The 72,089-nt window shown below is 49.3% G+C and overlaps 1 protein-coding gene and 1 long non-coding RNA gene across 3 annotated transcripts; one reads left to right on the forward strand and one right to left on the reverse strand.

Annotated features, from left to right (window-relative positions):
• Positions 1-2,018: 2,018 nt before the first annotated feature.
• On the reverse strand, positions 2,019-58,185 carry LOC138665433 (oocyte zinc finger protein XlCOF7.1-like). 2 transcript variants are annotated; one of them, XM_069752913.1, is made up of 6 exons: positions 58,131-58,185; positions 31,295-31,324; positions 14,701-14,850; positions 14,179-14,361; positions 13,990-14,092; positions 2,019-5,454 (listed from the first exon to the last, which is right to left on the reverse strand). In XM_069752913.1, exons 3-6 carry the CDS (start codon positions 14,776-14,778, stop codon positions 3,569-3,571), a joined length of 2,250 nt encoding a protein of 749 aa, XP_069609014.1. In that variant the 5' UTR covers positions 14,779-14,850; positions 31,295-31,324; positions 58,131-58,185; the 3' UTR covers positions 2,019-3,568. The 2 variants fall into 2 exon arrangements, with proteins under 2 accessions (XP_069609014.1, XP_069609015.1); XM_069752914.1 differs by lacking the exon at positions 58,131-58,185 and having other exon boundaries at positions 31,247-31,370.
• LOC138665437 (uncharacterized) lies at positions 47,969-50,395 on the forward strand. Its single transcript, XR_011318463.1, has 3 exons — positions 47,969-49,834; positions 50,015-50,092; positions 50,308-50,395. It is a non-coding gene; the product is annotated as an uncharacterized lncRNA (long non-coding RNA).
• Positions 58,186-72,089: the final 13,904 nt, after the last annotated feature.

Raw genomic sequence — 72,089 nt, forward strand, 5'->3', positions numbered from 1 at the left:
ACACAGGAGAGCTCGGAAGGGAAGGAGCACTGTTTTACTTTTTCAACGCAGAATTGGCTGGAATTGAGATCGGACGCCATGTTGTGTTTGGAGAGCCCCTGATGTGCCGAAACAGTGGAAACCCCCCAATTATAACTGAAACCCTAATCTAAACACACCCCTAACCCTAATTCCAACGGTAACCCTAACCACACCTCTAACCCTGACACACCCCTAACCCTAATCCCAACCCTATTCCCAACTGTAAATGTAATCTAAACCCTAACCCTAACTTTAGCCCCAACCCTAACTGTAGCCCCAACCCTAACCCTAACCCTAGCCCTAACCCTAACCCTAGCCCTAACCCTAGCCCTAACCCTAACCCTAGCCCTAACCCTAGCCCTAACCCTAGCCCTAGCCCTAACCCTAGCCCTAGCCCTAGCCCTAACCCTAGCCCTAACCCTAACCCTAGCCCTAACCCTAGCCCTAACCCTAACCCTAGCCCTAATGGGAAAATGGAAATAAATACATTTTTTTTTATTTTTCCCTAACTAAGGGGGTGATGAAGGGGGGTTTGATTTACTTTTATAGCGGGTTTTTTAGCGGATTTTTATGATTGGCAGCCGTCACACACTGAAAGACCCTTTTTATTGCAAAAAATATTTTTTGCAATACCACATTTTGAGAGCTATAATTTTTCCATATTTTGGTCCACAGAGTCATGTGAGGTCTTGTTTTTTGCGGGACGAGTTGACGTTTTTATTGAAAACATTTTTGGGCACGTGACATTTTTTTATCGCTTTTTATTCCGATTTTTGTGAGGAAGAATGACCAAAAGCCAGCTATTCATGAATTTCTATTGGGGGAGGCGTTTATACCGTTCCGCGTTTGGTAAAATTGATAAAGCAGTTTTATTCTTCGGGTCAGTACGATTACAGCGATACCTCATTTATATCATTTTTTTATGGTTTGGTGCTTTTATACGATAAAAACTATTTTACAGAAAAAATAATTATTTTTGCATCGCTTTATTCTCAGGACTATAACTTTTTTATTTTTTTGCTGATGATGCTGTATGGCGGCTCTTTTTTTGCGGGACAATATGACGCTTTCAGCGGTACCATGGTTATTTATATCTGTCCTTTTGATCGCGTGTTATTCCACTTTTTGTTCGGCGGTATGATAATAAAGCGTTGTTTTTTGCCTCGTTTTTTTTTTTTTTTTTTTCTTACGGTGTTTACTGAAGGGGTTAACTAGTGGGACAGTTTTATAGGTCGGGTCGTTACGGACGCGGCGATACTAAATATGTGTACTTTTATTGGTTTTTTTTTTTTATTTAGATGAAGAAATGTATTTATGGGAATAATATATTTTTTTTTTTTCATTATTTTGGAATATTTTTTTTTATTTTTTTTTACACATTTGGAAAATTTTTTTTTTACTTTTTTACTTTGTCCCAGGGGGGGACATCACAGATCAGTGATCTGACAGTTTGCACAGCACTCTGTCAGATCACTGATCTGATATGCAGTGCTGCAGCCTTCACAGTGCCTGCTCTGAGCAGGCTCTGTGAAGCCACCTCCCTCCCTGCAGGACCCGGATCCGCGGCCATCTTGGATCCGGGGCTCGAGCAGGGAGGGAGGTGAGGAGACCCTCGCAGCAACGCGATCACATCGCGTTGCTCCGGGGGGCTCAGGGAAGCCCGCAGGGAGCCCCCTCCCTGCGCGGTGCTTCCCTGCACCGCCGGCACATCGCGATCATCTTTGATCGCGGTGTGCCAGGGGTTAATGTGCCGGGGGCGGTCCGTGACCGCTCCTGGCACATAGTGCCGGATGTCAGCTGCGATAAGCAGCTGACACCCGGCCGCGATCGGCCGCGCTCCCCCCGTGAGCGCGGCCGATCGGCTATGACGTACTATCCCGTCCAGGGTCAGATAAGCCCAGGGCACCTCGACGGGATAGTACGTCTAAGGTCACAGAGGGGTTAAACTAAGCTGAGCAAAAAGATAAGAAAACAGATCAAACAGCGAGAATAAGCTATAACTTTAAACAAAATCAAGATTTTATTTTTAGACCTTATCACTCAGTCCTAACATCAAGAAATGTTGCAATTTATAAAGAACATAATCATTTTCATTACACTATACTTGAATCTAGTGAAAAATACAAAAGCAAAAAATTAATTCTAAACATTAAGTTCTTAGAAGGTTATACTCCTAGCATATCAAAGGCCCCAGAATACCCAGAAGGATAGTTGGAATAGCAAGATACATGTAACAATCCTCAATGATGAAAATCAGCAAGATGTTATATTCTTCATATAACCACAGAAAGAGATGCTAATTTCACACCAAAGATAATATTTCTCCAAAGCTGAAGCATTTTTAAGAAGTGGTTGACAGAGTGAATGTATCAAAGAGGTGTCTGGTTTAGGTGATGTAAATCCCCGAAAGTCTATACTAGTAGCACTAGTTTATGGAGTAGCTTGTTTTGAGTATATTCCGGATCCAGGATTTAGGAATGACCAGAGAGCCTGGGTGGGAAAGCTATCTCCCATAATCCTGCCCAGGCATTAAATGCTTAATAATAGGCAGCTGTGACAGCCCAGAATGAGTTTTGTGCTGCAGGGGAACAGCTGTGTTGGTTAGTGAAAGTGTTTAAAGCTGCTTGAGCTTCTATTGCATGTGTCAGATTGGGGAGACCATTACATTTACTTTGTTGCATTACCTGAAAAAAAAGACTGTTTATGTTATATCCTATTGTGCTGAAGAATGCAATTTCAGTTGAAGTGCAGAAAAACATAATGTTACCTTGTGTTTGCTAAAATTAGTGTCTACTTGTGAGCTAAAATCCCACACCTTATTAGGTGAATGAACACAATCATATATAGGATCCATCAGCAACAATCTAAACACATTGGCAGCAACTGGGGGAGTTGTCCAAGCAATGCTTGCAGCACATCTTTAGTACAGTAATTGCTTGAACAATACCACCTTAGTATTAAGAACATGAAACAAAAGACCTTTGGATCAAAGCCCTGAAGTATTCAGGCATTACTTGGGCAGCATCTTTTTATTACACGTTTATAAAACCCCAACATTATGTCTGCCTTCTCATTTAATCTTCTTTGGGATGTATAACTTTTGATACTTCCCTTAGCCTATCTTCACAATAGATGTCAGAAGTTGTCGTTTAGTAACAGCTTCTTCTACAACCAGTGGCCCTTATTTGTCAGTAAAGAACTCAACCACATACCTGGACCAATGTCACACCCCAATTCACTATTCATCCCAACAGGTCATGCTCAAGACTCTCGATATTAACTGCACTGCAAGATTATCATTTTATTCACCTTTTTATGACCTACAGTATGTGCCCAACTAGACGGCTTAGAAGAGCTGATTATACTGACAGATTCCCTTTAGGAAATGTTTTCATGACATTAAATTATGTTTTTGGTCACCAGTAGCCAAAGAAGCGAATGCACAGACCAATGCAACTAAGTAATGTTGGTAACTGACCAATGCAATAATCAAATATGCAACATAACGAGAATATCCCTACTATAGTATATAGTAACATTTTTCATCCTATGTGCTCAGAGATTTCTCTCCACTGTGAACTTTTTGGTGATGGAACAAATTACTTTTCTTCATAAATCGTGCCTTACATTCAGTACATGAGTAAGGTTTGTCTTTCGCGTGGTTTCTCTGATGTATAACAAAGCCTAATTTTCTGATAAAGCATTTCCGCCACTCAGAATTAGTCCCTGGTTTCCCTCCGGCGTGGATTCTCTCGTGAATAGTAAGATCTAAACTACTGTTAAAATATTTTCCACAGATTGCACAAGGGTATGACATCTTCTTACTTGCATGCAGCTTCATGTGGCGTATAAGATAGTTATTACTCGTAAAGATTTTTCCACACTCTATACAAGAAAATGGATTCTTCCCAGTGTGCAGCCTTTGATGTTTCAGTAGGTTTTGTACTTTAATGAATGTTTTCCCACAATTGGGACAGGAAAATGTTTCTTCTGCTGAGTGAAGTCTGCAATGGTCATCAAGTTGAGACTTGCTGGAAAACCATTTGTCACATTCTGAGCAAGCAAATGGTTTCTCAAGTCCATGAAATTTTTGATGCCGGATAAAATTTGCGCTACTGAGGAAACGTTTTCCACACTTGGCACAAAAAAACGGGCCTTTCAAAGTCTGGATTGTTTGATTCACATTGAGATTTGATGATTTTGAAAAAGACTTACCACTAAGTTCACATGAATATTTTTCTCCAGAATGAATCATCTGATGATGTCTTACGAGATAAGACTTACTAAGAAAAGTTTTATTACATTCCGTGCAAGTGTGTTTCCTTAAAATGTGGATCTTCTTGTGTGTGGAAAGTCCAGATTTAGAAAGAAAACTTTTGCCACATTCAGTGCAAAAAAATGGCTTGTCTGTGTTTCTCTTTTGACGAGCACGTCTTCTATGGACATATTTGCTACTAATTGTCTGGTCTGTATCTGTTGGTAAATATATGTCAATTTCTGATGGCTGGTCCTCTTGAAAGTGACTCACTGTAGGATGGCGAGTATGGAATGTAGGAGTGTTAATGGCTGTATTTTCAGTATAGTCGCCAATATAAGAGACTGGTTCCTCCTTAATATGAAACTGACCTTGTGCAAATTCTGTGGATGTAGAAAAGTCTGTGTCTGTGAGATTTGACACATTGCATGAGGCTGGTTCCTCCTTAATATGAAACTGACCTCGTGCAAGTTCTGTGGATATAGAAAAGTCTGTGTCTTTGAGATCTGACACATTGCATGAGACTGGTTCCTCCTTAATATGAAACTGACCTCGTGCAAGTTCTGTGGATGTAGAAAAGCCTGTGTCTGTGAGATTACATGAGACTGGTTCCTCCTTAGTATATGAACATTTATATTCTTGCATGTGATCTGTGACAATGGGATTTCCCTCATGTGAAACTGATTCTTCCTTAATGTCTACAGTGTTGTATTGTGTAGGACCCAGTATATACCGGTATAAGCCAGTGAATATAACCCCTCCTTCATTATATAACGCTGGTTGAGAAGCAAAAAATTCCTGTGTAGGAATATCAGCATCTGTGAGGATTCTTTTCTTTTTTTTCTGGGGAGGAATTGCATATGTATGGTCCAAAAATATAGGGTGGTTGTAGATGGATTTTTTTTGTCCATTGTCATTCTCATTATATAATCTCCCAGAGTTATTTGGTGTATCTTGTTTTTTGTGACATGTTGATTGACAAATCCCCTGTCCGAGACATATTGCCTCAGAAAATGATGTATTCTTGGCAAAATTGTCCTGATAGCTTATCAAATTAAGTTCACCCATTGATGGACATCTTACATCTTGGACTGCTGTATGAAAACCATGTTCATTCTTCAAACAGAGTGGTGAAGGTGGATAACATTCTCCAAGTTCATAAGTAGCCCTAGCCAAATCTGTTAAAAAGGGAAATTTGATGTATTACCACAAGTAATTATTTGTAGACTAATACTACAAACCTAGTTTTACATGAAAACATCTACAAATACATCTTCCGAAAAAATACTTATAACATCAGGGTCTGAATTCAGATTACACTAGTCTCATGGAAACTGACTGTTGGTGGTCATGGATATTGTAATAGAGACACTAATGGACCCCACTAGTTTTAAAATGTACATATATTTTTGTACTCTCAACCTTAGTAGTATAAGCATGCTAAGCAGTACACAGTTCCGGTAATAAATACTCACGCATGAAACGCCATGGCTTTCATAACTGTGTCATCCAGCAAGCAGGAAGTCTGACCATGTGGGGGCAATTAAAGTGTGTGTACAAGGTTCCAATATTTTTTTGACAACAAGAACTACACTTTAGGTCACTATTTAGAATTTTACAAATTTAGAAAAGTATGCCAAAAAATCCAGATGGAACCTGTTAATGCAAGTGTGAGCAGTACTTTAGCAAACATTATTTATGAGAAGCTTATTTTGTAAGCTTCTTTATAAGCCTTACAAGCCTGGTAGCAAACATCTCTAAAAAAAAAAAAAAAAATTGTCTGACACATAACGGTTGTCATTTTTATGACTGCATCCTAATGGCACTGAACAACAAGTGCAAGTTAAAAATATTAACTAACCAAAATGTGGAAAAATATTGAGATTATTTTGGAACGTGCCAGCAAAACTGAATTATTGAAAGAATCTACAGTGGGTAAAATAACTATTGAACGCATCACCAATTTCCTAAGTAAATATATTTCTGAAGGTGCTATTGGCATGAAATTCTCAACAGATGTCGGTAACAAATCGTCCAATCCACACAGGCAAATAAATCAAACCATAGATGTCCATAAATTATGTGTAATAATGAGAAATGACACAGGGAAAAAGTATTAAACACATGACACCAGTTGAAATCTATCAGCAATTAGAGAACAATCCTGCCAGTTAGTAAAAAATATCAGCTGGTTCAACTGATGGCCTATAAAAAGGTTTCTCATTATAAGGTGCCACACAAGAAACATCTCATGATTGGTTAGACGAGTGAGCTGTCTCAAGACCTTTGCAACCTTTTTGTTGCAAAATATACCGATGGCATTGGTTACAAAAGAATTTCTAAACTACTGAAGGTTCCAATGAGCACCATTGGGGCTATAATACAGAAGTGGAAAGAACATAATTTCACTATAAAACAGACACAACCAGGTGCTTCTCCTGAGATTTCAGACAGAGGAGTGAAAAGAAGTATCAGAAGAGTTGTCCAAGAGCAAAGGACCACCTGTGAAGAGCTTCAGAAAGACCTAGAATCAGCAGGTACAATTGTATCAAAAGAGTACTATAAGTAATGCACTCAACCTCCATGAGCTGTATGCACGCTCACCAAACAAGACTTCATTGCTGAACAAAAAGAATGGCATGTTCAAGCGCGTTTAAATTTTGTTCAAAAACATTTAGACAAGCCTATGAAATACTGGGAGAATATACTCTGGTCACATGAGACCAAAATTGAACTCTTTAGATGTCATAATACACACCATATTTGGATGGAAAAAGGCACTACATATCACCCCCCAAAACACCATACCAACAGTGAAGTTTTGAGGTAGGAACATCATGATGTGGATCTGTTTTTAGCATAACTCACTAGCAAATTTATGAAAACTTCATATAATTGAAGTAAAGATGAATGGACAAATGTATTGAGGCATTCTCGATAAAAGGCTACTGCCACCTATCAAGATTATGAAGATGAAACAAAGGTGGACATTTCATCAAGACGATGATCCTAAACACAAAGCCAATGACACTCTCAATTGGTTTCAGAGAAACAAAATAAAGCAGCTAGAATGGCCGAGCCAATCACATGACCTGAATCCAATGGAAAATTTATGGAAGAAACTAAACCTCAGAGCTCATAGAAGGAGGCCATGGAACCTTCAGGATTTGAAAAGTGTTTGTGTGGAAGAATAGGTCAAAATCATACCTGAGCAATGTACACAGCTAGCGACTAGTTTCTCCATACCAGTGTTGTGGAGTCGGTAAGCCAAACCTCCGATTCAGACTCCTCAATTTCACTGACTTCTGACTCCACACGACCCAGACTCCGACTCCACAGAACTGTCTCACTACTGAGCATGTACGTAAAGTGCAGTACAGATTTATCGCAACTAAAAGCCGAGATCCTTAGATCCGGAACACAACGGACATTTATAAGAAATTTCATAACCTTCCCAAATTCTTATGAAAAAATGTACATCCCATACTGTACTGAACCAATTTATTACACATTTTAGGAGCCGGAGTCTTTCCATTGTACACCGACTCCACAGCCCTGCTCCATACAGGAGGCTGTTGTGTGTTCCGTTCTGGAGCTCCCTCCTGTGGTTGCTAATGGTATTTTTGCGAGTTCTGCCCTTGGGCTCCCCCTGGTGGTTTCAAGTGGAACTGCTGCTCCGTTAGGTAGCTGTGGCAGCTGCCTTCACTAATCGCCTTGCCTGGGTTTGTTATTTAAACCTGCTCTGGGCTTTAGTCCATGCCTGCTGTCAATGTTCTTGGTTGGATTTGATTCTTCCCTTGGATTTCTCATATGGCCAGTCCTTGTCTGCAAAAGATAAGGTTTGCTAGTTTTGTTTGTCCATTTGCTTGGACTCTATTGCTTTGCATTTTGTCTCTTTTGTCCAGCTTGTCACTATGTCTTATTCAGGCTAGCTGGAAGCTCTGGGAAAGCAGATTTGCCCCTCCACACCGTGAGTCGGTGTGGAGTTCATTTTTGTAAACTCTGCGTGGATTTTGTAGTTTTTAATACTGACCGCACAGTATCCTTTGCTCTCTGTCTATCTAGTTTAGTTTTGGCCTCCCTTTGCTGAAATCTAATTTCATTTCTGTGTTCGTCATTTCCCTCTCCTTTCACAGTCAATATTTGTGGGGGGCTGTCTTTCCTTTTGGGGGTTTCTCTGAGGCAAGATAGCTTTCTATTTCCTTCTTTAGGGGTAGTTATATCTGAGGCTGTGACGAGGTGTCTAGGGAGTGTCAGGAACATCCCACGGCTATTTCTAGTTGTGTTGTTAGGATTAGGGACTGCGGTCAGTAGAGATACCACCTTCTCAGAGCTCGTTCCATGTTGCGTTTTAGCCACCAGGTCATTTCAGTGTGGCCTCTTAACCACCAGGTCATAACAGGAGGCTTCTTAAAGCTATTAACACGAACAAAGGCTTTTGTATGAAGTATTAAACACATTTAGTCTTGTTCAATACTTTTTCCCTGGATTGTTTCTCATTATTACACATAACTTTTATTTATGGACATCTACAGTTTGATTTCTTTATATGTGTGGGTTTGATGTTTTGTTACCAACATCTGGTGAAAATTTCATGTCAATAGCACCTTTAGAAATATATTTACTTAGGAAATTGGTGATGTGTTCAATACTTATTTCACCCGCTGTATATTACGAGACTTGTAATGTGTTATTACTATATAAAAAAAATTCCATTACTTTTGGGTACTGTCCTAAGTTGGTTCGATATTACCCAGCAGATCATGTCTTCTGAAGTATTACCACGAGTAGGTCCTGAAATCTTCTTATAAAGCATCTTAGAATTTCAGGATGCAAATGTCCCATGAGGCTTTGTGCTGAACTGTTGAAATAAAAATGTCCCCAGAACCCACATAACACTTTTTATCATCACCTACGCCAGGTAATTAAAAGGTTTATCCAGGACTGTTTTTTTCTTTATTATGGGCCTAAAACTAACCGGCAGATAATTGCTTCCTCTACCGCAAATCTCTCCTGGCACAGAGCAGTCACAGGCCACTCCTGCCGGCAATTCAGCAGCTACCAATGATGTCACTTCCACAGAGCAGTATCTTCTATTCTGCTCTGATCTGTTGCGGGGCGTGACTGCCTAACTGTAGGGGGAGCCGACTGTCAATCAAAATGATGTCGTCAGTCACGCATCATCGATAGAATCACCTGGAAGGAGTGATTGGTGACTGCTGTGAGTCGGCGCTGGGTAAAACAGGCAAGTAGTTAGCAATTAACTACCTGTTAGTTTTTAGGCCCATACTAAAAATAAAAAAAATTAGCCCTGAAAAAAACCCTTTACGTTTCTTACTATAGGCAGTACCCAGGTTATTAACTAGATAGGTTCTGTAGGTTTGTTCTTAAGTTGAACTAGTATGCAAATAGGAACAGATACTGAGTCGGCATAAAATAAATACCTCATAAGTCACCTCTGCAGCTGCCCTGTTTGGTCCTCTTCTTTCTGCAGTCGCGCACCCTATATCTCCTGCATGAGCGTCAAACATGTATTTCACTCTTGATTAAGGGCTTAATTGGATATTTATGCCTTAGTGGTCAGGTATAAATTCTGTTTGTCTGGCTTTTTCGATGCCTCTGTGTAGTAACAGTGCCCCCATATAGTGATGACTCCATTGTGTCTCCACATAGTAATAGTTTATCCTTTTATGCCTCCATAAAGTAACAGTGATTCCTCTGTGCCTCTTTTTAGTAATAGTGCCCACTCTGTAATTGTATATATTATATAGAAACACAGTGGGGGCACTATTATTTGTAAGGCCTTTGAGCCCTCATACATTAGTAATCGGACTCACCAAAAATCCACATAAAATCCGACAATAAACTTAAATTCACTTCCCCTTGCTCCCACAAAAGGAGCTGTGGCTTACTTTTCTCCCTCCCTGAAGCGAAGTGACATCTCCTCCTTGACCCCGACCTCTGGCAGACCTCAGATCTCAAGCATCCTGTGGCTTGTCAGAGGGAGCGGAGGAACAGGGAGCCAACGCCTCTCTGCTCTACCACAATTTTTTACGGCATCTGCGTTCCGTCAAGGATGATGTGAAAAAATCCTAATCGGTCACATTGGGGCTTTCATCGGACTGCACAGTGAAACGGATTTTTTTTTAAGATGCTATAAGGCTAGGTTCACATTGCGTTTAGTACAATCCGTTTAACGGATCCGTTAAACGCATGTCCAGAAATGAGCCAAAATTGGTGAAAATTTGGCTTCACATTAACGCTTGCCTTAACGCACGTGACTGCGTTTATGTCATTTTGATGACCGTTCGTGAAGCATCCGTTTGTCTGCGTTTAGGCACTGTCAATAAAGTTGTTCTCTTTTTTTTTTTTTTGCTCTTTTGTCAGCGTTGGGTGTGTATGGAAAACATTCTCCATTTTGCAAGCATTGAGTGAACTTCTGCTAGCAAGATGTTTGGGTCTGAGCTTGTTAGATTTCGCATGATGCAGTTGCGACTTCGGCGGAGAAGGCGTATTTCCCAAAGGAGATATTGGATCCATGAAGTGAATTTTTTACGGAATACACATGGTGCCTTTCACACCCTGTATGTTCAGCTTCAGGATCATTCCTTTAAATTTCAACGTTACATGACCACATGGACCCTCATGGACCACCCACCACCCTCATTAACGCAATCCAAAGTATGGTTTCATTTGGACATTTTGCTTGATTTTCGTCTGGACTTGAATGGCAGAATTAGCGCTTCCGTTAATCTTGCGTTAGCTTGAGCGGACCCGAAAACACTGCAGGCCGCGTTCGAAGGTACGTCATAAAAAAACGGAATGTTACTAATGCATGCCAATTTTGACATGCGTTACAATGCGTCATACAAATGAAAGTCTATGGGTGCGTTACAATGTCCGTTACATTGCGTTTTTACTACTTAAAAACGTGTCTGTTAGACGGACTGCCCTAGCGCAATGTGAACCCAGCCTAAGATTCGAAAAGTCATCAACTGGTACAATGACGAACCAAAAGAGTGGAAAATTCACAAGTTATGTGCTTGGTAATGTCACTTACTATTCACCTTACCCATGGACCATATAATAATACAAATTCTGTATGTGTTTCTTTTAAGGTATTGGAACAAAACGGCAATAATTCAATAATTTAGAAAATTGCTGTCATAGAGGGAGAAAGTGTTTTCCATTAATCCATGGAAAAATTATTTTTATTCAGCACCGATACAAAAAGTTTTTGTATAGTCTAAGCTTTAAAGAGGCTGGAGACAGGCCCCCATGCTAGGACCTCCACTGATCACTAGGATGAAGGTACAAACAACACTGTCCTCCCCACTGCAGACAAAGATTGAATAGTATGGCGGTGCACACGCGTTTCAGCTCCATTCACATTTACGAGACAACCAAGAGAGTAGGAACGTAACCCCCAACAATCCCTTTCATCATAAACTCACAAAAGGTCATCACAGTGAAAATCATCTAAAACATCTTGACTACATTCGCCACATATGTACCAGGAATGTGTGCACTGATCAGTCAAAACAGCAAAGGTGGCGACTGTGTTATACAGACCCCACCTGAAAGTAAATACTGCTACTGGAGCTAGCTAAATTTAACCTCTTATATGCTGCTGTCACAACTGACGCTAAAAACAAGGTGTGCGTCCTTTCTGTTGCCCACCACTCTTGATAGTTGGGCACCAAAGCATTGTCTGGTGGCTTAGGCCTTGTTTGCACACCTATTAAGCCCAGCATTCGACTGCGCTTCATAGAGTATCGATTATTATGCAATAGGCCCCAATACTACAGTTAAATCCCAAAATTAGCAGCATCTCCAAAGTGTTTAAGATGCATTTTGCATCCTATTTTCTGCATCATCTTGCTCTAACTAGTGTTTGACCTTCATCGGATGAAGTCGTTGATACACTACTCACAAAGTTTGGGATATTTGGCTTTTCAGGCAAAATTTCACCTAAAATTGCACTCTAACCTTTTCACCTTCCCTAAACTTTTTGAATGCACATGTCCAACTGTTCAGTGTTTCAGGATTTTTGGTCCAAATGGACAAGTGTGTGCAGTGCAGACTTATGAATCCACCCAACGCACACACTACGTACTGTGGGGATTTGACAGTTTCTGAGCCAGGACCGGAGGGTATGTAAGGTTATGCATACTCCCAGCCAGTGCCCATCCAGTGGGCATGGACTCACTCCATACACTTGTATAAAGAGAGACTGCAATCTCTGCAGAAGACGCCCGTGCCTGTAATTGTAAATCTCCTATGAACGCCAGAGCGTGGTCAGAGTTCATAGGACATCGTGATTTTTTTTTTGCTGCACATAGCAGGGGTGAAGTACTGTTATGTGTACCACAAGTGACTGGATGATTGTAGTAACGGGCGAATAAAACATTGTATGTATCCCAAAATGGTATTAAAAAAAATTAGTCTCCTTGGCGCAAAAAAATAAGTGCTGACCCAGCCTCAGATCACAAAAATAGATGTGCTAGGGGTCTTGGAAAATGGCAACTTTTTTTTTTTTTAACTTACAAATTTTGGATTTTTTTTCAATCACACAACCCCTTAACCACCGGAGGTGGTTTTGTTTTCATAGACACCAAACATGTCTAGGTTCTTTTATCATGGCAGACTAGAAGCTGCACTACTTTGATTGGGCGCTCATAGCAATCAGGCATTGACAAACATAGAGGTCTGCTGGAGACATCTGGTTGTCATGCCAACCCATCGGCGACCGGCGGTCATGTGACACGGGCGTCGATGGTGGAATTCCCGGCGTGGTTGCCGGAAACGCGTGTTAAATTCCACTGTCAGAATTTGATAGTGATATTTAACTACTTAACAGCTGCGAGTGGATCACGATTCCACCCGTGGCTGTTAGAGGCACATGTCAGCTGTTCAAAACTATTGCTTCTACTTAAATCCCCTACTTTCATGCTAAAATATCACTTTATCGTGAACTTTTTATGTTTTCCATAAATTTTACCCAAAAGCCAAATATTTCTAACTTTTTGTGAGTAGTATGAAAAGCGACCTGGGTATGTTTAGTGGATGAACATAGCAGTACATCACTTGATTACTTGATTCTTACTATCTATTGTTTACAGGGAATAGCGGTATGCATTTCTTATGCATTTGAATTCCAAGGGCAACTTGGTATTATTTTTCCTGATACTGGCATTTTAACCCCACCTGATGTGATATTTTATTAGTATGCGGCAAATCCTTTCATATATCAACAAGTTGCTATTTATTCCTTGTATTCTTCATCAATCATAGGTTTTCTCAGTCTTCCTGTGTGGTTTTTTATTCATACACTTTTTACAAATATAATACATAGTTATATAGTTAAAACGATGGAAAAAAGAGAAATATCCACCATGTTCAACTGAGGGATAAGAAATGTTAAAGGAAAGGGGTATATGTATAACCATAATGCATGATCCAGCATTAATAAAGGTCATTCTAGATTTTCAAACAAGTTCTACACTTAATTCTTTTTTTTAGGTATTTTATCTTGCTCATCTTGCAATGGCGTGCCTGTTTTAAACTATACAAGAATGTTTTCTATCAAGTAATGAACTAAGTGATCACACAGTGGCAACTAGTGGAAAAAGCAGACTGCAATAACATTGTAAAGTAAGCAAAGGAAAAATAAAAACCCTTCATTCAAAAAAGGCAAAATGACCTCTTCTTACTTTGTGATGTGATCATACCCTCGTACTGATCCTTGTGTCCTTCCAAATACTCGCACTCCTCCATGGAGAAATAGACAGCAACATCCTGACACCTCACAGGAACCTGACACACACATGTTGTAATTGTCATTATTTAGACACGTCTCATGGGGTGCTATGTAACGCCCCATTATTCCCAGCAGCGCTCACCTCTCCAGTCAGCATCTGAATGATCTTGTTGGTGAGGTCCAGGATCTTCTGTTCCCTGCTTCTCTCTTGTGCTGATGAGTTAGGTAGCATCTCCGTAATGGGGCTCTGCATACTTCTAAACCCTCCAAATACACAGGAATTACTTCTGGGTATCACATTCTCATTGCATATAGGTCCATAATCCTAAAAAAAAAAATAATTACCGGTACTTTCAAAAACACACAATGATCGCTGCTTTATATAAAAGGAATCTGTCAGCAGAATTTTGCTATGTAATTTGACAGCAGCACGAGGTAGGGAACGAGACCCTGGTTCCAGCGATGCATCACTTAGCTTACTGAGTGCAGCAGTTGTGATTGAGACACAGGTTTCTCTGCCGCAGATCTGGCAGAGCTGAGATGTTGAGCGCACACCACTGATTGACAGGGCGTTGCTAATTAGAGCGCTAGAACTAAAAAAAAAAGAAAGAAAAAGAGTGGTGCTTAAAAAGCAATAATAATGATAAATCCGACAAGCCCTCACCTCTCCCGTCAGCACGTAGATGATTTCCAAGGTGATGTTCAATATTCTCTCAGTAAGCTGGCTCTGGTTTTTCTCCATCTGCAGGATAGGATCTTCAGTACATAACCTGTATTACTTAGGGTCCTCTCTGAAGAAGGGCCACAAGTTGATCTAGGGATATACATCAGATATGTTAAAAGCTAGCCCTACATATGAGAGCAATAAGCATTTCCCCCCATACATACATGCCAAGGTGGGCATTCATGTGCTTTTTAAAGGGCAGAGGTGAGAAACCCAAATCTCTGACAGAGGCTTAGCCGCCTGAAAATAAAAGGATTGGCCATCTGAATTTTGACTTCACCTCCTGATATCCCCCATCATCTGTCTGAATGCCTTCTGCTTGTATAGATTTGCAGAATTATCGAATATGTATGCGCCCCTCTAATCTAACTTCAACTCTGCTGCTTGGCTAATCCACCTCTCGCCTCATTACTCCTCTGCATCTACCTTTGCCAACCCCTTCATTTGTTTCCCATTGACAAGAAAAATAAATTCAAAATATTAACAAAGTCCATAATTTGTCCTCTCCAGTCACTCTACACCACTTGGACAACTTCTTCTCATACCCCTCGCTTGGCTCCATAAAATAATAAAACCTATACTCACCTCACGTGTCAGGGCTGTTCCGGCGGTATCTGCTCTCTTTCTCCCTGGGGCTCCCCTGCGGTTGTTGTGACACGCGACACCGGCGCCCAATCAGTGCCAGCATCACTGTCCCCGCCCACTGTCGAATTGAGCATGAAGAGGAAGTCATGGGTCAGCTGCAGCCCGGACTTCCTCTTCATGTTCGATTTGTCCTAAGATATGGACAGTGATGCCAGCGCTGATTGGGTGCCAGCGTCACAACAACCACACGGGAGCCGCGGGTAGCGCAGGTGTCGGGACGGGAGTATAGGCTTTATTATTTTATGGGGGCCAAACATTTAGATCAAGAAGAGGTTGTCCTAGTAGTGAACAACCCCTTTAAGTCTGCTCAATACTAATATTAACATATGAATTATAATTATGTTATATGAATATTAATTGTATCACTTAACATTGAGAAGAATTAAGTATGCAGACATCCCCGTATATGCAGTATGAACCCCACACGGCCCCCTATAAACAGTATGAGACACCCACAGTCCCTTACATACAGTATGAGAACCTACATAGTCCCTTCATATACAGTATGAGCACCCACATAGCCCACTACATAGTGTGAGCACCCACGTAGTCTCTATACATAGTATGAGCACCCACATAACTCCTATAGAGTATGAGCCCCCCACAGCTCCCTACGTACAGTATGAGAACCCACATAGTTCCTCCACATACAGGATGAGCCCCACATAACTCACTATATAAACTATGAGCCCACACAGAGCCTCCTATATACATTATGATCCCCACAGAGCCTTCTATATACAGTATGAGACTCTACAGAGTCCCCTATGTACAGTATAAGACCCCCCCATCCTATAAACAAAATGAGCCCTCACATAGCCAACCTCCTATAAACAGTATGAGACCGCACATAGGCAGCCTCTCTATATACAGTATAAGCCCCCACACAGCCCTCTCTATATACAGTGGGAAAATAAGAACTTATTATTTGATACAGAAACCTTTGTTTGCAATTAGAGGTCAAGCGTTGCCTGTAGTTCTTGACCAAGTTTGCACACAGTGCAGCCGGGATTTTGCCCCACTCCTTCATACAGATCTTCTCCAGATCTTTCAGTCATTGAGTTTCAGCTCCTTCCAAAAATGCTTTATTGGACACTGGCTAAGTCTAGCATATTTATAAACAACTAGATGGAGGCCCGATGCTATCGCATCTGGAGGGCGGTAATGTCACGATGGGGGCAGGCATGCGGCGCTGTTGTTGCCTAATGGCATCCTGTGATAATCTAATGACTTTTGCATCAGGGGACTCGTGCTTGACGCCTATGCTTATATGTATTGTTTTTGTCTCAGCGATGCTGTTGCTCCTCAAGAGTCTCATTTGCCCTTTGTTGTCTTCGACGTTGTGCCTTTGCTGCTTTCCTTTCATTGTTATTGGCGTACTTGTTATGAGGAGCCATGTTGGCATTGATATTTGCTTTTTAAAGGGGTTTTCCCACAAACAAAAGTTAATTTTAAAAATTGTCTGTCTGATCGTGTACCGAGCATGCCACAGCTCCTGGGCAGGGGAGGAAGCAAAAGACAATACTGACATTACAGCAGGAGATCGTAGGTTGGTACCAGCAGCAGTTTCCATATTGAGACACCCATCACTTGGGTGTCCCAATACGGCGGTCGGTGAACTTCCTCCACTTGGAATTCTGGGATAGGGTGACATCTGGACAGAACAGGAAATGAAAACATTACAGGGCAATTATATAAACAGATAATAAACAAAACGCACACTCACTCGCACCCATTTCCAAGGCGCTCTGCACCAATCACCGATGCACTGACTCGCCACACAGCAGAAGCGATGTAATGACATCATCATGTCTGCTGTCTCAGTCGCACATGCTGATTGGTGGAAAAAAGGAGTCGTCAGCTCTGTCCTCCCAACAATGTATTCACCGCAATCTGCATCCTAATGATGTGGACAGCGAGCAGTGACATCAGGAAGCAGGCAGCGGCAGATAAGCGAGGGTACGGTGGAGCCCGTGGGTCACGGCTTTCAGCTCTTCGGCTGTCTCGGTCTCTTTGCCCAGATCTGGTCTAGCCTGATGTGTAGCATAAAGTAAAGTATGCTGAACAATTCTCCAATACCTGTCACATGCTACAGACATAGAAATAACGATGTCTATTACTGACAGGTAGAACAGTTTTTGCCGTGAACAATCATTTCCAACTAGGTCCTCAAAAATAATTTTAGACATTCTTAGATAGGCATTATATAGGTACAGGTTTGTTTTTTTTTACATCTGCTGCATAAGGACTACCTCCAGTTCATCTGAACATTGATTTATGGTTCTCCAATTCCAGTTTTGATGGACTTTACGAGTTTTAGCTGTTACTTCAGTAATACAGAACAAAAAAGGTCCCATTTTTTAAGGCAAAGTTGCAAGGTGGTGGTTGTGTGTATAAATTATTATATTGTACTTTTATACATGTTTAGAGTGCAATATAAATGGGAGTGTCGCCTATGCATAAGGCCTCATATTCAGCTGCGAGGAAAACGGACAAGTACAATCTGATAAAAAAAAAAAAAAAAAATCGGCTTGCCCTCAGACCAATATTAGTCTGCTCATCTGCGATTTTTTCTTCGCAGCTGAAATCGGACTGAGAAAAAAATTGCAGCATGCTACAACTGTCCTAGTATCTCAAACGAGACTCGCCAGTGCAAGTCAATGGGTCCGATTTTTACACACCGATGTCCTTTGAAAAGCCGGCAATTTATCTGCCGCATACAGTAAAATTGCAGTTTGACACGACAGAATATAATATATAGAATACCGTATATACTCGAGTATAAGCCAACCCGAGTATAAGCCGACCCCCTAATTTTGCCACAAAAAACTGGGAAAACGTATTGACTCGAGTATAAGCCTAGGGTAGGAAATGCAGCAGCTACCGGTGAATTTCAAAAATAAAAATAGATGCTCCATACTGTTCATCATGGCCCCATAAATGCTCCATAGAAAGCTGTGCCATATAGAATGCTCTGCACTGTTCATTATGGCCCCATAGATGCTCCATAGAAAGCTGTGCCATATAGAATGCTCTGCACCATTCATTATGGCCCCATAGATGCTCCACAGAAAGCTGTGCCATATTGAATGCTCTGCACCATTCATTATGGCCCCATAGATGCTCCATAGAAAGCTGTGCCACATACAATGGTCTGCACCGTTCATTATGGCCCCATAGATGCTCCACATAAAGCTGTGCCACATATAATGCTCTGCACCGTTCATTATGGCCCCATAGATGCTCCACATAAAGCTGTGCCCCACATATAATGCTCTGCACCATTCATTATGGCCCCATAGATGCTCCATATAAAGCTGTGCCACATATAATGCTCTGCACCGTTCATTATGGCCCCATAGATGCTCCATATAAAGCTGTGCCCCACATATAATGCTCTGCACCGTTCATTATTGCCCCATAGATGCTCCATATAAAGCTGTGCCCCATATATAATGCTCTGCACCGTTCATTATGGCCCCATAGATGCTCCATATAAAGCTGTGCCCCATATATAATGCTCTGCACCATTCATTATGGCCCTATAGATGCTCCACATAAAGCTGTGACCCACATATAATGCTCTGCACCGTTCATTATGGCTCCATAGATGCTCCATATAAAGCTGTGCCCCATATATAATGCTCTGCACCATTCATTATGGCCCCATAGATGCTCCACATAAAGCTGTGACCCACATATAATGCTCTGCACCGTTCATTATGGCTCCATAGAAATCTGTGGCATATAGAACGCTCTGCACCGTTCATTATTGCCCCATAGATGCTCCGTAGAAAGCTGTGCCCCATACATATTGCTCTGCACCGTTGATTATGGCCCCATAGATGCTCCATATATAATGCTGCTGCTGCAATAAAAAAAAAATCACGTACTCACCTCTCTTGCTCAGGACGCTGGCGCTATCAATATTTACCTGTTCTTCGTGCGGCTCCGTCTCCAGCACTGACACTCAGCAGAGGGCGCGCACTGACTACGTCACCGCGCCCTCTAACCTGAGCGTCACTGCTAGAGGACGATGCAGACGGAGCCGCACTGGAGCGAGGAGCAGGTAAATATCGCGCAGCGCTCTCCTCCCCGTATACTTACCTGCTCCCGGCGCGGTCCCTGCTTCTCCCGGCGCTGCATCTTCTTCCTGTATTGAGCGGTCACAGTTACAGCTCATTTACAGCAATGAATATGTGGCTCCACCCCTATGGGAGGTGGAGCCACATATTCATTGCTGTAATGAGCGGTACCATGTGACCACTCAGTACAGGATGAAGCTGCAGCGCCGGGAGAAGCAGGGACCGTCCCGGGAGTAGGTAAGTATAACTAGACAGCCCCCACTCCCCCTCCCCTGCCGACCCCCGGGTATGACTCGAGTATAAGCCGAGAGGGGGACTTTCAGCCCAAAAAAATGGGCTGAAAATCTCGGCTTATACTCGAGTATATACGGTAACTATATACACACAGAATAGATACATATAAAGATGTCAGTGACATACGGTATATAATTAGTACAATGCTTGTGTAGCTGACCGTACATATACGTTTTTCCTTACTAAATTATTTTGTGAAAAAAATGGCGCAGGATCCCCTGACACTTTATTAACCAGCAGAGGGAAAGTGGAAAGCTTGAGGCAGATGTTTATAGACTGTGAAGGGGGTAATACCCTTTGATCTTTCCAGGCTATTAATATCAGTTCACAGCTGTATACTTAGCCTTTCCTTGTTATTAAAATGGGGAACCCCCCCCAAAAAATGACGTAGGGTGCCCCCATATTTAATAACCAGCAAAGGCTAGGCAGATAGCTGCGAGCTGATATTAATAGCCTAGGAAAGGGCCATGGCCCCCTCCCAGACTAAAAATATCAGCTCTCAGCCGCACCAGAAATGACGCATCTTATATTATCATAAGATGCGCCAAATCTGGCACTTAGACCTGATGCGGTGGCAAGTGGGGTGATAGTTGGGGGTTGATGTCACCTCTGTATTGTCAGGTGACATCAGAGGTTAGTTGGTGAGTGGTGTCAATAAAGTGACCTCATTAAAAACCCCATAGTGATATTGTATAAAACAAAACAACACACACCCAGAATAAAGTCCTTTCATTGAAAGAAAGACACTGACTCCTTTAATGAATCTAAATTAAACCATACTCACGTCATTGCTCAGTCCACTGAGGCCAATGTCCCCTGTAACAGAATTAAAAGAAGAAACAATATTCCTCACCTGTCAGCCGAGAAGATAATAATTCATTTGTCCTGCGACGGGTCTTGCTTTGCTACATCTAGATGGCAGGTTGCATTGTTGCATGATGCGACTATACAGTCTGCCATCCAGCAGAGACACTGAGCTGTGCATGCTTGCTCAGTGTCTTGTGTTGAACTCCTTTCACCTCACTAACGTCACTGCGAGCATTAGAAAGTTCTCACACTCACGGTGCGGTCAGAAAGGTCATGGGAGTTCATAGGCAATTAACTCAGTTCAATTTACTGACGTCAGAGCGAGCACCGTTAGAACCTTTCCCATGGCACTTGCACTGACGTCAGTGAATTCAACCGAGTTCATTATAGTAGAAGGAAGATAGGTTGGCACTCCGTGTTGCAAGTTGTGGTGCTTGTGGAGAGTCAATGCAAAGAAACTCACAGGAGTTTTCTGACTGCACTGCGAGCGTGAGAACTTTCTCACGCTTGTGGTGACGTCAGTGAGATGATAGGAGTTCACCACGAGGCACTGAGCCGAGCAAGCACGCGTAACTCAGTGTCTCCGCTGGATGGCAGGCAGTATAGTCACATCATGCAACAATGCAGCCTGCCATCTAGATGTAGCAGAGCTAGACCCGTCGCAGGACAAATGGATTATCTTCTCGAAGGACAGGTGAGGAATATTGTTATTATTTTAATTCTGTTACAGGGGACATTGGCTTCAGTGGACTGGGCAATGACGTAAGTATGGTTTCATTTCGTTAAAGGAGTCTGTATCATTCTTTCAATTAAAAGACTTAAAAATTGTACTGCACCAGAGTTATCAGTGTTTTGCATCAATGTGTCCAATATTCCCATCAGTGAGTCCTCAATGTATGGTCCGTGTGCTTGTTTTTATCATGAGTATACAGTCTGTTTTCGTCATCAGTGTTTTTCACGTATGGATAAATACGGTAGATTACAAAGCCTCTTCTATCCATTACAATGTTAATCACAGACTGCACACTACTGCCACCCGTGTACTGTACCGTGTTTTTTCACGGACCTTTAGTCTTGAATTGGTACTTTTCATCCAAGATATCAGAAAAAAAAAACACATGGGAATAGCACCATAGAATATAATGAGTATGGGTTGTATCCGTGAAGAAAACGGATAGAGCATGTAGTGCAAATATAGACATGTAAATGAGGAATTATGTAGAGATGAACCCACAAACAGAAGAAAAAGGTAGGGCACTCCATAGTTACGAAATCCTTGGTTGTAACAGTTCATACATTACTTGTTTGTTTATAGACCAACTGAACCCCATATAGTTGCATGCTATACCCATAGGCTCCCAGGTTTAAGAAAAGTATGCCACACTGGAAACTTCCATGATTAGAGAAGAATGCTTTCCAATACAGTGGGGAAAAAGGTGAGGTGCGGAAAACAACCCGAAGATATAATTAGTGTTCACTATGATGGAAGTCTGCTGACTCAGGAGGATTTTAGCTGACTTTGTGGCTGTCACTTTTATAAGGTACTGTGGATGATACTGTTAGTAGAGTACTGTGGTTGGTACTGCTAATGGGCTGTGGCTGTTTACTGCTAGTGGAATACTGTTAGTAGGGTACTGTGACTGGTACTGCTAGTGGGGAACTGTAACTAGTACTGCTAGTGGGGAACTACAGCTAGTAAAGCTAGTGGGGTACTGTAACTAGTACTGTTAGTGGGGTACTGTAGCTAGTACTGCTGCTAATGGGGTACTGTACCTAGTACAGTTAGTTTGATACTGTGGCTAGAACTGCCAGTGAGGTACTGTGGCTGGCACTCCTAAACAGCCTGTGGCAGGTACTGCTAGTAAAGTACTGTTAGTAGGGTACTGTGGTTGTTAATGCTAGTGGGGTACTGTGGCTAGTACCGATAGTGGGGTACTGTGGCAGGTACTGCTAGTGGGGTGCTGTGGCTGGCAGTGCTAGTGGGGTACAGTGGCTGTAACTGCTAGTGGGGTACTGTAACTAGTACTGCTAGTGGGGTACTGTGGCTAGTACGGATAGTGGGGTACTGTAACTAGTACTGATAGTGGGGTACTGTGTCTAGTACTGATAGTGGGGTACTGTAACTAGTACTGATAGTGGGGTACTGTAACTAGTACTGATAGTGGGGTACTGTAACTAGTACTGATAGTGGGGTACTGTAACTAGTACTGATAGTTGGGTACTGTGGCTAGTAGTGATAGTGGGGTACTGTAACTAGTACTGCTAGTGGGGTACTGTGGCTGGTACTGATAGTGGGGTACTGTAGCTAGTACTGATAGTGGGGTACTGTAGCTAGTACTGATAGTGGGGTACTGTAACTAGTACTGCTAGTGGGGTACTGTAACTAGTACTGCTAGTGGGGTACTGTGGCTGGTACTGATAGTGGGGTACTGTAGCTAGTACTGATAGTGGGGTACTGTGGCTAGTACTGATAGTGGGGTACTGTAACAAGTACTGATAGTGGGGTACTGTAGCTAGTACTGATAGTGGGGTACTGTAGCTAGTACTGATAGTGGGGTACTGTAACTAGTACTGATAGTGGGGTACTGTAACTAGTACTGCTAGTGGGGTACTGTGGCTAGTACTGCTAGTGGGGTACTGTGGCTAGTACTGATAGTGGGGTACTGTAACTAGTACTGATAGTGGGGTACTGTGGCTAGTACTGATAGTGGGGTACTGTAACTAGTACTGATAGTGGGGTACTGTAACTAGTACTGCTAGTGGGGTACTGTAACTAGTACTGCTAGTGGGGTACTGTAACTAGTACTGCTAGTGGGGTACTGTAACTAGTACTGCTAGTGGGGTACTGTAACTAGTACTGCTAGTGGGGTACTGTGGCTAGTACTGATAGTGGGGTACTGTAACTAGTACTGATAGTTGGGTACTGTGGCTAGTACTGATAGTGGGGTACTGTAACTAGTACTGATAGTGGGGTACTGTAACTAGTACTGCTAGTGGGGTACTGTAGCTAGTACTGATAGTGGGGTACTGTGGCTAGTACTGATAGTGGGGTACTGTAACTAGCACTGATAGTGGGGTACTGTGGCTAGTACTGATAGTGGGGTACTGTAACTAGTACTGATAGTGGGGTACTGTAACTACTACTGATAGTGGGGTACGGTGGCTAGTACTGATCTGATAGTGGGGTACTGTAGCTAGTACTGATAGTGGGGTACTGTGGCTAGTACTGATAGTGGGCTACTGTGGCTAGTACTGATCTGATAGTGGGGTACTGTGGCTAGTACTGATAGTGGGGTACTGTAACTAGTACTGATAGTGGGGTACTGTGGCTAGTACTGATAGTGGGGTACTGTAACTAGTACTGATAGTGGGGTACTGTGGCTAGTACTGATAGTGGGGTACTGTGGCTGGTACTGATAGTGGGGTACTGTAACTAGTACTGCTAGTGGCGTACTGTAGCTAGTACTGATAGTGGGGTACTGTGGCTGGTACTGATAGTGGGGTACTGTAACTAGTACTGCTAGTGGGGTACTGTGGCTGGTACTGATAGTGGGGTACTGTAGCTAGTACTGATAGTGGGGTACTGTGGCTAGTACTGATAGTGGGGTACTGTAACTAGTACTGATAGTGGGGTACTGTAGCTAGTACTGATAGTGGGGTACTGTGGCTGGTACTGATAGTGGGGTACTGTAACTAGTACTGCTAGTGGGGTACTGTGGCTGGTACTGATAGTGGGGTACTGTAGCTAGTACTGATAGTGGGGTACTGTGGCTAGTACTGATAGTGGGGTACTGTGGCTAGTACTGATAGTGGGGTACTGTGGCTAGTACTGATAGTGGGGTACTGTAACTAGTACTGATAGTGGGGTACTGTGGCTAGTACTGATAGTGGGGTACTGTAACTAGTACTGATAGTGGGGTACTGTGGCTAGTACTGATAGTGGGGTACTGTGGCTGGTACTGATAGTGGGGTACTGTGGCTGGTACTGATAGTGGGGTACTGTAACTAGTACTGCTAGTGGCGTACTGTAGCTAGTACTGATAGTGGGGTACTGTGGCTGGTACTGATAGTGGGGTACTGTAACTAGTACTGCTAGTGGGGTACTGTGGCTGGTACTGATAGTGGGGTACTGTAGCTAGTACTGATAGTGGGGTACTGTGGCTAGTACTGATAGTGGGGTACTGTAACTAGTACTGATAGTGGGGTACTGTAGCTAGTACTGATAGTGGGGTACTGTGGCTGGTACTGATAGTGGGGTACTGTAAGTAGTACTGCTAGTGGGGTACTGTGGCTGGTACTGATAGTGGGGTACTGTAGCTAGTACTGATAGTGGGGTACTGTGGCTGGTACTGATAGTGGGGTACTGTAACTAGTACTGCTAGTGGGGTACTGTGGCTGGTACTGATAGTGGGGTACTGTAACTAGTACTGCTAGTGGGGTACTGTGGCTGGTACTGATAGTGGGGTACTGTAGCTAGTACTGATAGTGGGGTACTGTAGCTAGTACTGATAGTGGGGTACTGTAACTAGTACTGCTAGTGGGGTACTGTAACTAGTACTGCTAGTGGGGTACTGTGGCTGGTACTGATAGTGGGGTACTGTAGCTAGTACTGATAGTGGGGTACTGTGGCTAGTACTGATAGTGGGGTAGTGTAACAAGTACTGATAGTGGGGTACTGTAGCTAGTACTGATAGTGGGGTACTGTAACTAGTACTGATAGTGGGGTACTGTAACTAGTACTGATAGTGGGGTACTGTGGCTAGTACTGCTAGTGGGGTACTGTGGCTAGTACTGATAGTGGGGTACTGTGGCTAGTACTGATAGTGGGGTACTGTAACTAGTACTGATAGTGGGGTACTGTGGCTAGTACTGATAGTGGGGTACTGTAACTAGTACTGATAGTGGGGTACTGTAACTAGTACTGCTAGTGGGGTACTGTAACTAGTACTGCTAGTGGGGTACTGTAACTAGTACTGCTAGTGGGGTACTGTAACTAGTACTGCTAGTGGGGTACTGTGGCTAGTACTGATAGTGGGGTACTGTAACTAGTACTGATAGTTGGGTACTGTGGCTAGTACTGATAGTGGGGTACTGTAACTAGTACTGATAGTGGGGTACTGTAACTAGTACTGCTAGTGGGGTACTGTAGCTAGTACTGATAGTGGGGTACTGTTGCTAGTACTGATAGTGGGGTACTGTAACTAGTACTGATAGTGGGGTACTGTGGCTAGTACTGATAGTGGGGTACTGTAACTACTACTGATAGTGGGGTACGGTGGCTAGTACTGATCTGATAGTGGGGTACTGTAGCTAGTACTGATAGTGGGGTACTGTTGCTAGTACTGATAGTGGGGTACTGTAACTAGTACTGATAGTGGGGTACTGTGGCTAGTACTGATAGTGGGGTACTGTAACTACTACTGATAGTGGGGTACGGTGGCTAGTACTGATCTGATAGTGGGGTACTGTAGCTAGTACTGATAGTGGGGTACTGTGGCTAGTACTGATAGTGGGCTACTGTGGCTAGTACTGATCTGATAGTGGGGTACTGTGGCTAGTACTGATAGTGGGGTACTGTAACTAGTACTGATAGTGGGGTACTGTGGCTAGTACTGATAGTGGGGTACTGTAACTAGTACTGATAGTGGGGTACTGTAACTAGTACTGATAGTGGGGTACTGTGGCTAGTACTGATAGTGGGGTACTGTAACTAGTACTGATAGTGGGGTACTGTGGCTAGTACTGATAGTGGGGTACTGTAACTAGTACTGATAGTGGGGTACTGTAACTAGTACTGATAGTGGGGTACTGTGGCTAGTACTGATAGTGGGGTACTGTAACTAGTACTGATAGTGGGGTACTGTAACTAGTACTGATAGTGGGGTACTGTGGCTAGTACTGATAGTGGGGTACTGTAACTAGTACTGATAGTGGGGTACTGTGGCTAGTACTGATAGTGGGGTACTGTGGCTGGTACTGATAGTGGGGTACTGTAACTAGTACTGCTAGTGGCGTACTGTAGCTAGTACTGATAGTGGGGTACTGTGGCTGGTACTGATAGTGGGGTACTGTAACTAGTACTGCTAGTGGGGTACTGTGGCTGGTACTGATAGTGGGGTACTGTAGCTAGTACTGATAGTGGGGTACTGTGGCTAGTACTGATAGTGGGGTACTGTAACTAGTACTGATAGTGGGGTACTGTAGCTAGTACTGATAGTGGGGTACTGTGGCTGGTACTGATAGTGGGGTACTGTAACTAGTACTGCTAGTGGAGTACTGTGGCTGGTACTGATAGTGGGGTACTGTAGCTAGTACTGATAGTGGGGTACTGTAGCTAGTACTGATAGTGGGGTACTGTGGCTAGTACTGATAGTGGGGTACTGTAGCTAGTACTAATAGTGGGGTACTGTAACTAGTACTGATAGTGGGGTACTGTAACTAGTACTGATAGTGGGGTACTGTGGCTAGTACTGATAGTGGGGTACTGTGGCTAGTACTGATCTGATAGTGGGGTACTGTGGCTAGTACTAATAGTGGGGTACTGTAACTAGTACTGATAGTGGGGTACTGTGGCTAGTACTAATAGTGGGGTACTGTAACTAGTACTGATAGTGGGGTACTGTAACTAGTACTGATAATGGGGTACTGTGGCTAGTACTAATAGTGGGGTACTGTAACTAGTACTGATAGTGGGGTACTGTAACTAGTACTGATAGTGGGGTACTGTGGCTAGTACTGATCTGATAGTGGGGTACTGTGGCTAGTACTGATCTGATAGTGGGGTACTGTAACTAGTACTGATAGTGGGGTACTGTAACTAGTACTGCTAGTGGGGTACTGTAACTAGTACTGATAGTGGGGTAGTGTAACAAGTACTGATAGTGGGGTACTGTAGCTAGTACTGATAGTGGGGTACTGTAACTAGTACTGATAGTGGGGTACTGTAACTAGTACTGATAGTGGGGTACTGTGGCTAGTACTGCTAGTGGGGTACTGTGGCTAGTACTGATAGTGGGGTACTGTAACTAGTACTGATAGTGGGGTACTGTGGCTAGTACTGATAGTGGGGTACTGTAACTAGTACTGATAGTGGGGTACTGTAACTAGTACTGATAGTGGGGTACTGTGGCTAGTACTGATAGTGGGGTACTGTAACTAGTACTGATAGTGGGGTACTGTGGCTAGTACTGATAGTGGGGTACTGTAACTAGTACTGATAGTGGGGTACTGTAACTAGTACTGATAGTGGGGTACTGTGGCTAGTACTGATAGTGGGGTACTGTAACTAGTACTGATAGTGGGGTACTGTAACTAGTACTGATAGTGGGGTACTGTGGCTAGTACTGATAGTGGGGTACTGTAACTAGTACTGATAGTGGGGTACTGTGGCTAGTACTGATAGTGGGGTACTGTGGCTGGTACTGATAGTGGGGTACTGTAACTAGTACTGCTAGTGGCGTACTGTAGCTAGTACTGATAGTGGGGTACTGTGGCTGGTACTGATAGTGGGGTACTGTAACTAGTACTGCTAGTGGGGTACTGTGGCTGGTACTGATAGTGGGGTACTGTAGCTAGTACTGATAGTGGGGTACTGTGGCTAGTACTGATAGTGGGGTACTGTAACTAGTACTGATAGTGGGGTACTGTAGCTAGTACTGATAGTGGGGTACTGTGGCTGGTACTGATAGTGGGGTACTGTAACTAGTACTGCTAGTGGAGTACTGTGGCTGGTACTGATAGTGGGGTACTGTAGCTAGTACTGATAGTGGGGTACTGTAGCTAGTACTGATAGTGGGGTACTGTGGCTAGTACTGATAGTGGGGTACTGTAGCTAGTACTAATAGTGGGGTACTGTAACTAGTACTGATAGTGGGGTACTGTAACTAGTACTGATAGTGGGGTACTGTGGCTAGTACTGATAGTGGGGTACTGTGGCTAGTACTGATCTGATAGTGGGGTACTGTGGCTAGTACTAATAGTGGGGTACTGTAACTAGTACTGATAGTGGGGTACTGTGGCTAGTACTAATAGTGGGGTACTGTAACTAGTACTGATAGTGGGGTACTGTAACTAGTACTGATAATGGGGTACTGTGGCTAGTACTAATAGTGGGGTACTGTAACTAGTACTGATAGTGGGGTACTGTAACTAGTACTGATAGTGGGGTACTGTGGCTAGTACTGATCTGATAGTGGGGTACTGTGGCTAGTACTGATCTGATAGTGGGGTACTGTAACTAGTACTGATAGTGGGGTACTGTAACTAGTACTGCTAGTGGGGTACTGTAACTAGTACTGATAGTGGGGTAGTGTAACAAGTACTGATAGTGGGGTACTGTAGCTAGTACTGATAGTGGGGTACTGTAACTAGTACTGATAGTGGGGTACTGTAACTAGTACTGATAGTGGGGTACTGTGGCTAGTACTGCTAGTGGGGTACTGTGGCTAGTACTGATAGTGGGGTACTGTGGCTAGTACTGATAGTGGGGTACTGTAACTAGTACTGATAGTGGGGTACTGTGGCTAGTACTGATAGTGGGGTACTGTAACTAGTACTGATAGTGGGGTACTGTAACTAGTACTGCTAGTGGGGTACTGTAACTAGTACTGCTAGTGGGGTACTGTAACTAGTACTGCTAGTGGGGTACTGTAACTAGTACTGCTAGTGGGGTACTGTGGCTAGTACTGATAGTGGGGTACTGTAACTAGTACTGATAGTTGGGTACTGTGGCTAGTACTGATAGTGGGGTACTGTAACTAGTACTGATAGTGGGGTACTGTAACTAGTACTGCTAGTGGGGTACTGTAGCTAGTACTGATAGTGGGGTACTGTTGCTAGTACTGATAGTGGGGTACTGTAACTAGTACTGATAGTGGGGTACTGTAACTAGTACTGATAGTGGGGTACTGTGGCTAGTACTGATAGTGGGGTACTGTAACTACTACTGATAGTGGGGTACGGTGGCTAGTACTGATCTGATAGTGGGGTACTGTAGCTAGTACTGATAGTGGGGTACTGTAACTAGTACTGATAGTGGGGTACTGTAACTACTACTGATAGTGGGGTACGGTGGCTAGTACTGATCTGATAGTGGGGTACTGTAGCTAGTACTGATAGTGGGGTACTGTGGCTAGTACTGATAGTGGGCTACTGTGGCTAGTACTGATCTGATAGTGGGGTACTGTGGCTAGTACTGATAGTGGGGTACTGTAACTAGTACTGATAGTGGGGTACTGTGGCTAGTACTGATAGTGGGGTACTGTAACTAGTACTGATAGTGGGGTACTGTAACTAGTACTGATAGTGGGGTACTGTGGCTAGTACTGATAGTGGGGTACTGTAACTAGTACTGATAGTGGGGTACTGTGGCTAGTACTGATAGTGGGGTACTGTAACTAGTACTGATAGTGGGGTACTGTAACTAGTACTGATAGTGGGGTACTGTGGCTAGTACTGATAGTGGGGTACTGTAACTAGTACTGATAGTGGGGTACTGTAACTAGTACTGATAGTGGGGTACTGTGGCTAGTACTGATAGTGGGGTACTGTAACTAGTACTGATAGTGGGGTACTGTGGCTAGTACTGATAGTGGGGTACTGTGGCTGGTACTGATAGTGGGGTACTGTAACTAGTACTGCTAGTGGCGTACTGTAGCTAGTACTGATAGTGGGGTACTGTGGCTGGTACTGATAGTGGGGTACTGTAACTAGTACTGTTAGTGGGGTACTGTGGCTGGTACTGATAGTGGGGTACTGTAGCTAGTACTGATAGTGGGGTACTGTGGCTAGTACTGATAGTGGGGTACTGTAACTAGTACTGATAGTGGGGTACTGTAGCTAGTACTGATAGTGGGGTACTGTGGCTGGTACTGATAGTGGGGTACTGTAACTAGTACTGCTAGTGGAGTACTGTGGCTGGTACTGATAGTGGGGTACTGTAGCTAGTACTGATAGTGGGGTACTGTAGCTAGTACTGATAGTGGGGTACTGTGGCTAGTACTGATAGTGGGGTACTGTAGCTAGTACTAATAGTGGGGTACTGTAACTAGTACTGATAGTGGGGTACTGTAACTAGTACTGATAGTGGGGTACTGTGGCTAGTACTGATAGTGGGGTACTGTGGCTAGTACTGATCTGATAGTGGGGTACTGTGGCTAGTACTAATAGTGGGGTACTGTAACTAGTACTGATAGTGGGGTACTGTGGCTAGTACTAATAGTGGGGTACTGTAACTAGTACTGATAGTGGGGTACTGTAACTAGTACTGATAATGGGGTACTGTGGCTAGTACTAATAGTGGGGTACTGTAACTAGTACTGATAGTGGGGTACTGTAACTAGTACTGATAGTGGGGTACTGTGGCTAGTACTGATCTGATAGTGGGGTACTGTGGCTAGTACTGATCTGATAGTGGGGTACTGTAACTAGTACTGATAGTGGGGTACTGTAACTAGTACTGCTAGTGGGGTACTGTAACTAGTACTGATAGTGGGGTACTGTGGCTAGTACTGATCTGATAGTGGGGTACTGTAGCTAGTACTGATCTGATAGTGGGGTACAGTAAATAGTACTACTAGTGGGGTACTGTTGCTATCCATGTTTGGACACTGGCGTCTTGTAGACGCTCTGGATAATGGCACGGAAGTACATATTACCTGACTACGCAGGACACAGATGTGACATAAGGGACTGGCCGCACTGACCTCTCTGCCCCAGGATCAGCCACACTTTGCACCGCGCACGGTAGAGGCTAAATCCAAGTCGGCTAAGGGACCTCTGCTGACGTCGTGCCCATGTGACCGGAAGGGGCGGCGCTTCTTCCTCCATAGAGCAGACAGAGCAGATATGAGGAAGCTGTGGATGTCATGGCGGGATTTCGTGCAGGATTTGGATTTTGAGTGTTTTGTGCAGGATTTGCCTCTTCCTCCATAGAGCAGAGCAGACAGGCGGGAGCTGTTGATGTTATGGCCGGATTTTGTACAAGATTTGGAGTGTTTTGGGTCGTTCTCCATAGTCACAGATCAGGTAAGTGGGAGTCTGCCTGGGGAGAAAAAGGTGATGTTGCTTGCATGGGGCTGCATGTGCATGCTGGACGGGGGTCTGCCTGGGGAGAAAGGGGTGATGCTTGCATGGGGCTGCATGTGCATGCTGAACGGGGGTCTGCCTGAAGAGAAGGGGGTGATGCTTGCGTGGGGCTGCATGTGCACGCTGGAGGGGGGGATCTGCCTGGGGAGAAGGGGTGGCGATGCTTGCATGGGGCTGCATGTGCATGCTGGAGGGGGCTTTGCATGGGGCTGAATTTGCATGCTGGAGGGGGTCTGTCTAAGGAGGAGGGGGTGATGTTTGCATGGGGCTGCATGTGCATGCTGGACGGGGGGTCTGCCTGGGGAGAAAGGGGTGATGTTGCATGGGGCTGCATGTGCGTGGGACTGCATGTGCACGCTGGAGGGGGGTCTGCCTGGGGAGAAGGGGTGGTGATGCTTGCATGGGGCTGCATGTGTATAGTGGAGGGGGGGTCTGCCTGGAGAGAAGGGGGTGATACTTGCATGGGGCTGCATGTGCACGCTGGAGGGGGGTCTGCCTGGGGAGAAGGGGTGGTGATGCTTGCATGGGGCTGCATGTGCATGCTGGAGGGGGCTTGCATGGGGCTGCATGCACATGCTGGAGGGGGCTTGCATGGGGCTGCATGTGCATGCTGGAGGGGGTCTGTCTGGGGAGGAGGGGGTGATGTTTGCATGGGGCTGCATGTGCATGCTGGAAGGGGGGGGTCTGCCAGGGGAGATGGTGCTTGCATGGGACTGTGTGCTGGTGGTCTGCCTGGGGAAGCTGGTGATGCTTGCATGGCACTGCGTGCTGATGGTCTGCCTGGAGAAGGGGGTACATAGCTTGCGTGGGACTGCGTGCTGGGGGCGCTACCTAGGGAAGGTGGTGACATTGCTTGCGTGGGACTGCGTGCTGGGGGTCTGCCTGGGGAAGGGGGTGATGCTTGCGTGAGACTGCGTGCTGGGGGTCTGCCTGAGGAAAGGGGTGATGCTTGCGTGGGACTGCATGCTGGGGGTCTGCCTGGGGAAGGGGGTGATGCTTGCGTGAGACTGCGTGCTGGGGTGATGCTTGCATGAGACTGCGTGCTGGGGGTATGCCTGGGGAAGGGGGTGATGCTTGCGTGAGACTGCGTGCTGGGGGTCTGCCTGGGGAAAGGGGTGATGCTTGTGTGGGACTGCACGCTGGAGGGGCCTGCCTAGGGACGGCGGTGATGCTTGCATGGGACTGCACGCTGGAGGGGCTTGCCTGGGACTGCGTGCTGGAGGGGCCTGCCTGGGGAAGGGTGACTGCATGCTGGGGGTCTCTGTTGGAAGGGGGTCATGTTCCTTGCGAGCGGGGCTGTGTGTCTGTTGGGAAGGGGGGCTGCGTCCTGGGGGTCTCTGGGGAAGAGAGGCTGTGTGCTGGAGTCTCTGTTGGGAAGGGGGTCATGTTGCATGCGTGGGGGATCTGTTTGCAGGGGGGTCTACCTGCAGAGTGGGGCTGATGTTATTTGCATGGGTCTGCATGGTGTGGGGGGCTGTTGTCACGTACTGTGCAGGTCAGTGTGTGATGTCACTTGCGGTGGGGTGTGTGTAGGGAAGAATAGTGTGAGGGGACGAACAGGGGAGGGAATGAATGATGATGGAGATCTGAGGGATTGATATTACTTAACATGAGAATCTCTGCCTGATGGTGAGTCGATCCTGTTGTGTGTTTTGTTTTTTACATAAAACTTTCTTATTAATATTATTGGGCGCACATGACGTCAGGTTGATGACTGACCTATGACCTCTGGGAGCAAAACTGCGTGATAATGTCTCCAGATCCCGGGCTTTATTCTCTCCTCGCACGCTATTCTGTTCAGTATTAGCCTGGTGGCCACTGGTGTCAGCCACTACTTGAGTTTTCTACATGATTTTTTCTGTTTTATTCTAGGTATTGTGGCTTTTCCCCATCCTGTGTCGCTCAGAGCAGTGACCTCCCTACAGATGTCATTTCATCACTGGACTTCTCTTCACCAAGTGGAATGCTTGTGCCTCACAATCCATGTGAGGACCCAAAGTGATGACACTGTGGGTGTCTGATAATGTCGGGTCCCTCCGCCCTCCCCGGCCCCGTCGGGTCCCTCCGCCCTCCCCGGCCCCCCCGTCGGGTCCCTCCGCCCTCCCCGGCCCCCCCGTCGGGTCCCTCCGCCCTCCCCGGCCCCCCCGTCGGGTCCCTCCGCCCTCCCCGGCCCCCCCGTCGGGTCCCTCCGCCCTCCCCGGCCCCCCCGTCGGGTCCCTCCGCCCTCCCCGGCCCCCCCGTCGGGTCCCTCCGCCCTCCCCGGCCCCCCCGTCGGGTCCCTCCGCCCTCCCCGGCCCCCCCGTCGGGTCCCTCCGCCCTCCCCGGCCCCCCCGTCGGGTCCCTCCGCCCTCCCCGGCCCCCCCGTCGGGTCCCTCCGCCCTCCCCGGCCCCCCCGTCGGGTCCCTCCGCCCTCCCCGGCCCCCCCGTCGGGTCCCTCCGCCCTCCCCGGCCCCCCCGTCGGGTCCCTCCGCCCTCCCCGGCCCCCCCGTCGGGTCCCTCCGCCCTCCCCGGCCCCCCCGTCGGGTCCCTCCGCCCTCCCCGGCCCCCCCGTCGGGTCCCTCCGCCCTCCCCGGCCCCCCCGTCGGGTCCCTCCGCCCTCCCCGGCCCCCCCGTCGGGTCCCTCCGCCCTCCCCGGCCCCCCCGTCGGGTCCCTCCGCCCTCCCCGGCCCCCCCGTCGGGTCCCTCCGCCCTCCCCGGCCCCCCCGTCGGGTCCCTCCGCCCTCCCCGGCCCCCCCGTCGGGTCCCTCCGCCCTCCCCGGCCCCCCCGTCGGGTCCCTCCGCCCTCCCCGGCCCCCCCGTCGGGTCCCTCCGCCCTCCCCGGCCCCCCCGTCGGGTCCCTCCGCCCTCCCCGGCCCCCCCGTCGGGTCCCTCCGCCCTCCCCGGCCCCCCCGTCGGGTCCCTCCGCCCTCCCCGGCCCCCCCGTCGGGTCCCTCCGCCCTCCCCGGCCCCCCCGTCGGGTCCCTCCGCCCTCCCCGGCCCCCCCGTCGGGTCCCTCCGCCCTCCCCGGCCCCCCCGTCGGGTCCCTCCGCCCTCCCCGGCCCCCCCGTCGGGTCCCTCCGCCCTCCCCGGCCCCCCCGTCGGGTCCCTCCGCCCTCCCCGGCCCCCCCGTCGGGTCCCTCCGCCCTCCCCGGCCCCCCCGTCGGGTCCCTCCGCCCTCCCCGGCCCCCCCGTCGGGTCCCTCCGCCCTCCCCGGCCCCCCCGTCGGGTCCCTCCGCCCTCCCCGGCCCCCCCGTCGGGTCCCTCCGCCCTCCCCGGCCCCCCCGTCGGGTCCCTCCGCCCTCCCCGGCCCCCCCGTCGGGTCCCTCCGCCCTCCCCGGCCCCCCCGTCGGGTCCCTCCGCCCTCCCCGGCCCCCCCGTCGGGTCCCTCCGCCCTCCCCGGCCCCCCCGTCGGGTCCCTCCGCCCTCCCCGGCCCCCCCGTCGGGTCCCTCCGCCCTCCCCGGCCCCCCCGTCGGGTCCCTCCGCCCTCCCCGGCCCCCCCGTCGGGTCCCTCCGCCCTCCCCGGCCCCCCCGTCGGGTCCCTCCGCCCTCCCCGGCCCCCCCGTCGGGTCCCTCCGCCCTCCCCGGCCCCCCCGTCGGGTCCCTCCGCCCTCCCCGGCCCCCCCGTCGGGTCCCTCCGCCCTCCCCGGCCCCCCCGTCGGGTCCCTCCGCCCTCCCCGGCCCCCCCGTCGGGTCCCTCCGCCCTCCCCGGCCCCCCCGTCGGGTCCCTCCGCCCTCCCCGGCCCCCCCGTCGGGTCCCTCCGCCCTCCCCGGCCCCCCCGTCGGGTCCCTCCGCCCTCCCCGGCCCCCCCGTCGGGTCCCTCCGCCCTCCCCGGCCCCCCCGTCGGGTCCCTCCGCCCTCCCCGGCCCCCCCGTCGGGTCCCTCCGCCCTCCCCGGCCCCCCCGTCGGGTCCCTCCGCCCTCCCCGGCCCCCCCGTCGGGTCCCTCCGCCCTCCCCGGCCCCCCCGTCGGGTCCCTCCGCCCTCCCCGGCCCCCCCGTCGGGTCCCTCCGCCCTCCCCGGCCCCCCCGTCGGGTCCCTCCGCCCTCCCCGGCCCCCCCGTCGGGTCCCTCCGCCCTCCCCGGCCCCCCCGTCGGGTCCCTCCGCCCTCCCCGGCCCCCCCGTCGGGTCCCTCCGCCCTCCCCGGCCCCCCCGTCGGGTCCCTCCGCCCTCCCCGGCCCCCCCGTCGGGTCCCTCCGCCCTCCCCGGCCCCCCCGTCGGGTCCCTCCGCCCTCCCCGGCCCCCCCGTCGGGTCCCTCCGCCCTCCCCGGCCCCCCCGTCGGGTCCCTCCGCCCTCCCCGGCCCCCCCGTCGGGTCCCTCCGCCCTCCCCGGCCCCCCCGTCGGGTCCCTCCGCCCTCCCCGGCCCCCCCGTCGGGTCCCTCCGCCCTCCCCGGCCCCCCCGTCGGGTCCCTCCGCCCTCCCCGGCCCCCCCGTCGGGTCCCTCCGCCCTCCCCGGCCCCCCCGTCGGGTCCCTCCGCCCTCCCCGGCCCCCCCGTCGGGTCCCTCCGCCCTCCCCGGCCCCCCCGTCGGGTCCCTCCGCCCTCCCCGGCCCCCCCGTCGGGTCCCTCCGCCCTCCCCGGCCCCCCCGTCGGGTCCCTCCGCCCTCCCCGGCCCCCCCGTCGGGTCCCTCCGCCCTCCCCGGCCCCCCCGTCGGGTCCCTCCGCCCTCCCCGGCCCCCCCGTCGGGTCCCTCCGCCCTCCCCGGCCCCCCCGTCGGGTCCCTCCGCCCTCCCCGGCCCCCCCGTCGGGTCCCTCCGCCCTCCCCGGCCCCCCCGTCGGGTCCCTCCGCCCTCCCCGGCCCCCCCGTCGGGTCCCTCCGCCCTCCCCGGCCCCCCCGTCGGGTCCCTCCGCCCTCCCCGGCCCCCCCGTCGGGTCCCTCCGCCCTCCCCGGCCCCCCCGTCGGGTCCCTCCGCCCTCCCCGGCCCCCCCGTCGGGTCCCTCCGCCCTCCCCGGCCCCCCCGTCGGGTCCCTCCGCCCTCCCCGGCCCCCCCGTCGGGTCCCTCCGCCCTCCCCGGCCCCCCCGTCGGGTCCCTCCGCCCTCCCCGGCCCCCCCGTCGGGTCCCTCCGCCCTCCCCGGCCCCCCCGTCGGGTCCCTCCGCCCTCCCCGGCCCCCCCGTCGGGTCCCTCCGCCCTCCCCGGCCCCCCCGTCGGGTCCCTCCGCCCTCCCCGGCCCCCCCGTCGGGTCCCTCCGCCCTCCCCGGCCCCCCCGTCGGGTCCCTCCGCCCTCCCCGGCCCCCCCGTCGGGTCCCTCCGCCCTCCCCGGCCCCCCCGTCGGGTCCCTCCGCCCTCCCCGGCCCCCCCGTCGGGTCCCTCCGCCCTCCCCGGCCCCCCCGTCGGGTCCCTCCGCCCTCCCCGGCCCCCCCGTCGGGTCCCTCCGCCCTCCCCGGCCCCCCCGTCGGGTCCCTCCGCCCTCCCCGGCCCCCCCGTCGGGTCCCTCCGCCCTCCCCGGCCCCCCCGTCGGGTCCCTCCGCCCTCCCCGGCCCCCCCGTCGGGTCCCTCCGCCCTCCCCGGCCCCCCCGTCGGGTCCCTCCGCCCTCCCCGGCCCCCCCGGCGGGTCCCTCCGCCCTCCCCGGCCCCCCCGGCGGGTCCCTCCGCCCTCCCCGGCCCCCCCGGCGGGTCCCTCCGCCCTCCCCGGCCCCCCCGGCGGGTCCCTCCGCCCTCCCCGGCCCCCCCGGCGGGTCCCTCCGCCCTCCCCGGCCCCCCCGGCGGGTCCCTCCGCCCTCCCCGGCCCCCCCGGCGGGTCCCTCCGCCCTCCCCGGCCCCCCCGGCGGGTCCCTCCGCCCTCCCCGGCCCCCCCGGCGGGTCCCTCCGCCCTCCCCGGCCCCCCCGGCGGGTCCCTCCGCCCTCCCCGGCCCCCCCGGCGGGTCCCTCCGCCCTCCCCGGCCCCCCCGGCGGGTCCCTCCGCCCTCCCCGGCCCCCCCGGCGGGTCCCTCCGCCCTCCCCGGCCCCCCCGGCGGGTCCCTCCGCCCTCCCCGGCCCCCCCGGCGGGTCCCTCCGCCCTCCCCGGCCCCCCCGGCGGGTCCCTCCGCCCTCCCCGGCCCCCCCGGCGGGTCCCTCCGCCCTCCCCGGCCCCCCCGGCGGGTCCCTCCGCCCTCCCCGGCCCCCCCGGCGGGTCCCTCCGCCCTCCCCGGCCCCCCCGGCGGGTCCCTCCGCCCTCCCCGGCCCCCCCGGCGGGTCCCTCCGCCCTCCCCGGCCCCCCCGGCGGGTCCCTCCGCCCTCCCCGGCCCCCCCGGCGGGTCCCTCCGCCCTCCCCGGCCCCCCCGGCGGGTCCCTCCGCCCTCCCCGGCCCCCCCGGCGGGTCCCTCCGCCCTCCCCGGCCCCCCCGGCGGGTCCCTCCGCCCTCCCCGGCCCCCCCGGCGGGTCCCTCCGCCCTCCCCGGCCCCCCCGGCGGGTCCCTCCGCCCTCCCCGGCCCCCCCGGCGGGTCCCTCCGCCCTCCCCGGCCCCCCCGGCGGGTCCCTCCGCCCTCCCCGGCCCCCCCGGCGGGTCCCTCCGCCCTCCCCGGCCCCCCCGGCGGGTCCCTCCGCCCTCCCCGGCCCCCCCGGCGGGTCCCTCCGCCCTCCCCGGCCCCCCCGGCGGGTCCCTCCGCCCTCCCCGGCCCCCCCGGCGGGTCCCTCCGCCCTCCCCGGCCCCCCCGGCGGGTCCCTCCGCCCTCCCCGGCCCCCCCGGCGGGTCCCTCCGCCCTCCCCGGCCCCCCCGGCGGGTCCCTCCGCCCTCCCCGGCCCCCCCGGCGGGTCCCTCCGCCCTCCCCGGCCCCCCCGGCGGGTCCCTCCGCCCTCCCCGGCCCCCCCGGCGGGTCCCTCCGCCCTCCCCGGCCCCCCCGGCGGGTCCCTCCGCCCTCCCCGGCCCCCCCGGCGGGTCCCTCCGCCCTCCCCGGCCCCCCCGGCGGGTCCCTCCGCCCTCCCCGGCCCCCCCGGCGGGTCCCTCCGCCCTCCCCGGCCCCCCCGGCGGGTCCCTCCGCCCTCCCCGGCCCCCCCGGCGGGTCCCTCCGCCCTCCCCGGCCCCCCCGGCGGGTCCCTCCGCCCTCCCCGGCCCCCCCGGCGGGTCCCTCCGCCCTCCCCGGCCCCCCCGGCGGGTCCCTCCGCCCTCCCCGGCCCCCCCGGCGGGTCCCTCCGCCCTCCCCGGCCCCCCCGGCGGGTCCCTCCGCCCTCCCCGGCCCCCCCGGCGGGTCCCTCCGCCCTCCCCGGCCCCCCCGGCGGGTCCCTCCGCCCTCCCCGGCCCCCCCGGCGGGTCCCTCCGCCCTCCCCGGCCCCCCCGGCGGGTCCCTCCGCCCTCCCCGGCCCCCCCGGCGGGTCCCTCCGCCCTCCCCGGCCCCCCCGGCGGGTCCCTCCGCCCTCCCCGGCCCCCCCGGCGGGTCCCTCCGCCCTCCCCGGCCCCCCCGGCGGGTCCCTCCGCCCTCCCCGGCCCCCCCGGCGGGTCCCTCCGCCCTCCCCGGCCCCCCCGGCGGGTCCCTCCGCCCTCCCCGGCCCCCCCGGCGGGTCCCTCCGCCCTCCCCGGCCCCCCCGGCGGGTCCCTCCGCCCTCCCCGGCCCCCCCGGCGGGTCCCTCCGCCCTCCCCGGCCCCCCCGGCGGGTCCCTCCGCCCTCCCCGGCCCCCCCGGCGGGTCCCTCCGCCCTCCCCGGCCCCCCCGGCGGGTCCCTCCGCCCTCCCCGGCCCCCCCGGCGGGTCCCTCCGCCCTCCCCGGCCCCCCCGGCGGGTCCCTCCGCCCGCCCCGTCGGGTCCCTCCGGCCGCCCCGTCGGGTCCCTCCGGCCGCCCCGTCGGGTCCCTCCGGCCGCCCCGGCGGGTCCCTCCGGCCGCCCCGGCGGGTCCCTCCGGCCGCCCCGGCGGGTCCCTCCGGCCGCCCCGGCGGGTCCCTCCGGCCGCCCCGGCGGGTCCCTATTTTTTGCAGCTAAAGCACAGGGGCTTTTGGTACAAAATGTGTTTTGCTTTTTTGTCATTAATCTGTCTTTAATGTTTAATTTATTGTTTTGATTTCTTAATCTCTTTATTATTTGTATGTATGCATATATTTATATATCTCTTCTTTATTTCTAACTATTTCACTTGTAATAAACTTGTTTGACAGCTATGAGTTGAGTTTTTACCCTTCGCCACGACAGCACCCCACATGAGAGAGAGGGATCCGCCCATAGGAACAGGAAACCTACAGAATAAAAGGAGGCGGTCCCCTCTCCTCCTCAGTTTAGGTTTCCTGTTCCTACAGGGACCCGGCTTACCTACAGATGAAGAGGATCCCTGGGCCATGCACCCGCCTGCGCCGGTTTCTGTGGGAACGGCAGGGGCTGCGGTACCAGAAGCAGCGGCGGGGGAGCCCCTGCTTGCAGCCTCCCCCCTCGTCTGGCCAAACATTCACGGTCCGGGTCCGGTCACCGTAGGTCCGGCCGGCACTGTGAGGACGCGCGCGCTGCAGCGGCCGGCTTAATAGCCTCTGGCTGCCGCATGGTGAGTGAGAGCGGCGCGTCTAACCCGGAAGTCGCGGGAGCACTTCCGGGTTGGTCCGGGGAGGCAGGAGAATGGGCGGCAGTTTTAAAAATGCAGCGCTAGCGTCGGGCCGGTGTGTGTGAAATGGCTTCACCGGCCGACGAAGCGCACCTGCCCGCAGTGCAACAGCGCTCTCCCAGCAGGGAGAGAAGCACGAGGAGCAGCACAAAGAGTGGTGGCCGACCTCCAGAGAAGAGTTCTACCACCAAACGAATTCCGCCTCCAGAACCGGTACCTGTCAGCTTCACTGGGTGAGTTTTTGAAAGAGTCTCTTCCTATATGCTGATATATGTTCCTCCTGTATCCTTCCTCTAGACTAAGAAAAGGACACACAAATCTAAGCATAAAGAGTGTGCTCTATGTACGCAGCCCCTCCCGGATGATTATGCCAAAAAACTGTGTGCGGAGTGTATCATGCAAACTCTACGGCAGGAAAATATCATGACTCCCTCAGATGTCAGAGCTATTATCCGAGAAGAGATGCAGGGTTTGGCGCAGACAAGTAGCGCCAGTACCCGTCAGCCTAGCAGGTCCCGGTCTCCGGTTAGTTCGGAGTCAGAGGGTGTATGTATTTCTTCAGACGAAGAGGGATCTCAGCCGAGCTCATCCGAGACTGAAGGGGACTTTGTCTTCCCAACAGTAATGTGGACAATTTAATAAAATCTGTCAGGAGCACGATGGGGTGCCCAGATGGGAAAGAAAAGAAATCAGCACAGGACATAATGTTTGCGGGGTTAGGACAGAGGAAACGTAGGTCCTTCCCCGTCATACAAACCATCAAAGATATTGTTAAAAAGGAGTGGGACAAGCAGAATAGAGGGTTTTTACCATCATCCTCTAAAAGGCGCTATCCCTTCAGCGATGAAGACCTAAACACCTGGTCAAAGGTGCCGAAAGTTGATGCTGCGGTAGCCTCCACAACCAAACAGTCGGTCCTACCAGTGGAGGATTCAGGGGTCCTGACAGACCCGCTGGACCGTAAAGCAGAAGCTTTACTAAAGAGGTCATGGGAAGTCAATACGGGGGCATTCAGGCCCGCCATATCTAGTACCTGTACTGCAAGATCTCTACTAGTATGGACGGAGCAATTGGAGGAACAGATTAGAGGCAAAACTTCGAGGGAATCTATCCTGCTGAAATTGCCTCAAATTAAAGAAGCAGTAGCATTCCTAGCTGATGCCTCAGTGGACTCGCTACGTCTTGCAGCCAGGTCAGCCGGCCTAGTCAACACAGCCCGGCGTGCACTCTGGCTAAAGAATTGGAAGGGGGACGCACAAGCTAAAGCGAAACTTTGTGCGATTCCCTGTCAGGGTGAGTTCCTTTTTGGGAAGACGCTGGATGAACTCCTGAATAAAGCAGGTGAAAGGAAGAAAGGCTTCCCTAACCAATATCTCCCATCCTACAGGAGAGCCTTCAGGAGACGCCCCTTTACTAGGAACAAGCCGCTTGAACAAAGAGAGCGATGGGAGTCGAAGGACCCAAAGCAAAAAGGTGCCTTTTTTAGCGGGTCCCATAATCCGAGACGTAAATACCGCTAACCAGGAAGTAGGCGGCAGATTAAAATTTTTTCTTCCCCAATGGGAACAGATAACATCCAGCCAGTGGATTCTGGACATTGTGCAATACGGCCTTAAATTAGAATTTGATCGAATCCCTTGGGATTCCTTCATAATAACATCTTCAAAAGGTCAGGACCAACAGAGGGCTCTAGAAATAGAGATCCTATCTCTTCTATCTAAAAAAGTCCTGATAGAAGTTCCCCAGGATCAAAAAGGGAAAGGGTTCTACTCCCCTTTATTCCTGATTAATAAACCAGATGGTTCATTTAGAACCATCATAAATCTTAAAAAATTAAATTCTTTCCTGCGTAATCATACCTTCAAAATGGAATCCATTAGTTCTACCATAAAACTCTTATTCCCTAGGTGTGTCATGGCCGGAATAGACTTAAAGGACGCCTATTACCATCTTCCCATGCATGCCGAACATCAGCAGTACCTAAGGGTAGCAGTCACCCTGGAGGGAAAGGTTCGTCACTTTCAGTATGTTGCAATGCCATTTGGGCTTTCTATGGCTCCCCGCGTCTTCACTAAGGTGATACTAGAAGTGATGGCTCATCTACGCCAACGAGATACCTTGATAATACCCTACCTAGATGACTTTCTAGTGGTAGGAAGCTCTGCACTTCAATGTAAAACTCGTTTATCTAATACGATCTCGTCCCTACAGGAGTTAGGTTGGATCGTCAACTTCGAAAAATCTCGGCTGAATCCAGAAACCGTTCAGACATTTCTAGGAATCCAGCTAGACTCCGTAAGTCAGAAATGCTTTCTTCCTCAGTCAAAGAGGTTGACTATACAATCAAAGGTATCAGACGCAATACGCAAACCCTACATGACACTAAGAAAGGCCATGTCCTTACTGGGGTCATTATCATCATGTATCCCTGCTGTACCTTGGGCACAATTCCATACCCGTCAATTGCAGTATGAAGTATTGTCGGCTCAGGGGAAAGACGGTTATCTAGAAAGTAGAATAACTCTTTCCAGTAATGTCTTAGAATCACTATCCTGGTGGCTAGACATGGACCACCTATCACGGGGTGTGCCATGGATAATAGACCCGTCTAAAATAATTACCACCGACGCCAGCCCTATTGGGTGGGGAGCACATATGGAAGACAATCTGGCCCAAAATACTTGGGATCAGACAGAATTAATATGTTCCTCCAACTGGAAGGAGTTAAAAGCAATAGAATGTGCCTTATTTTCTTCCGCAGATTCATGGAACAAATGTAAGAATTTACTCAGACAATTCCACCGCAGTGGCATACTTGAACCGTCAGGGTGGTACAAAGTCAGGAAGTCTGATGACCATAGCTGCAAACATCTTTCAGCTGGCAGAGGCTCATCTAACATCCTTAACAGCCCTGCACATCAAAGGTGTAGAGAACATCAGGGCAGACTACCTCAGCAGAAACGAGTTGCGTCAAGGAGAATGGACCTTAAACAAATCCATATTCAGAAGGATAACAGAAGCATGGGGGATACCACAAATCGACCTATTTGCCACAAGAGACAACCGGCAAGTACAAAGGTTCGCTTCCCTGAACACCAGGGATCACCCAGATATGTTGGACTCTCTCCACCATCCTTGGCGGTTCAGACTGGCATATGCCTTTCCTCCAATGTCTCTGATTCCTCTAGTGATCAGGAGGGAACAGGCAAGAGTAATCCTCATTGCACCATTCTGGCCGAAAAGACCATGGTTCTCTTGTCTCCAGACCATGTGCCTATGCGATCCTTGGATTCTCCCATCAGACAAGGAGCTGCTGTACCAAGGCCCCTTTTTCCACCCGCAAGTGAAAGGTCTTCACTTGACGGCGTGGAATTTGAGAGGCAACTATTAAGTTCCAGAGGGTTCTCAACAGAACTAGTAAACACCCTCTTATTGAGCAGGAAAAGATCTACCACCCTAATATATAGTAGGGTATGGAATAAATTTTTAGACTTCTACACGGTACCGTTCACTAAGCAAGTTCCACTCACACCTATCCTAGAGTTCTTGCAAAAAGGCCGAGAGTTAGGACTATCTGTAAATACCTTAAGAGTTCAGGTCTCGGCATTAGGAGCCCTATATGGATGCAATATAGCAGCTAATAGGTGGATCTCCAGATTCATAAAATCTTGTGAACGTAGTAAACCGGTCCATATTCCCCGTCTACCTCCGTGGGATTTAAATCTAGTATTAGAGGCCTTAACAAGCTCTCCATTTGAACCATTAGATTCAATACCTTTAAAAATCCTAACATATAAAGTAGCCTTACTAGTAGCCCTAACCTCAGCTAGACGGGTTAGTGACATCCAGGCCCTATCAGTAGACCCACCTTTCTTACTGATATTTCATGATCGGATAGTCCTGAAACCAGACCCCTCATACCTCCCTAAGGTAGCGTCCACCTACCACAGGTCACAAGAAATATTTCTCCCTTCCTTTTTTGATTCACCTGTAACTCCAGAACAACATAAGTTCCACACCTTAGATGTCAGAAGAGCCATCCTGACTTATATAGAAAGGTGTCAGACATGGAGGGAGAGTAGGGCTCTGTTTATCTCCTTTCAGGGCCACAAGAAAGGACATGGGGTCACGAGAGCTACCATATCTCGGTGGATCAGAGATGCTATCTGCTTGGCCTATACGTCAAAAGGCGAGATTCCTCCAGTGGGTATAAAAGCGCACTCAACACGAGCCATGGCTTCCTCCTGGGCGGAACAAGCAGATGTACCGATCCATTTAATATGTAAGGCTGCAACTTGGTCTACACCTTCTACCTTCTACAACCATTATAGACTTGATCTGTCCACGTCTTCTGATCTGACCTTTGGTAGAGCTGTTCTTAATACAGTAATCCCACCCAAATAATGACTCTCTGAAAATCTCTCATGTGGGGTGCTGTCGTGGCGAAGGGTAAAAAGCCGGATTACGTACCGGTAATGCTCTTTTAATGAGTCCACGACAGCACCCATGTATTACCCTCCCTAAATTATGCACAGCTCTTTCCTTTAAGGTCACAAATAATGGTTGTATAGAGTTAAGAAATTTATGTGACTGAATAAGAATGAATACTAACACTTTTGCGGTTCCCTTTTTATACTCTGTAACTAAACTGAGGAGGAGAGGGGACCGCCTCCTTTTATTCTGTAGGTTTCCTGTTCCTATGGGCGGATCCCTCTCTCTCATGTGGGGTGCTGTCGTGGACTCATTAAAAGAGCATTACCGGTACGTAATCCGGCTTTTCATTTCTATAATTCTTAAGCGCTGGGTGGTATTAGTGGAGGGTAACGCAGTTGGATCTGTATCAGGCTGAGTTACACATTGCAGGTTATTGGGGAAACGATCTGTAGGGACGTCCTCACCAGTAGACCAGACCCGCACTTCCATGTAGCCCATACAGCCGGACTAGCTGTATGTTTTTTTTTTTTGTTGTTTTTTTTTAAGTCCATAATTGTTTTTTCTTTAAAATACATAAGCTGGTTTTCTATGAGGGTTTCACTGCTGCTGGTACTGATGGGACTGGCTGTGACATTTTCCAGAGGAATAATGTATCTCTGGAATGTTAGGCAATATTCACATTTTAATTTTTTTGTACTAATGGTTTACAAAATTCTGACGACCTGTGACACAGCTGGAATGAATATGTCGAATGTATTTGTCTTGCTCTATCAATTAAGGAATGTTTCCCTTAGACCTCCTGGAGACTTCACAACCCTGGATCAGACCTAAATCACAGGACAATAAAACCTCACCCTCCTCATCTATGAACTGCTGCAATATTTCTGGCCACAACTGTTTCCCCCTCCCATATTGATAGTTCTGCATCACTTGTCTTATTTATGGCCAGTTCTGTATAATATGTGACTCTTCACATTTTATCTCGCTTTTGTTAGCATAAAAATCTGATGAGGGCAATCCTGTAAATGTCGGCTGCCCTCAGAGCAATGTTCTTCTATCAGGCCGGGCAGATCTGTATTCAGCTGCAATGTGACTGAGATCAGATGGGTGTGAGCAGAAAACATAGGATGCCGTACGGCCCATCAGTGCGACATTTATAAAGATACAATTCTGTAACATGGAAAACTGGAAATGGTCCTGTAAGATTAATAAAAACTGGGCTAATACACCAATGAGAAGTGGGAACAAATCGTAGATCCGTTCTGGATGAGAGTGGGAGCGCTTTCTGTATCCACTGCTGTAAGCCTCCTCCTATACTGAGCCAGATAAAGACCGGAGGAGACTCCCAAGACGCTGGCTGCAATCATTGTTACACTTCTCCTGTAAAAGGGTATCAACCACTAATGATTCTCAAATTTTAAAATTTATTTATTTTTTTTAATAGAAAAATTTAGACAATTACCATATACTGTTTATTTACCACCCTTGTGCAGCATGCTGTAATAACCTGATGCATGCTGCCAGTAATGAAGCATGGTTCAGAGTGCCCTAATTCAGCCTCTTCTCTACTGGGAATTATTGTTGGGGGAGTGACATGAGGAGAGCATCAAATGAAGGTTGTGGTGGAGGTGACATAGTTGATCTGGCCCGTTACGTGCCTACATGAAACACGTTCCTCTGGTGCATGCAGTCCACGGGATGTTGTGCACCATATCCTAGGCATGAGCACCGCTGGATGGATTGTGAGGCAAGAACATGTGCAGACGGTGTTTGGATGGCTGAGAGCGCCTCTAGTTCCTTCCAATGGGTCCACTGCTGAAAGCGCAGTTTTCACCTGAGGACCGTGGGCATCTTTCTACCACCTCACCCCCTTGCAAATCGGCCAAGCAGTATCAGCCCAAAGTCATGAAGCAGTCTCTTCTGATTTTTTTTTTTTTTTTAACATTTTCTTAACCTGAGCACCACCTGCATCTGAGTTCTAAGTACGAGCTGCAGTAGAGTAGACACCTTAAAAAACATGACAGATGTGAGCTTTCCTCCTGCTCCCTCTTCTGCTGCGGTCTTGACCTCTTCATCCAGCTCACGAGCAACAGCCTACCCGCAAAGACAGGATGTGACCGCACCACCACCAGCAGTGTCACCAAGCATCTCCACCCTGTCCCATGGAAGTGTTCATCTCTCCATCACCCAAACCCCATAAAGAGGAAATACCCCACTACCCGCCCACAGGCCCTGGTCCTGAATAACAGCATTTACCAATTCCTGGCCTTTGAAACACTGCCATTCCAGCTGATGGAGAAAAACCATTTAAAAAAAAGATGGTGGTGGCTGTTGCGAAGTACGTGGCTCTCATCCACCACTAATGTTTCAAGTTGGCCATCCCTGCCCAGCACACACATGTTGCAACCAAAATCAGGTGTGCACTGTGCAACGCCATCAGTGGCACGGTCCAGATAACTACCGATACGTGGACCAGTAAGTATTGGCAGGGACGTTACATCTCCCTATCTGCACACTGGGTAAATGTGGCAGCTGGGACAGAGGAGGAAGGCGTCCAAGCGCATGTCCTACATCTATTGTTGGACATTGCTCTGCCCATGTGGCCTACTCCACTTACTCCATCACCTAGCAGTAAGACTAGCACCTGCAACTTCAACACAGCCAGGGGGGAAAGACAGTAGGCTGTTCTCAAACTCATCATTTTGGGGGACAAGTTCCATACTGCGCAAGAGCTGTGGACAAGGCATAAACGAGACTGATGAGTGGTTGGTGCCGCTGGACCTAAATCCAGACCTGGTGGTGTGCAATAACGGGCGGAATCTGGTAACAGCTCTAGGCCTAGCTGGTTTGACCACATCCCTTGCCTGGCACACAAGTCAAGTTTGGTGGTGCAAATCTTTCTTAAAAATTACCATATGTGAGAGGTCGTCTGTGCACGATTATGGCGTTCACACCCTGCAGCTGCTCGACGGTCTGCGCTGCAGCTTCACTTCTACCTTCTCGATCAGCGCCTCATATGTGACATCAACAAGGTGGAACTCAAAAGGTGAATACGCTGTAGAGGCTGTGCGAGCAGAAGCAATACTGGAGTTTCAGCTGCAGCACGCACGGGCGAGTAGCTCTGTGGAACAACACTTCACCATGTCGTGAACACAACAGGGTGGCACTCAAAGTAGCTCACGGGCATCACTGGAGCATGGCAGGGAGGACATAGACCATACACCTCCCACAGAGGACAGTTTGTCTTTGCCTCTGGGCAGCCTGGCATGAATAATTATTATTTATATAGCATAATTAATTCCATGGTGCTGTACATGAGAAAGGGGTTACATACAGGGTTATAGATATCATTTACAGTGAACAAATTTACAATGACAGACGGGTACAGAGGGGAGAGGACCCTGTCCTTGCGGATTTATGTTCTATGGGATAATGGGGAAGAGACAGAAGGTCGGGGGTGCAGCAGCTCTGGTGGTGGGGAGGCGGCAGAATGGTTATTGCAGGCTGTAGGCTTTCCTGAAGAGATGGGTTTTCAGGTTCTGTCTGAAGGATCCGAGGGTGGTGGCACTGGTGGCTAATCAGACGTGCTGAGGTGTTGAATTCCAGAGGATGGGGGATATTGGGGAGAAATCTTGGAGGCGGTTGTGTGAGGAATGAATAAGTGTGGAGGAGAGTAGGAGGTTCTTGGGAGGATCGAAGATTACGTGAGGGAAGATATTGGGAGAATAGTTCAGAGATATAGGGAGGGGACAGGTTGTGGATGGCTTTGTAGGTGAGTGTTAGTAGTTTGAATTGGATTCGTTGGGGAATTGGGAGCCAGTGGAGGGATTTGCAGAGGGGAGGAGAGAGGTGGATTAGCCGGGCAGCAGAGTTGAGGACAGACTGGAGTGGTGCAAGAGAGTTAGCAGGGAGGCCACAGAGGAGGGTGTTGCAGTAGTCGAGGCGAGAGATGATGAGGGCATGCACAAGCGTTTTAGTAGATTGAGGGCAGAGGAAGGGACGGATTCTGGCAATATGTTTGAGTTGGAGGCGACAGGAGGTGGCAAGAGTTTGAACATGCGGTTTGATGGACAGGGCAGAGTCGAGAGTTAGGCCGGCGTCACACTAGCGAGTTTTACGAATGTATGAGAGGTGTAGAAAATACGGATTGCACACGGTACAATGATTCTCTATGGCCAAGCTCCTATCTGCCGTATTTTATAGATCCGTATTATACGGTCTTTTACGGCCGTAGAAAATCGCAGCATGCTGCGTTTGTCAGCGTATTGCGCAAAAAAAAATCGACAATGAAAGTCTATGGGGGCGAGAAAAATACGGATTACACACGGACCAACAGTGTGACTTGCGAGAAATACGCAGCGGTGTTCTATAGAAAAGCCGGCAATTCAGTGCGGTGTACCGCAGCACCGCCGCCTCTCTGTAGTCAACACAACGCTCTGCCGGGTTAGATGTACGCAGGCGCCGTTTTTGTCCCTTACGCAAGCGCTGTACACAAGCTCCGGATATGGGGCCGTGTGCGCAAGCGCCGATCTGCCGACTCACACAGCAGTGTGAGTGTCTCCTGCGCAGGCGCCGGCGTCCCCTGGAACTTCCGGTCACATGACCGGCTGGGGTATCTGATAAAATGCCGGGCACCATGCATTAAACTGAGCCGCTCCACTGCCAAGACACAGGACTGTGTCGGCCTCCTCCACTACGCCACCAACGCTTGCCCCTTGCCTGCACGAACAACAGAAACGTGAGACTCCAGCGCTATCAGCAGATAAGTTTTGCACCACTAGGTTAAGTTATTTTAGACTGAACTACTATCTTTTCCAATAGGGAAGGTTTTCCTCTATCCACTGGCAACATACCCTAGCACACAGGGAGGTTACCTCTACGGATATTTGCCAGAACATATGTGGTCCTCTATATGCATACTTAACACAGGTACCTATTTATGACACGCATGTGCTTGGTTACTATCCCCTATATAAGACATGACCCCACATGTATCCTCCCTTCTGCTCTGCCCACAGCACTATACCTTTATGTTCCCTGGGGGACGCGTCAAAATATACAGGACGAATTTGTTGCTCATTTCACCTACAGGACAGGTATTACCATGACTTTGTATGTTTCACAGTCAAGTCAATATATACAGTTGTGCCTCATTCTCATATATATGTGCATATATTTCAGCCACAAGTTTCGTTCCAGCCGCAGATACGGCTTTTGTGCAGGGGCATACGCTATCTTGCATACTAACTGGGTCAGTATCTCCATTTTATGCCATTCACTTGGGATTGTTGTATCCAGGCACTAGGAAGAGAACACTATACTATCTAGTCATTATTTGTACTACTATATAACCCTATGAGGTTTGTTCAGGTCCTCTACCTGGTGGACATAGGATTTTAGCTGTTACCTCACGCTATGTTGTTCTTTTCAGGTTATATTGCCATATCACTCTTTCTGACTCATCAAAAAGTAAAGGGTCCTTCTCTATATGCAGCAGAGTTCCAACAGGGTATGTTCTTCCTCCAATAATGTTTAGCGATACTTCAATATATTTTCTCCTTGGAACTTCCCGGCATCGTACAGCACGATCTTTTAGTACTTATCTTTACAGAATATGTCTGATCAAAGGCAGCTACATGATATGGATTTTTGCCCCTATGTATAATTGTATATATGTATATATTTACTTGTTTGTAATACTGTTTTGTTCTTTACTTATTACAGCGATATTGTGAACAAGGCCACGGGTTGGCCGAAACGTCAATTCGCCTAAATATCTTTTCACCGATTCAAATCAAATAAACTTACTTGTTTATGCTTTTGAAAACCAAATGAGTGCAGTGATTTTCTTCTGACTTTATCAGTGCGGTGTACAGTTAAATCTCACTGACAGGTTAGAATAGAATAGCTAAAATAAATGTCTATACATAGTATAGGGATATATATATATATATATATATATATATATATATATATATATATATAATCAGTGAGACACACACACACATATATATATATTAATATTCCATGCAGCGCTAGATAGCAGAAAAGCCGGTAATTCAATTGCTGGATTTTCCTATCTCCTTCCCCAACCCGACATGATATGAGACATGGTTACATACAGTAAACCATCTCATATCTCTTCTTTTATTACATATTCCTCTTTAGTAATGTAAGAAGTGTCTTGGTGTAAAATTTGGGGGCTCTATCTATTAAATTAAAGGGTAAAATCGCGGAAAACATTGTCGTGGGCTCCCACGCAATTTTCTCCGCCAGAGTGGGAAAGCCAGTGACTGAGGGCAGATATTAATAGCCTGGAGAGGGACCATGGTTATTGCCACCCCCCCCCCCTCCAAGCTTAAAACATCTGCCCCCAGCCACCCCAGAAAAGGTACATCTGGAAGATGCGCCTATTCTGGCATGTAGCCTCTCTCTTCCCACTCCCGTGTAGCGGTGGGATATGGGGTAATGAAGGGTTAATGTCACCTTGCTATTGTAAGGTGACATTAAGCCAGATTAATAATGGAGAGGCTTCAATTATGACACCTATCCATTATTAATCCAATTGTATGAAATGGTTAATAAAACACACACATTAATGCAAAGAATTTTAATGAAATAAAGACACAGGTTGTTTTAGTATTTTATTATACTCTTAATCCACCTGAAGACACTTGTCACCTGAAACAAAGTTAAACAAAACAAACAACAATATTCCATACCTTCCGTCATTCAGTTTTGTCCCACGCTTTAAATCCATCTGAAGGGGTTAAATCATTTTACACCCAGTAGCTCTGCTAATGCAGCTGTGCTCGTGGCTGTAAAAACCCGGGGAATTAATGGAATGTAGGGGAATGACCTGTAGTTACCTCAAGTCGCGGTGATGCGCCCTCTGCTGGATGTCCTCATATGAACTCGAGCCTGGGAACTTTTCAGAATATTTTCCCATCCGCGAGGCAGTGGATTTCAGGTGTGGGAGAGAGCGTGATGCCGCTTACCATAATAGATAGATCCGGTAGGGGGGATACGCGAGATGGAGGAAAGATGATGAGTTCGGTATTGTCTACATTGAGTTTTAGGAAGCGAGAGGTGAAGAAGGAGGATATGGTTGATAGACACTTCTGCTGGTTGTCCTCATATGATCTCGAGCATGGGAACTTTTCAGAATATTTTCCCAGCCTCGAGGTCTTATGAGGACAACCAGCAGAGGGCGCATCACCGCGAATGGAGAAACTACAGGTCATTGACCTACTTTCCATTCATCCGCTGGGGTTTTACAGGCAGGAGCACAGCTGCATTATAGCAGAGCTCCTGCCTGTAAAATATTTTAACCCCTTCAGATGGATTTACATCGTGGGACGTGACAGATCATCAGAAGGTATGAGATATTGTTTTTTTTATTTTTCCTTTGTTACAGAGCGAGGGTCTTCAGGTGGATTACCAGGATAATAAAATATTCCAACATCCTGTGTTTGTATTTCATTAAAAGACTTTGTAATAATGTGTGTGTGTGTGTGTTTTTTAACCATTTCATACAATTGGATTAATAATGGATAGGTGTCATAATTGAAGCCTCTCCATTATTAATCTGGCTTAATGTCACCTTACAATAGCAAGGTGACATTAACCCTTCATTACCCCATATCCCACTGCTACACGGGAGTGGGAAGAGAGTGGCCAAGTGCCAGAATAGGCGCATCTTCCAGATGTGCCTTTTCTGGGGGCAGATGTTTTTAGCCAGGGGGGCCAATACCCATGGACCCTCTCCAGGCTATTAATATCTGCCCTCAGTCACTGGCTTTACTACTCTGGCGGAGAAAATTGCACGGGAGCCCACGCCAATTTTTTCCACCATTTAACCCTTTAATAGCTAGAGCGCCCAAATTTTGCACATACACACTACTAGCATTAGTAGTGTGGAATATGCAAAAAAATGGGGATATGCGATGGTTTACTGTATGTAAACCATGTCTCATATCATGTCGGGTTTAGGAAGGAGATAGCTTTAAAGCCGGTAATTCAATTGCCGGCTTTTGCTATCTCGCGCTGGATGAAATATTAATATATATACATATATGTGTCTACTGACATATATATATATATATATATATATATATATATATATACATATACTAGCTATTGAACCCGTTCTACGCCCGGGTGGCGAGCATTTATATTGGTATATGGTCTCCATCCTGGTATGTGCTGCTCCATCCTGCGCCCCCATCCTGTCATGTGCTGCTCCCATCCTGCGTCTCCATCCTGTCATGTGCTGCTCCATCCTGCGTCCCCATCCTGTCATGCGCTGCTCCATCCTGCGCCCCCATTCTGACATGGGCTGCTCCCATCCTGCCACACTCAGCTCTGCTACATCTGCCACATTCTGCTCTGCTACGTTTGCCACACTCTGCTCTGCTACATCTGCCACACCCTGCCTGCTACATCTGCCACACTCTGCTCTGACCCGCTCGGCCCGCTGCCTCTGACCCGCTCGGCCCCGCTGCCTCTGACCCGCTCGGCCCCGCTGCCTCTGACCCGCTCGGCCCCGCTGCCTCTGACCCGCTCGACGCCGAGTGCTGGGGGGCCTGAGCAGGCGGGGACACCGGCGCGCTGTGGGGGTCAGGTGCCGGTATCGCCGCCAGCTCAGGCCCCCCAGCACTTACTATATTCACCTATCCTCCGTTCCACCGCTGCGTGCCGCCATCTTCCCGGTCCTCTGGCTGTGACTGTTCAGTCAGAGGGTGGCGCCGGCGCGCATTAAGCGCGTCATCGCGCCCTCTGAACTGAAGGTCACAGGCCGAGGACCAGGAAGATGGCGGCGTGCAGCGGTGGAACGGGACAGGTGAATATAGCCGATAATCACCCTCCTGGCGGTCCCTGACTCTCCGGTGGAGATCGCAGGGTGCGTTCAGTGTTAACGCATACCGCGATCTCCCGGGAGCGTCACTCTGTGAGGCCCAGACTGCGCCGGCGCTTGCGCAGTCTATAAAGGCTTCGGACAGAGTGACGCTCCCAGCGTTATATTATAGATATCTATATAATTGCCTAAGGGTTTTTCCGTCTGTCTGTCTGTCTGTCTGTCTGTCCTGGAAATCCCGCGTCTCTGATTGGTCAAGGCCGCCAGGCCTCGACCAATCATCAACGGGCACAGCGACGATGATGTCATAATGGTTGCCATGGCGACGATGATGTCATAAAGGTTGCCTCGACCAATCAGCGACGGGCACAGTCTGCCGCGAATTCTGGAATCAACATTGTCCATATACTACGGGGGCATGCATATTCTAGAATACCCGATGCGTTAGAATCGGGCCACAATCTAATATATATATATATATATATATATATATATATATATATATATATATATATAGACAGTATATATGTTGTTACGATTTTTTGAGCACATAGATCCATTGTATGTCCATATGTCGGTTTTGCAAGCCTGCGAGAAAATCTTGCAGTACGGATGCCATACGGATTACATACGGAGGATGCCATGCGCAAAATACGCTGACACATCCTGCCTACGGAGGAGATACAGACCACTATTTTGGGGACTTTTCTGCGTATTACGGCCGTAAATTACGGACCGTATTGTCTTACGCCGAGTGTGACGCCGGCCTAAGGGTGGCATGGAAGCCACCACCTGTGAGGTCACTGGAGATTACAGTTTGCGGTTATCACAGAACCCTCTGAGCTGTCAACTGTCACTTGAGGTGAACTCAAGGAGCACAGTGACCGGCAATACGCATAACCTGGCGGAAACATTGTAGTAGGTTGGATTGCCGGACTGCCCCATGCGTGACACAGGGGCACTACAGTACGGAAGTCCGACAGTGAACCAGTGGAATCATTACAGTGCATCAGATGGTGAATCACTGTTGGACTGCGTTGCCCACTAGAATTTGTTACATACAGCAAGCTAAATCTAAGTGGGCAGAAGGACCTGGTGTTTTAGCTTACTAAGGCTAGGGTCACATTGCGTTAGGGCAGTCCGTTTAGCGCATAGCGCTATGGACTGCGCTAACGCAACGTCCCAAAAGGGATCGCATTAGCCGATCCCGCTAGCGCAGATCCCCGATCTGCGCTAGCGAGGAACGGACCGCGAACGCTGCAAGCAGTGTTCGCGGTCCGTCACTCAAATCGCTAGCGCACGCCCAATATACAATACAACATAACGCAATGTGACCCTAGCCTAAGTCTGGTATTAAACCACTTCAAGGGACCTGGTCCTTTATCCCACTTGGATTTAGCTTTCTCACAGTGAGCAGGCTAAATTCAAGTTGGCAGAAGGACCTGGTCTTTTAGCCTGCTAGATCTAGTAGATCATCTTTCGTCGCAATGCGTCGGGCCGACGTACCGACGGACGTTGTGAAAGTTTTGCACGACGTGGGCAGCGGATGCAGTTTTTTGACGCATCCGCTGACCATTCTGCAGTCTGGGGAGGAGGGGGCGGAGTTTCGGCCGCGCATGCGCGGTCGAAAATGGCGGACGTGACGTAGAAAAACACGTTACATTGAACATTTTTTTGTGACGACGGTCCGCCAAAACACGACGGATCCGTAGCATGACGGACGCGACGTGTGGTAAAAAAACGCATCCTGCGAGCACATTTGCAGGATCCGTTTTTGCCCAAAATTACGGATTGCGACAGATTGCAAGAAAGGGAAGTGTGAAAGAGGCCTTAGCCAAATGGGATTTAGCTTTCTCACAGAGAGCAGGCTAAATCCAAGTTGGCAGAAGGATCTGGTCCTTTAGCTTGCTAGGTCTAGTATTAAAACACTCACAGGGACCTGGTCCTTTAGCCAACTGGGATTTAGTTTTCTCACAGAGACCAGGATAAATCCAAGTTGAAAGAAGGACCTGGTCCTTTAACCTACTAGATCTAGTATTAAAACACTCACAGGGACCTGGTCCTTTAGCCGACCGGGATTTAGCTTTCTCACAGAGAGCAGGCTAAATTCAAGCTGGCAGAAGGACCTGGTCCTTTAGCCTGCTAGATCTATTATTAAAACACTCACAGGGACCTGGTCCTTTAGCCTGCTAGATCTATTATTAAAACACTCACAGGGACCTGGTCCTTTAGCCTGCTAGATCTATTATTAAAACACTCACAGGGACCTGGTCCTTTAGCCGACCGGGATTTAGCTTTCTCACAGAGGGCAGGCTAAATCCAAGTTGGCAGAAGGACCTGGTCCATTTGGTCAATAATTATAGTATTAACCCCTTCACAACGCATGATGCAGTTACATCATATATCATAGAAATATGAGAAAAAAATATATTGCTTTTGCTCAATTAAAAAAATACACAGATTTGGAATTTAAGTGTTCAGAAAGGTCTGACCAATCAAAATGTAAAATAATCTGATCAGTAAACGGCATAACGAGAAAAAAACTCGAAACACCATAATGACTTTTTTTGGGTCGCCGCAACATTGCAATAAAATGAAATAAGGGGTGATCAAAACATGGTATCCGCGCCAAAATGGCATCAATAAGAACGTCCCGCCAAAATAAAAAAAATTCCCATGTGCGATGTGGATGGAAAAATAAATAAGTTATGGGAAGGAAAAATTTTTTCTAATAAAAGGAAATTCACCCGAGGGTTAAAACACTCCTAGGTGCATGCATGTAAAAAAAATTGTGGTTGTGTGATCTACAAAAATGATCACCAGTAAATAAAACGGGACGCAGATGAGATTGGCGCAGAATATTGTACACACTGGGATTAAGGGGAAAATTCTTGCGTATAATTGTCGCATATAAATAAATGTGTGATCAGATGTCATATTTAGTCTGCGGCTCAATATTACTGCAAAAAAAATCACATGACAGGATTCATATATATCTATATACAATAAGGGTCCTTCTGTCTACTGGGATTTAGCATTCTTATATAGAGCAGGCTAAAACCAAGTCGGCTAAAGGACCTGGTCCCTCTGCCGACTTGGAAATAGCCGACTCTGTGTGAGAAAGCTAAATCCCAGTGCACAGAGGGACCTGGTCCTTTAGCCGACCGTGATTTAGCTTTCTCACAGAGAGCCGGCTAAATCCAAGTCGGCAGAAGGACCTGGTCCATTTGGCCAATAGTTATAGAATTGACCCCTTCACAACGCATGATGTAGTTACGTCATATATCATAAAAATATATAAAAAAATATCACTTTTGCTCCATTTAAAAAAAAATAAAAATTGGAAATTGGGACTTGTCGTGTTCAGAAAGGTCTGACCAATCAAAATGTAAAATAATCTGATCAGTAAACGGCATAACGAGAAAAAAACTCGAAACACCATAATGACTTTTTTTTGGTCGCCGCAACATTGCAATAAAATGAAATAAGAGGTGATCAAAACATGGTATCCGCGCCAAAATGGCATCAATAAGAACGTCCCGCCAAAATAAAAAAAAATCCCAAAGGCGATGTGGATGGAAAAATAAGTTATGGGCAGGAAAAAAAAAATATTAAAAAAATGAAAATCGCCGGAGAGTTAAATCACTCCTGTGGTTGTGTGATCTACAAATTACGTCATATATCATAAAAACATAAGAAAAAAAATATCGCTTTTGCTCCATTAAAAAAAATAAATTGGGAATTGATGTGTTCAGAAATGTCTGACCAATGAAAATATAAAATAATCTGATTGGTAAACGGCATAACGAGAAGTAAACTCGAAACGCCATAATTACGTTTTTTTTGTCGCTGCAACATTGCAATAAAATGAAATAAGAGGTGATCAAAACATGGTATCCGCGCCAAAATGGTATCAATAATAACGTCCCGCCAAAATAAAAAAAAAAATCCCAACGGCGATGTGGATGGAAAAATAAGTTATGGGAAGGAAAAAAAATGTTAAAAAACGGAAAATCGCCCGAGGGTTAAAACACTCCTAGGTGCATGCATGGAAAAAAATCTGTGGTTGTGTAATCTACAAAAATGATCACCAGAAAATAAAACGGGACGCGGATGAGATTGGCGCAGAATATTGTACACACTGGGATTAAGGGGAAAATTCTTGCGTATAATCGTCACATATAAATAAATGTGTGATCACGATCAGATGTCATATTTAGTCTGCGGCTCAAAAAAATGACATGACAGGATTCATATATATCTATCTATATACAATAAGGGTCCTTCTGTCTACTTGGATTTAGCATTCTTATATAGAGCAGGCTAAAACCAAGTCGCCTAAAGCAGAGGTCCCCAACTCCAGTCCTCAAGGCCCACCAACAGGTCATGTTTTCAGGATTTCCTTTGCATTGCACAGGTGATGCAATTATTACCTGGGCAAGACTAAGGAAATCCTGAAAACATGACCTGTTGGTGGGCCTTGAGGACTGGAGTTGGGGACCCCTGGCCTAAAGGACCTGGTCCCTCTGCTGACTGGGAAATAGCCGACTCTATGTGAGAAAGCTAAATCCCAGTGCACAGAAGGACCTGGTCCCTTAGCCGACTGGGATTTAGCTTTCTCTATACTGAGCCGGCTAAATCCAAGTCGGCAGAGGGACCAGGTCCTTTAGCCGACTTGGATTTAGCCACAACCGCGCACGGTATGTTCCCTCTGGACCTGAACACTCCACTTCCGCTCTATGCGTTCCAAGCTACTGCTCTGGTTTGCGTTTCATCTGACAGCAGGCATCCTCCCGTCATTGTATGGCATGGAGCACCCTCTGCTGTTCGCTTATGGAACTGCCCAGTATAAAAACTCCTGCTAATGTCAGCACGCACTAGCTAATGTCTGTTATAATTCACGTCCACTAGATCGCCACTATGATCTGGACTCTTCTCCAAGCCCTGCTGGTAGCCATAATGACCATACGGTAGTGCCTGCTAATCACAAGACCCTAGTGTCCATCCATAGCACTATATCTGCCACATACGTCTGCTGGTCTCTTCCTCCCGATGTATGTGAATGTGATAAGTCTGAGGAGAGTGAAGCAGCTGATGACTGGCCACAAGTACATAATGTCAGAGATAAGTCTGAGGCGAGTGAAGCAGCTGTTGACTGGTGGCCACAGGTACATAATGTCAGAGATAAGCCTGAGGCGAGTGAAGCAGCTGTTGACTGGCCACAAGTACATAATGTCAGAGATAAGTCTGAGGCGAGTGAAGCAGCTGTTGACTGGTGGCCACAGGTACATAATGTCAGAGATAAGTCTGAGGCGAGTGAAGCAGCTGTTGACTGGCCACAGGTACATAATGTCAGGGATAAGTCTGAGGCGAGTGAAGCAGCTGTTGACTGGCCACAGGTACATAATGTCAGAGATAAGTCTGAGGCGAGTGAAGCAGCTGTTGACTGGCCACAGGTACATAATGTCAGAGATAAGTCTGAGGCGAGTGAAGCAGCTGTTGACTGGCCACAGGTACATAATGTCAGAGATAAGTCTGAGGCAAGTGAAGCAGCTGTTGACTAGCCACAGGTACATAATGTCAGAGATAAGTCTGAGGCGAGTGAAGCAGCTGTTGACTAGCCACAGGTACATAATGTCAGAGATAAGACTGAGGCGAGTGAAGCAGCTGTTGACTGGTGGCCACAGGTACATAATGTCACGGATAAGTCTGGGGAGAGTGAAGCAGCTGTTGACTGGTGGCCACAGGTACATAATGTCAGAGATAAGCCTGAGGCGAGTGAAGCAGCTGTTGACTGGTGGCCACAGGTACATAATGTCAGAGATAAGTCTGAGGCGAGTGAAGCAGCTGTTGACTGGTGGCCACAGGTACATAATGTCAGAGATAAGACTGAGGCGAGTGAAGCAGCTGTTGACTGGCCACAGGTACATAATGTCAGAGATAAGTCTGGGGAGAGTGAAGCAGCTGTTGACTGGTGGCCACAGGTACATAATGTCAGAGATAAGCCTGAGGCGAGTGAAGCAGCTGTTGACTGGTGGCCACAGGTACATAATGTCAGAGATAAGTCTGAGGCGAGTGAAGCAGCTGTTGACTGGTGGCCACAGGTACATAATGTCAGAGATAAGACTGAGGCGAGTGAAGCAGCTGTTGACTGGCCACAGGTACATAATGTCAGAGATAAGTCTGAGGCGAGTGAAGCAGCTGTTGACTGGTGGCCACAGGTACATAATGTCAGAGATAAGCCTGAGGCGAGTGAAGCAGCTGTTGACTGGTGGCCACAGGTACATAATGTCAGAGATAAGTCTGAGGCGAGTGAAGCAGCTGTTGACTGGCCACAGGTACATAATGTCAGAGATAAGTCTGAGGCGAGTGAAGCAGCTGTTGACTGGTGGCCACAGGTACATAATGTCAGAGATAAGTCTAGGGAGAGTGAAGCAGCTGTTGACTGGCCACAGGTACATAATGTCAGAGATAAGCCTGAGGCGAGTGAAGCAGCTGTTGACTGGCCACAGGTACATAATGTCAGAGATAAGTCTGAGGCGAGTGAAGCAGCTGTTGACTGGTGGCCACAGGTACATAATGTCAGAGATAAGCCTGAGGCGAGTGAAGCAGCTGTTGACTGGCCACAGGTACATAATGTCAGAGATAAGTCTGGGGAGAGTGAAGCAGCTGTTGACTGGCCACAGGTACATAATGTCACGGATAAGTCTGAGGCGAGTGAAGCAGCTGTTGACTGGCCACAGGTACATAATGTCAGAGATAAGCCTGAGGCGAGTGAAGCAGCTGTTGACTGGCCACAGGTACATAATGTCAGAGATAAGTCTGGGGAGAGTGAAGCAGCTGTTGACTGGTGGCCACAGGTACATAATGTCAGAGATAAGCCTGAGGCGAGTGAAGCAGCTGTTGACTGGTGGCCACAGGTACATAATGTCAGAGATAAGTCTGAGGCGAGTGAAGCAGCTGTTGACTGGTGGCCACAGGTACATAATGTCAGAGATAAGACTGAGGCGAGTGAAGCAGCTGTTGACTGGCCACAGGTACATAATGTCAGAGATAAGTCTGAGGCGAGTGAAGCAGCTGTTGACTGGTGGCCACAGGTACATAATGTCAGAGATAAGCCTGAGGCGAGTGAAGCAGCTGTTGACTGGTGGCCACAGGTACATAATGTCAGAGATAAGTCTGAGGCGAGTGAAGCAGCTGTTGACTGGCCACAGGTACATAATGTCAGAGATAAGTCTGAGGCGAGTGAAGCAGCTGTTGACTGGTGGCCACAGGTACATAATGTCAGAGATAAGTCTAGGGAGAGTGAAGCAGCTGTTGACTGGCCACAGGTACATAATGTCAGAGATAAGCCTGAGGCGAGTGAAGCAGCTGTTGACTGGCCACAGGTACATAATGTCAGAGATAAGCCTGAAGCGAGTGAAGCAGCTGTTGACTGGCCACAGGTACATAATGTCAGAGATAAGCCTGAGGCGAGTGAAGCAGCTGTTGACTGGCCACAGGTACATAATGTCAGAGATAAGTCTGAGGCGAGTGAAGCAGCTGTTGACTGGCCACAGGTACATAATGTCACGGATAAGTCTGAGGCGAGTGAAGCAGCTGTTGACTGGCCACAGGTACATAATGTCACGGATAAGTCTGAGGCGAGTGAAGCAGCTGTTGACTGGCCACAGGTACATAATGTCACGGATAAGTCTGAGGAGAGTGAAGCAGCTGATGACTGGCCACAAGTACATAATGTCACGGATAAGTCTGAGGAGAGTGAAGCAGCTGATGACTGGCCACAGGTACATAATGTCACGGATAAGCCTGAGGCGAGTGAAGCAGCTGTTGACTGGCCACAGGTACATAATGTCAAAGATAAGTCTGAGGCGAGTGAAGCAGCTGATGACTGGCCACAGGTACATAATGTCAGAGATAAGCCTGAGGCGAGTGAAGCAGCTGTTGACTGGCCACAGGTACATAATGTCAGAGATAAGTCTGAGGCGAGTGAAGCAGCTGTTGACTGGTGGCCACAGGTACATAATGTCAGAGATAAGCCTGAGGCGAGTGAAGCAGCTGTTGACTGGTGGCCACAGGTACATAATGTCAGAGATAAGTCTGAGGCGAGTGAAGCAGCTGTTGACTGGCCACAGGTACATAATGTCAGAGATAAGTCTGAGGCGAGTGAAGCAGCTGTTGACTGGCCACAGGTACATAATGTCAGAGATAAGCCTGAGGCGAGTGAAGCAGCTGTTGACTGGCCACAGGTACATAATGTCAAAGATAAGTCTGAGGCGAGTGAAGCAGCTGATGACTGGCCACAGGTACATAATGTCAGAGATAAGCCTGAGGCGAGTGAAGCAGCTGTTGACTGGCCACAGGTACATAATGTCAGAGATAAGTCTGAGGCGAGTGAAGCAGCTGTTGACTGGTGGCCACAGGTACATAATGTCAGAGATAAGCCTGAGGCGAGTGAAGCAGCTGTTGACTGGTGGCCACAGGTACATAATGTCAGAGATAAGTCTGAGGCGAGTGAAGCAGCTGTTGACTGGCCACAGGTACATAATGTCAGAGATAAGTCTGAGGCGAGTGAAGCAGCTGTTGACTGGTGGCCACAGGTACATAATGTCAGAGATAAGTCTAGGGAGAGTGAAGCAGCTGTTGACTGGCCACAGGTACATAATGTCAGAGATAAGCCTGAGGCGAGTGAAGCAGCTGTTGACTGGCCACAGGTACATAATGTCAGAGATAAGTCTGAGGCGAGTGAAGCAGCTGTTGACTGGTGGCCACAGGTACATAATGTCAGAGATAAGCCTGAGGCGAGTGAAGCAGCTGTTGACTGGCCACAGGTACATAATGTCAGAGATAAGTCTGGGGAGAGTGAAGCAGCTGTTGACTGGCCACAGGTACATAATGTCACGGATAAGTCTGAGGCGAGTGAAGCAGCTGTTGACTGGCCACAGGTACATAATGTCAGAGATAAGCCTGAGGCGAGTGAAGCAGCTGTTGACTGGCCACAGGTACATAATGTCAGAGATAAGCCTGAGGCGAGTGAAGCAGCTGTTGACTGGCCACAGGTACATAATGTCAGAGATAAGTCTGAGGCGAGTGAAGCAGCTGTTGACTGGCCACAGGTACATAATGTCACGGATAAGTCTGAGGCGAGTGAAGCAGCTGTTGACTGGCCACAGGTACATAATGTCACGGATAAGTCTGAGGCGAGTGAAGCAGCTGTTGACTGGCCACAGGTACATAATGTCACGGATAAGTCTGAGGAGAGTGAAGCAGCTGATGACTGGCCACAAGTACATAATGTCACGGATAAGTCTGAGGAGAGTGAAGCAGCTGATGACTGGCCACAGGTACATAATGTCACGGATAAGCCTGAGGCGAGTGAAGCAGCTGTTGACTGGCCACAGGTACATAATGTCAGAGATAAGTCTGAGGAGAGTGAAGCAGCTGTTGACTGGTGGCCACAGGTACATAATGTCACGGATAAGTCTGAGGCGAGTGAAGCAGCTGTTGACTGGCCACAGGTACATAATGTCAGAGATAAGCCTGAGGCGAGTGAAGCAGCTGTTGACTGGCCACAGGTACATAATGTCAGAGATAAGTCTGAGGCGAGTGAAGCAGCTGTTGACTGGTGGCCACAGGTACATAATGTCAGAGATAAGCCTGAGGCGAGTGAAGCAGCTGTTGACTGGCCACAGGTACATAATGTCAGAGATAAGTCTGGGGAGAGTGAAGCAGCTGTTGACTGGCCACAGGTACATAATGTCACGGATAAGTCTGAGGCGAGTGAAGCAGCTGTTGACTGGCCACAGGTACATAATGTCACGGATAAGTCTGAGGCGAGTGAAGCAGCTGTTGACTGGCCACAGGTACATAATGTCACGGATAAGTCTGAGGCGAGTGAAGCAGCTGTTGACTGGCCACAGGTACATAATGTCACGGATAAGTCTGAGGAGAGTGAAGCAGCTGATGACTGGCCACAAGTACATAATGTCACGGATAAGTCTGAGGAGAGTGAAGCAGCTGATGACTGGCCACAGGTACATAATGTCACGGATAAGCCTGAGGCGAGTGAAGCAGCTGTTGACTGGCCACAGGTACATAATGTCAGGGATAAGTCTGAGGTGAGTGAAGCAGCTGTTGACTGGTGGCCACAGGTACATAATGTCAGAGATAAGTCTGAGGCGAGTGAAGCAGCTGATGACTGGCCACAGGTACATAATGTCACGGATAAGCCTGAGGCGAGTGAAGCAGCTGTTGACTGGCCACAGGTACATAATGTCAGAGATAAGTCTGAGGTGAGTGAAGCAGCTGTTGACTGGTGGCCACAGGTACATAATGTCAGAGATAAGTCTGAGGCAAGTGAAGCAGCTGTTGACTGGCCACAGGTACATAATGTCAGAGATAAGTCTGGGGAGAGTGAAGCAGCTGTTGACTGGTGGCCACAGGTACATAATGTCAGAGATAAGTCTGAGGCGAGTGAAGCAGCTGTTGACTGGCCACAGGTACATAATGTCACGGATAAGTCTGAGGCGAGTGAAGCAGCTGTTGACTGGCCACAGGTACATAATGTCACGGATAAGTCTGAGGCGAGTGAAGCAGCTGTTGACTGGCCACAGGTACATAATGTCAGGGATAAGTCTGAGGCGAGTGAAGCAGCTGTTGACTGGCCACAGGTACATAATGTCACGGATAAGTCTGAGGCGAGTGAAGCAGCTGTTGACTGGCCACAGGTACATAATGTCACGGATAAGTCTGAGGCGAGTGAAGCAGCTGTTGACTGGCCATAGGTACATAATGTCACGGATAAGTCTGAGGAGAGTGAAGCAGCTGATGACTGGCCACAAGTACATAATGTCACGGATAAGTCTGAGGAGAGTGAAGCAGCTGATGACTGGCCACAGGTACATAATGTCACGGATAAGCCTGAGGCGAGTGAAGCAGCTGTTGACTAGCCACAGGTACATAATGTCAGGGATAAGTCTGAGGCGAGTGAAGCAGCTGTTGACTGGCCACAGGTACATAATGTCAGAGATAAGACTGAGGCGAGTGAAGCAGCTGTTGACTGGCCACAAGTACATAATGTCAGAGATAAGTCTGGGGAGAGTGAAGCAGCTGTTGACTGGCCACAGGTACATAATGTCACGGATAAGTCTGAGGCGAGTGAAGCAGCTGTTGACTGGCCACAGGTACATAATGTCACGGATAAGTCTGAGGCGAGTGAAGCAGCTGTTGACTGGCCACAGGTACATAATGTCACGGATAAGTCTGAGGCGAGTGAAGCAGCTGTTGACTGGCCACAAGTACATAATGTCACGGATAAGTCTGAGGAGAGTGAAGCAGCTGATGACTGGCCACAGGTACATAATGTCACGGATAAGCCTGAGGCGAGTGAAGCAGCTGTTGACTGGCCACAGGTACATAATGTCAGGGATAAGTCTGAGGCGAGTGAAGCAGCTGTTGACTGGCCACAGGTACATAATGTCAGAGATAAGACTGAGGCGAGTGAAGCAGCTGTTGACTGGCCACAGGTACATAATGTCAGAGATAAGTCTGGGGTGAGTGAAGCAGCTGTTGACTGGTGGCCACAGGTACATAATGTCAGAGATAAGTGTGAGGCGAGTGAAGCAGCTGTTGACTGGCCACAGGTACATAATGTCAGAGATAAGTCTGGGGAGAGTGAAGCAGCTGTTGACTGGTGGCCACAGGTACATAATGTCACGGATAAGTCTGAGGCGAGTGAAGCAGCTGTTGACTGGCCACAGGTACATAATGTCAGAGATAAGCCTGAGGCGAGTGAAGCAGCTGTTGACTGGCCACAGGTACATAATGTCAGAGATAAGTCTGAGGCGAGTGAAGCAGCTGTTGACTGGTGGCCACAGGTACATAATGTCAGAGATAAGCCTGAGGCGAGTGAAGCAGCTGTTGACTGGCCACAGGTACATAATGTCAGAGATAAGTCTGGGGAGAGTGAAGCAGCTGTTGACTGGCCACAGGTACATAATGTCACGGATAAGTCTGAGGCGAGTGAAGCAGCTGTTGACTGGCCACAGGTACATAATGTCACGGATAAGTCTGAGGCGAGTGAAGCAGCTGTTGACTGGCCACAGGTACATAATGTCACGGATAAGTCTGAGGCGAGTGAAGCAGCTGTTGACTGGCCACAGGTACATAATGTCAGAGATAAGTCTGAGGCGAGTGAAGCAGCTGTTGACTGGCCACAGGTACATAATGTCAGAGATAAGTCTGAGGCGAGTGAAGCAGCTGTTGACTGGCCACAGGTACATAATGTCAGAGATAAGTCTGAGGCGAGTGAAGCAGCTGTTGACTGGCCACAGGTACATAATGTCAGAGATAAGACTGAGGCGAGTGAAGCAGCTGTTGACTGGTGGCCACAGGTACATAATGTCACGGATAAGTCTGGGGAGAGTGAAGCAGCTGTTGACTGGTGGCCACAGGTACATAATGTCAGAGATAAGCCTGAGGCGAGTGAAGCAGCTGTTGACTGGTGGCCACAGGTACATAATGTCAGAGATAAGTCTGAGGCGAGTGAAGCAGCTGTTGACTGGTGGCCACAGGTACATAATGTCAGAGATAAGACTGAGGCGAGTGAAGCAGCTGTTGACTGGCCACAGGTACATAATGTCAGAGATAAGTCTGGGGAGAGTGAAGCAGCTGTTGACTGGTGGCCACAGGTACATAATGTCAGAGATAAGCCTGAGGCGAGTGAAGCAGCTGTTGACTGGTGGCCACAGGTACATAATGTCAGAGATAAGTCTGAGGCGAGTGAAGCAGCTGTTGACTGGTGGCCACAGGTACATAATGTCAGAGATAAGACTGAGGCGAGTGAAGCAGCTGTTGACTGGCCACAGGTACATAATGTCAGAGATAAGTCTGAGGCGAGTGAAGCAGCTGTTGACTGGTGGCCACAGGTACATAATGTCAGAGATAAGCCTGAGGCGAGTGAAGCAGCTGTTGACTGGTGGCCACAGGTACATAATGTCAGAGATAAGTCTGAGGCGAGTGAAGCAGCTGTTGACTGGCCACAGGTACATAATGTCAGAGATAAGTCTGAGGCGAGTGAAGCAGCTGTTGACTGGTGGCCACAGGTACATAATGTCAGAGATAAGTCTAGGGAGAGTGAAGCAGCTGTTGACTGGCCACAGGTACATAATGTCAGAGATAAGCCTGAGGCGAGTGAAGCAGCTGTTGACTGGCCACAGGTACATAATGTCAGAGATAAGTCTGAGGCGAGTGAAGCAGCTGTTGACTGGTGGCCACAGGTACATAATGTCAGAGATAAGCCTGAGGCGAGTGAAGCAGCTGTTGACTGGCCACAGGTACATAATGTCAGAGATAAGTCTGGGGAGAGTGAAGCAGCTGTTGACTGGCCACAGGTACATAATGTCACGGATAAGTCTGAGGCGAGTGAAGCAGCTGTTGACTGGCCACAGGTACATAATGTCAGAGATAAGCCTGAGGCGAGTGAATCAGCTGTTGACTGGCCACAGGTACATAATGTCAGAGATAAGTCTGGGGAGAGTGAAGCAGCTGTTGACTGGTGGCCACAGGTACATAATGTCAGAGATAAGCCTGAGGCGAGTGAAGCAGCTGTTGACTGGTGGCCACAGGTACATAATGTCAGAGATAAGTCTGAGGCGAGTGAAGCAGCTGTTGACTGGTGGCCACAGGTACATAATGTCAGAGATAAGACTGAGGCGAGTGAAGCAGCTGTTGACTGGCCACAGGTACATAATGTCAGAGATAAGTCTGAGGCGAGTGAAGCAGCTGTTGACTGGTGGCCACAGGTACATAATGTCAGAGATAAGCCTGAGGCGAGTGAAGCAGCTGTTGACTGGTGGCCACAGGTACATAATGTCAGAGATAAGTCTGAGGCGAGTGAAGCAGCTGTTGACTGGCCACAGGTACATAATGTCAGAGATAAGTCTGAGGCGAGTGAAGCAGCTGTTGACTGGTGGCCACAGGTACATAATGTCAGAGATAAGTCTAGGGAGAGTGAAGCAGCTGTTGACTGGCCACAGGTACATAATGTCAGAGATAAGCCTGAGGCGAGTGAAGCAGCTGTTGACTGGCCACAGGTACATAATGTCAGAGATAAGTCTGAGGCGAGTGAAGCAGCTGTTGACTGGTGGCCACAGGTACATAATGTCAGAGATAAGCCTGAGGCGAGTGAAGCAGCTGTTGACTGGCCACAGGTACATAATGTCAGAGATAAGTCTGGGGAGAGTGAAGCAGCTGTTGACTGGCCACAGGTACATAATGTCACGGATAAGTCTGAGGCGAGTGAAGCAGCTGTTGACTGGCCACAGGTACATAATGTCAGAGATAAGCCTGAGGCGAGTGAAGCAGCTGTTGACTGGCCACAGGTACATAATGTCAGAGATAAGCCTGAGGCGAGTGAAGCAGCTGTTGACTGGCCACAGGTACATAATGTCAGAGATAAGTCTGAGGCGAGTGAAGCAGCTGTTGACTGGCCACAGGTACATAATGTCACGGATAAGTCTGAGGCGAGTGAAGCAGCTGTTGACTGGCCACAGGTACATAATGTCACGGATAAGTCTGAGGCGAGTGAAGCAGCTGTTGACTGGCCACAGGTACATAATGTCACGGATAAGTCTGAGGAGAGTGAAGCAGCTGATGACTGGCCACAAGTACATAATGTCACGGATAAGTCTGAGGAGAGTGAAGCAGCTGATGACTGGCCACAGGTACATAATGTCACGGATAAGCCTGAGGCGAGTGAAGCAGCTGTTGACTGGCCACAGGTACATAATGTCAAAGATAAGTCTGAGGCGAGTGAAGCAGCTGATGACTGGCCACAGGTACATAATGTCAGAGATAAGCCTGAGGCGAGTGAAGCAGCTGTTGACTGGCCACAGGTACATAATGTCAGAGATAAGTCTGAGGCGAGTGAAGCAGCTGTTGACTGGTGGCCACAGGTACATAATGTCAGAGATAAGCCTGAGGCGAGTGAAGCAGCTGTTGACTGGTGGCCACAGGTACATAATGTCAGAGATAAGTCTGAGGCGAGTGAAGCAGCTGTTGACTGGCCACAGGTACATAATGTCAGAGATAAGTCTGAGGCGAGTGAAGCAGCTGTTGACTGGCCACAGGTACATAATGTCAGAGATAAGCCTGAGGCGAGTGAAGCAGCTGTTGACTGGCCACAGGTACATAATGTCAAAGATAAGTCTGAGGCGAGTGAAGCAGCTGATGACTGGCCACAGGTACATAATGTCAGAGATAAGCCTGAGGCGAGTGAAGCAGCTGTTGACTGGCCACAGGTACATAATGTCAGAGATAAGTCTGAGGCGAGTGAAGCAGCTGTTGACTGGTGGCCACAGGTACATAATGTCAGAGATAAGCCTGAGGCGAGTGAAGCAGCTGTTGACTGGTGGCCACAGGTACATAATGTCAGAGATAAGTCTGAGGCGAGTGAAGCAGCTGTTGACTGGCCACAGGTACATAATGTCAGAGATAAGTCTGAGGCGAGTGAAGCAGCTGTTGACTGGTGGCCACAGGTACATAATGTCAGAGATAAGTCTAGGGAGAGTGAAGCAGCTGTTGACTGGCCACAGGTACATAATGTCAGAGATAAGCCTGAGGCGAGTGAAGCAGCTGTTGACTGGCCACAGGTACATAATGTCAGAGATAAGTCTGAGGCGAGTGAAGCAGCTGTTGACTGGTGGCCACAGGTACATAATGTCAGAGATAAGCCTGAGGCGAGTGAAGCAGCTGTTGACTGGCCACAGGTACATAATGTTAGAGATAAGTCTGGGGAGAGTGAAGCAGCTGTTGACTGGCCACAGGTACATAATGTCACGGATAAGTCTGAGGCGAGTGAAGCAGCTGTTGACTGGCCACAGGTACATAATGTCAGAGATAAGCCTGAGGCGAGTGAAGCAGCTGTTGACTGGCCACAGGTACATAATGTCAGAGATAAGCCTGAGGCGAGTGAAGCAGCTGTTGACTGGCCACAGGTACATAATGTCAGAGATAAGTCTGAGGCGAGTGAAGCAGCTGTTGACTGGCCACAGGTACATAATGTCACGGATAAGTCTGAGGCGAGTGAAGCAGCTGTTGACTGGCCACAGGTACATAATGTCACGGATAAGTCTGAGGCGAGTGAAGCAGCTGTTGACTGGCCACAGGTACATAATGTCACGGATAAGTCTGAGGAGAGTGAAGCAGCTGATGACTGGCCACAAGTACATAATGTCACGGATAAGTCTGAGGAGAGTGAAGCAGCTGATGACTGGCCACAGGTACATAATGTCACGGATAAGCCTGAGGCGAGTGAAGCAGCTGTTGACTGGCCACAGGTACATAATGTCAGAGATAAGTCTGAGGCGAGTGAAGCAGCTGTTGACTGGTGGCCACAGGTACATAATGTCACGGATAAGTCTGAGGCGAGTGAAGCAGCTGTTGACTGGCCACAGGTACATAATGTCAGAGATAAGCCTGAGGCGAGTGAAGCAGCTGTTGACTGGCCACAGGTACATAATGTCAGAGATAAGTCTGAGGCGAGTGAAGCAGCTGTTGACTGGTGGCCACAGGTACATAATGTCAGAGATAAGCCTGAGGCGAGTGAAGCAGCTGTTGACTGGCCACAGGTACATAATGTCAGAGATAAGTCTGGGGAGAGTGAAGCAGCTGTTGACTGGCCACAGGTACATAATGTCACGGATAAGTCTGAGGCGAGTGAAGCAGCTGTTGACTGGCCACAGGTACATAATGTCACGGATAAGTCTGAGGCGAGTGAAGCAGCTGTTGACTGGCCACAGGTACATAATGTCACGGATAAGTCTGAGGCGAGTGAAGCAGCTGTTGACTGGCCACAGGTACATAATGTCACGGATAAGTCTGAGGAGAGTGAAGCAGCTGATGACTGGCCACAAGTACATAATGTCACGGATAAGTCTGAGGAGAGTGAAGCAGCTGATGACTGGCCACAGGTACATAATGTCACGGATAAGCCTGAGGCGAGTGAAGCAGCTGTTGACTGGCCACAGGTACATAATGTCAGGGATAAGTCTGAGGTGAGTGAAGCAGCTGTTGACTGGTGGCCACAGGTACATAATGTCAGAGATAAGTCTGAGGCGAGTGAAGCAGCTGATGACTGGCCACAGGTACATAATGTCACGGATAAGCCTGAGGCGAGTGAAGCAGCTGTTGACTGGCCACAGGTACATAATGTCAGAGATAAGTCTGAGGTGAGTGAAGCAGCTGTTGACTGGTGGCCACAGGTACATAATGTCAGAGATAAGTCTGAGGCAAGTGAAGCAGCTGTTGACTGGCCACAGGTACATAATGTCAGAGATAAGTCTGGGGAGAGTGAAGCAGCTGTTGACTGGTGGCCACAGGTACATAATGTCAGAGATAAGTCTGAGGCGAGTGAAGCAGCTGTTGACTGGCCACAGGTACATAATGTCACGGATAAGTCTGAGGCGAGTGAAGCAGCTGTTGACTGGCCACAGGTACATAATGTCACGGATAAGTCTGAGGCGAGTGAAGCAGCTGTTGACTGGCCACAGGTACATAATGTCAGGGATAAGTCTGAGGCGAGTGAAGCAGCTGTTGACTGGCCACAGGTACATAATGTCACGGATAAGTCTGAGGCGAGTGAAGCAGCTGTTGACTGGCCACAGGTACATAATGTCACGGATAAGTCTGAGGCGAGTGAAGCAGCTGTTGACTGGCCATAGGTACATAATGTCACGGATAAGTCTGAGGAGAGTGAAGCAGCTGATGACTGGCCACAAGTACATAATGTCACGGATAAGTCTGAGGAGAGTGAAGCAGCTGATGACTGGCCACAGGTACATAATGTCACGGATAAGCCTGAGGCGAGTGAAGCAGCTGTTGACTAGCCACAGGTACATAATGTCAGGGATAAGTCTGAGGCGAGTGAAGCAGCTGTTGACTGGCCACAGGTACATAATGTCAGAGATAAGACTGAGGCGAGTGAAGCAGCTGTTGACTGGCCACAAGTACATAATGTCAGAGATAAGTCTGGGGAGAGTGAAGCAGCTGTTGACTGGCCACAGGTACATAATGTCACGGATAAGTCTGAGGCGAGTGAAGCAGCTGTTGACTGGCCACAGGTACATAATGTCACGGATAAGTCTGAGGCGAGTGAAGCAGCTGTTGACTGGCCACAGGTACATAATGTCACGGATAAGTCTGAGGCGAGTGAAGCAGCTGTTGACTGGCCACAAGTACATAATGTCACGGATAAGTCTGAGGAGAGTGAAGCAGCTGATGACTGGCCACAGGTACATAATGTCACGGATAAGCCTGAGGCGAGTGAAGCAGCTGTTGACTGGCCACAGGTACATAATGTCAGGGATAAGTCTGAGGCGAGTGAAGCAGCTGTTGACTGGCCACAGGTACATAATGTCAGAGATAAGACTGAGGCGAGTGAAGCAGCTGTTGACTGGCCACAGGTACATAATGTCAGAGATAAGTCTGGGGTGAGTGAAGCAGCTGTTGACTGGTGGCCACAGGTACATAATGTCAGAGATAAGTGTGAGGCGAGTGAAGCAGCTGTTGACTGGCCACAGGTACATAATGTCAGAGATAAGTCTGGGGAGAGTGAAGCAGCTGTTGACTGGTGGCCACAGGTACATAATGT

This window comes from Ranitomeya imitator, chromosome 2 (genome assembly GCF_032444005.1).
Source record: "Ranitomeya imitator isolate aRanImi1 chromosome 2, aRanImi1.pri, whole genome shotgun sequence".
Lineage (NCBI taxonomy): Eukaryota > Metazoa > Chordata > Amphibia > Anura > Dendrobatidae > Ranitomeya > Ranitomeya imitator.

What these genes read in the sequence shown, in the direction of transcription:
- LOC138665433 (XM_069752913.1), bottom strand. Translation starts at nt 14,778, where the DNA reads ATGGAGAAAAACCAGAGCCAGCTTACTGAGAGAATATTGAACATCACC. An exon ending in TTCAGATGCTGACTGGAGAG is followed by an intron (nt 14,093 to 14,178) that starts GTGAGCGCTGCT and finishes TGTGTGTGTCAG; the next exon opens with GTTCCTGTGAGGTGTCAGGA. An exon ending in GGGTATGATCACATCACAAA is followed by an intron (nt 5,455 to 13,989) that starts GTAAGAAGAGGT and finishes CCTTTTTAACAG; the next exon opens with ATTTGGCTAGGGCTACTTAT.